Source organism: Rhea americana, unplaced genomic scaffold (assembly GCF_003343005.1).
Source record: "Rhea americana isolate MKP2758 unplaced genomic scaffold, rheAme1 scaffold_16, whole genome shotgun sequence".
NCBI classification, from domain to species: Eukaryota; Metazoa; Chordata; class Aves; order Rheiformes; family Rheidae; genus Rhea; species Rhea americana.
The window spans coordinates 4,881,530-4,953,388 of record NW_028185705.1 but is presented as its reverse complement, the minus strand read 5'-3'; the positions used below and the strand labels follow the sequence as shown (position 1 = coordinate 4,953,388).

The 71,859-nt window shown below is 43.1% G+C and overlaps 2 protein-coding genes across 12 annotated transcripts in view; both read left to right on the top strand.

The window, feature by feature from the left end:
- MITF (melanocyte inducing transcription factor) overlaps positions 1-3,746 on the top strand; it is a 104,504-nt gene extending 100,758 nt beyond the window's left edge. For all 11 annotated transcript variants that reach the window (XM_085300074.1, XM_085300073.1, XM_085300069.1 and 8 more), the window contains one exon: positions 1-3,746. This exon is cut by the window's left edge and continues 168 nt beyond it. In XM_085300074.1, the coding sequence (XP_085156200.1) occupies positions 1-234 (234 nt within the window). In that variant the 3' untranslated portion in view covers positions 235-3,746.
- Positions 3,747-15,833: 12,087 nt separating this feature from the next.
- Positions 15,834-53,016, top strand: LOC146598596 (uncharacterized). The gene is made up of 11 exons (XM_085299997.1): positions 15,834-15,864; positions 23,108-23,267; positions 24,679-24,818; positions 25,675-25,907; positions 32,845-33,081; positions 34,541-34,618; positions 36,211-36,427; positions 42,514-42,722; positions 43,242-43,314; positions 47,027-47,144; positions 52,821-53,016. The coding sequence occupies exons 1-11, from the start codon at positions 15,849-15,851 to the stop codon at positions 53,014-53,016; spliced, it is 1,677 nt and encodes a 558-aa protein (XP_085156123.1). The 5' UTR covers positions 15,834-15,848.
- The last annotated feature ends 18,843 nt before the right edge of the window (positions 53,017-71,859 follow it).

The window sequence follows — 71,859 nt, the reverse complement described above, 5'->3', positions numbered from 1 at the left end:
CTCACCGATGGTACTATCACGTTCAGTGACAACCTGGGAAATGTGACTGAACCAACTGGCACTTACAGTGTCCCTGCAAAAATGGGATCCAAACTGGAGGATATCTTGATGGACGATACTCTCTCCCCTGTTGGAGTAACTGACCCACTACTTTCCTCTGTGTCTCCTGGAGCGTCAAAGACAAGTAGCAGGCGGAGCAGCGTGAGCATGGAGGACACCGATCATCCTTGTTAGCAGATACTTGGCACGGCCTTTCATAAACTGCTTCATTTCTTGATCAGTAGATAAAATTTACCTTTTGTAGAATTTTCTGATCTTTTTCTTTTCCTTGTGCTTCATCAGTAGCCTAGTGTGTGTGCGCGTGTGTGTATATATTATATATAGAGAGAATTTTTTTTAGATTTTTTTGTGAAAAAAGCTTGTATATTCTATTTTAAAACTACCAACGCCTCCAAAATATTGTACAGTGTATGTACAGTATCTGTGAACTGGATTCGCCAAGAACTTTGAACTGGCCAAATCTACTCAAAGCAATAGAATTAMACATGAAGAGTCTCTTTCTACTCGGGTGGGGAGGGGAGCATAGCAGAACTGTAAATTCTGTGCAACCTATTTGCTTGGAAACAAAATGTAAAGTTAAAGAATGTAAAGAAACCAAATCAAGAAAAGTCCACTTTGTAATTGTGTTGATTTAATAGTGCTGCCTTAAAGATACAGTGTCCCTCAAACTTTGTTTTATCTCAAGTGTTAAAAAAAAATTACTATTCCACTCAGAATACAGACAAAAAAAAAAGTGTTGAAACATCCTGATTGTGTAGATTCTGATATAAAATGTTCTTGATGCTACTGCTGAAAACAAAGTAGAAATTGCAGGGAGATGTGAGTCTCTTTCTCAGAGTGCTGTTTAATTTTACTCTGAGCTGATTTGGATTTTCCTTTTGATCATGGTTCGAGGTTTTTCTTTTATTTTTTTTGTTTTGTAACATGCAATGATGGYTTGCCAACAAATGAAGGAGCACTGTAAATTAGTATACACTCTTTGGGCAAAAATTGATACATTTTATCAACTGGGCACATTGTGTTGTACATATCTAATCGGCTTTTTCTTTTTTTTTTTTAATTGCATTGTACAGTTTATTTTGATTTGCATGGATTCCTTAGTTATCCTCAACTTTTTGTTTTAAATATATTTGTATTTCATTTGTAAGGATTTGCCTCTTAATACTGCAACAATTTTTTGACATTTTTAAAACTCATTGGAAGTTTTTTGCGTTCTTTGTAAACACTTGAAAGGAAGCTTTTATGCAGGGTTCTGTGTTTTAAGAGAGATTTTGAGAATATTTTGTATATTGCAGTCTCACTTTGAAAATGTTTTTAAACACGCTTAAGGTAGAGTACAAATTTAGATTAGGTAATAAACAAAACAGCTCTGTAGAAAAACTGAACTTACATATTTATTTTTAGTGATACAGGAAAAAGTAGTAATATGCTTGGAAACATAACTATGTAGTTAATATACCCGTTATAGTAATTTGTGTTTCATTTCAGCACTGGGGCTGACATTAAAAAAGAAAAAAAAAAGAGAAAATTACTGTATCTGCAAATAACTGTTACTTGATAACAATGTTATTAATTTTTAACATGCAACAATGTTGTAAAAGTAGTTTGGTGCATTATCTACTCAAGTGTAGTCCTATGCAATAACAGTAGTTGTATTATATCAAGCCTAGGTGTTTTACAGAGGTGGCGTACGGTGTTACGAGCTGAGCGGGTTGAATGGATTTCTCAGTAGCGGCYTACAGTTGACTCGCGAGTGGCAGGCGGGCGTATCTCATTCAGAATGAAGTGCCTTAAACTCTAGTTGTGGTCTTTCTGGACTAGCACTGACTGAAGTGTGGAAAAGGAGAAAGCTTTAGGGTGATCTTTTCTAGGAAATTAAAGTGTAGCATGGTGCCTACGTAGAGAAAACAAGAGCTTCCCGTTCTCCTGTGTGCTACACTGGAAATTATGTGTTATTTAAAAAAAAACAAAAACAGAAACAAAACCACACCGGTAGCGACTTGAGTGCCAGTTTGGCAGGCTTTATAAGGAAASCTGGGTCACAACAGTCACGGTGTTCGGAAACGAAACGTGAATCCGGTAGGGCTGGGGCAGCTGAGGACGGCGGGAGGAGGGTCGCGCTCTCCCGCGGGCGCTTCCCGCGGGCGGACCTGCGGCAGCGGGCGGCCGGTCCCGCTCCGGGCTGTCGCGCCCGCTGGAGCCGCGGGTTGCGTGTTAGCACTGATGCAACCGMCAGGTTATTCCCAGGGATTTTACTTGCTTTTTTTTTGGGGGGGGAGGAGAAGAGCAGGAGTTTGCGTGTAATGATGCCGCTGGGCACGCTCACCCTGGGCAGCGTTTGGGAGCGTGTCCTCGCCCGGCGAGACGGAGCGGTGCCCGGGGTGGGACGGGCGAGCCCTCGGGGCGTCTTCTCCTCCGCTCTTCTGCCAAGCAGCCGCGGCGGCTCGTACGGAGCCCGGCGTGCGGCTGCGGGCTGCTGCAGGGCGTTAATGCTGACCGGCAAAGACAGCTGGGGCTGTAAAACGCTTGTAGCTGTAACATGGGGCAGCGTCACCCTTCCTGTTGGTGAGGGACAGCGCTGCAGCGTGGTACGGCGGGATCCGGCTGTGCACACTTGCATTGAAAACCCCCGAGTACGGTTTTTGGTTTGCTGCCTGTGCTGTCTGCCCAGAAGTTGGAGTCTGGACTGGGACATGTGAATATTTCTTATGTGAAACCACTGATACTCGCTGGCAGCCGCGACTTCTGATTCTGGCTACACGCTGTGCGGGGATGACTTAGGATTCAAGAAAAAAGTTGTATCGAGAGCTGAACTGCTCGGTAAAMGCTGCCGTGGCCCACGGCAGCCGTACGTTGTGCGTCCCCCAACAGCGCTCAGCGGGTTGTGCTGCTCTGAGGTGACGCGCGACTCGGCCGCGGCCCGTTCGCCGTCTCGTCCCGCGCTTCCGCCGGCCGCAGCCCTTCTCCGAGTTTGCTCCTCTTTTGCAAGGAGACGTTTAGGCCTGGGAGTCGGGACATCCGTGGAGGTGCAAAGCCGTGCTGATTCCAGGTGTCCTCGTTCTCTTGCGTAGCGTGGTGCGGCGCGGGGGGATGATTGCCGTGGACGGGCAGCGATGGAGGCAGGGTCTGGCACGCACGAGGTGGCGTGAGGTGGACGGAAGCGTTGCCCAGTCCGGCTGTCTGGTGACGGTGTCTTTTGTGTGACACGGGGCCGGCTGTGGCTTTCCTGACCGGGTAGGTAGAATACCTAATAACTCTCACTTTTGCCAAAACCATGTGACAGACGTGACTGTGCAGAGTACCATGAAGTTCTTCCTTACTGCTTTTGGCCTACAAAGCAATATTAAACTTTGCAACATGTAGAAGCAAAAAGAAGGTACACAAGGAAAGCACAAAGCACAAAATAATGCACTTACGTTTATGTTGTTTGACATAAAATGCACTGGGGGGAAGCTGATGTTGATAATAGTATAAATACCTATATTTCTTGAAAAAGTGACATTAATTACTGCCTCTTGCTATGATGCTTGGTACTGTAATGTTGATATTCATCTGCTGTTGACTGCAGCAATAATTTGTGTATGGTCCATAGCACTGTAAATTATGGATCGATATTAATGTATCCAATGAAATAATTTGAACTGTTGTTCTTGATAGATGGATTAAAGCATTTGGTTTTTCACATACGTCTGTGTAAGCCACTCGTTTTCAGTGTAAGTGGATCTTGGTTTTTGTGTGTGTGCATGTGTGTGTATCTGAAGTCCCAGCAGAGCTGCTGTGTTTGTGATGTGATGGACGTGTCCGTGTTCCTCTCCTGGAGTTAAAGTCCCTAATTCTGGTTCCCCAGAGCTGTCTCCCCTTTGCTTGTGGAGAGGCACGGGGAGACCTATGCCTCCGTGGGGAGCCCCTCGCTCCTGCGAGGTCACCTACCATCAAACGTCCTAGCCAGAACTCTGCTGCTGTCTCAGGTTGACCGCTGCATGTGGCAGTCGGGGTCCTCCCTTTCCTCGTGCCCTCAAGAGTCTTTCCTCCCGAAACTTCCTTATCCCGAACACTTGCAAGTGGTTGCTTCTGATTTGGTTAGGGGCCAGGCAGGGGATTGCTGTTTTGTCTTCCCATCTTATTTTTTGGCTTCTTCGTTGTCTTCATCTATTACGGTCTTGTTCTTTGACGCTCTCTTGGTGTGCTCACATGCCATGGTGTCCTCACCTCATCTGTGGACATTGCTGCAGCAGCAGTGGTGGGGAACATGCATTACTGCATGTTTATAAGCCCTAAATATATTCAGTTGCAACAAATTGTGACCAGAAGTTTTGATTGGCTTGTGTTTTTTAAAATTTGCTTGGGTCTTTTAAAAATCTGGTATCAGGAGTAGAAAATGCTTTAAAAAAAAACAAAAAAAAAGAGAAAGAAAACAGTATATTTCTAGCAAGAAAAAAAAAAGAAAGAAAGAAATTGAAAAGCACTAGCTATCCTGCATCACTCCATTTAAGAAAAGCAATAATAATTCTGGGTAAAGATAATTGGATTGGCTATGAATGCAATAGAGAAGACCAGCACCCCTTTTATGGAAAATGAGGTAAAGCTTCTAGAAGATGCTTTTAGCAGTCGTCATAGAACACTACTGCTTATTTGAGGAATCCAAGGCAGCRTTAGAATGTGGCGTTTTAGTACAACAGAAACATTCTCGTTTGCAACTCAGGACGTGGTTTTTAAATTAAGATCAAGTTTACACACGTGTTTTGGCTTTCCTTTCTGTAGTCAATACTACTAGCATTGGGTTTTGGGGGTGAATTTCTTGATATCCGTGGGAATGGCTCTGCTATCCGTTTGACTTGATTGTGAAACCAGGTGAAAAGCAGGATGAAAATCGATCATGGGCATAAAAGCTGTAAGAAACTCTTCAGTCTGCATCAGTGAAGTGGTATCAATTCTCGTTAGCAATCTTTTTCCCTTTGCACAGGCCTGAAACTTTCCATGGAGAGTAAGAAAATGGATGGAAAAGGCACTTAACTGCTTGGGTCTGGTTTGCTTTGGAAAGCCGAGGTCCTCGCCGCTCSGGCTGGATCAGCCCGTCGTGCTGCCGCTGTGCTGCACTTCCCGTCGATGGGGAATAGGGGACGGATCGCGGAGCCCAGTGTCGCCAAGTGTCCGGGAGCGATCGAGGCGCTTCTCTGCCTCGGCAGCTTCGGGGGCTGCTGTTCCTCCTGCTGTCGCATGTGGTTTCGGTCTGTGCTCAGAGCTGATTGTGCTGCTTTCTCAAGCGTTTTTGAAATGCACATTTAAAATTGCAGCTTGAAAATGTTGCCTGTAACTATTAAAGGAAAGGCACGGGYGTGAATCCTGGCTTCTGGGCTAGATGCATGCTTGGCTGGTGCTGCCTCTGCTCGTTGGGGGGCCGTGCCAGGTCTGCGGCTCCCCCCGAGCTGCATCCGTAAAACCAGCTCTGGTTTCACCCCCCGTGAACGGGGCAGCCGGAGCCTGGGGGGGACGAGGCCACGGGAAAGGCTGGTGTCCTGCGTCGGGCGCAGACGACCGCCGGCCCCCGTGCTTTCCCCTTAAACGCTCCCGCCACGACCCGGTGGGTCGGTGTCGCTCCAACCCGAGTTACTGTTTAACACTGCGATTCGGAGTGGTTTTCTCCGAACGCAGCGCATGATTTGTAACAACAGGAGCGGCTCGTGGCAGGCAGGCAGGGAGCGGCTGAGTTGAGAAAAAAGAAAAGAAAAGAAAAAGAAAGGAAAAAAAAGTGACTTCAGAACACACAAATAATAAAAACAGTTTCTCCTTCTCTCATTGCTTGGTAATTTTGTTCAAGCAAATCCATACAGAACGTGCACTGCGGAGAACGCGGCTGGATCCTGTACCGCTTCCCGGTTTTCTCTTTGGCGTGATACCTTATTGAAGGTAATAAGAAAATAAGCAGAGAGTTTAGGCYTAATGATAATAGCTCCATTTGAAAGGAAGGAATTGAAGCTGAATGAAYGGAAAAGAATTAAATTCGTGCTAGACGTCTTAAAGAAAAAAAACGCACAGCAAACAATGAGGTGTATTTTAAAAAATCGCTGCTTTATTAATAATACTTTCCACCTCCTTCCCTTGATCTTCGATGACAAGCCCGGCGGTGCCGCTCCTCATCAGCCACGAAGGCAATTCAGTTGCTGTCACTTGCCTTTCCTGATACAGGCATATTAGTCGCAYCGCCGTTTTTATGTTCTTCAGCGCAGTTTAATATATAATTAAAAAYGAGGCTGTCTGCTACGAAGCAACCGAGCGTGGCGGCGGCTGGCTTATTCCTCGTGCCCCGCGAGCCGGGGCCSCCCGGCCGGCCCCCGTTTGGTGGTCTCGCGAGCTGGTGCTGGCTGGTTGAGGGCTAAGCAGGTCTAACRCGTCCTTTCCGCTAGGACGTTTGAAAGGAAGAAATCAGGTCAGAAGCCAATACTCTCATATGGTTTATACGGTTTCACAGGCACTACTATACTTTTTTTTGATTTAAAATCCAGCCCTGGYGCTGGCTGTGGGCGCTGAGCGGCCCCGCGCGCGGGGCAGCAGCGCCCGGCCGGGCTCGCGGCTCTCAGTGCACGTGCGGCTCTTCCTCCAGCGCCGTCCTGCAGTCGCTGACCCACAGCTTGTACGCCTTCTCCAGGGTCTCCTCGCTGGTGTCGTTGAATATCTCTGCGAAATGAGGTTTGGGGTCAACCGCACGCCCGGAGCAGCTTTCCCTGGCGGCACGCGCGGCCTCGGCCGGAGGGCGAGCGACTCCCCGAGGCCGAACCTGGCGGACGTGGCCCGGGTGGATGCCAACGTGAGACATCGCGGCCTGGTCTCAGGCGTCGCTTTTATTTTAGGTTTTCACGCCTTGCACGTGAGAACGTTCAACTCCAACCAGAAAAGAAAGAGATAAATTTCTAGAGGGAGTTGGAAAAAGGCGTTTTCCAGAGAATTATACTGCAAGGCTTGCCCCAAAGCCCGCTGCCGCTCGCAAAAGGACTCCGGCCACGCTCGCCGGCGGCCAGGTCCAGGGCCGAGCCTCCGGGGCTGGAGATGCTCCGGCCGGGGCAGCGGCTGCCCGTTGCGGTCCCGTTCCCGGGACGTCCCTCCGCAAAGCCCCGGCGCGGCCCGGCCCGGCGCAGGGCGCGCGCCCCCGCGGATGAGCCCCGGCGTGCCGCGGAGCGCGCTACCTGCCACGCCGAGGCCGGTGGGCAGAGGCATGCGGGGCTGCCCGCCGCTGTGCTTCAGCCGCTCCAGCAGCGCCCGYTGGATGAGGCGCCAGCTGCAGCCGCCGTGCCACACCGGCAGCTCCAGGCCCCGCATGCACTGGATGATCTGCTCCTTCTCCTCGGGGGTGATGAGCCCCCTGACGTAGGCCACGTAGGTCATGAACGCCATGTCGATGTTCACGGCCTCCCCGTGCATCAGCGACGGTAAAACCCGCTGGAACACAACAGGGGTGGTTGGGGTGGGGGGGGGTTTGCAGACAGCAAATAATTATTTTTTTTTCCAAAAGTACTCATGAAAATTAATATTCATCTCACAGCAGTACAAGTAGGGATATGCTAGATGTTAGCATCGTATGATTTATGGGCCGCAGAGGAAGATCTCTTTTACATATGATTAATTGCATGTAAAATCTCCCATAGAGATCCAGAGTCTAATTCTCCTCCTATTCACATTGCTGATGAAGAGCACAATGGGATGGAGAGAAAAACCTCTGAATTTTGCATAAGGTCTATTCCACCCTTCACCCCTCCAATTCCTCAGTGACAATTTCTCCCATGTAATAAGGTCTTCATGCTTAGCAGTATTTGCACTGTTATAGCTCATGTTGTTGGTCAGGTTATGTCAGATTTTACTGAAATCTGGTCTCCTTTGTACCTTGGAAAATATCTAAATATCTAGCCAGAAAAAAAGTATGAGGTTTTAAATCTAAATATGAAACACTGATGGGCATGTGATTTTTCATCAAGCTGATTTTAAAACTTTTTTTTTTGTTTTTTTGACAGGTGTTGCAATATAAAGTCTGTCACTCACCATTTCCAGCTCTGGGCTTATAAGGTGACCAAAATCAACCAGTCTGTCCAGGTCATCCTCCCAGAGGTTGGGAGCTAGCTCCTCCAACATGGTTTCGATAGCAATTCTAGTAGTCTGGAGTGCAGCATCCCCGCGGCCAGCAGAGTCACTGTAAGACTGAAACTTGGTGTCCAGCAAGTATTTTCCATGGCTCTTGAGCAAGTCAAACAACCCTTTGTGTTTCATGAGTGCCATCTAGGATAAAGAGCATAAAAACTTAGTTTAAAAATAATTGTGGTCTTTGTACATGCTGTTGAAAACTTTTGAGTGTTTCAGTAGACTGAACTATGATATAATGGTGTGCGCTAGCAGAGAAATACCTGTGCTTGCTTGTACAAGGGCAAGTTCTGCGTATGCAACTAAAAAAGTGTATTTGTGTAGACACAACTTCTGGTTAGTATGTGTATGGGGCTGCAGGAGCAGGGAGGAAGTACGGGTTTGTGGTGTATTCAGCAGACACCATTCTGCAGCTTGGTCCCCATTCAGGAGCTCTTTCTCCTATGCTTATCTGTTAGTAAATTCATATAGGATTCAATGTATGACAAGGTAACCTGCACGCAAGACTCTCTCCTCAGAGTGTCTAAGGAATATGACATGGTGATGTTATATACGCTGTCTTCACCTATGGTAAGTGAAGATGTAAGCAAAAAGGAGAGTGGAAATGCCCAGTGGGGCTGGGGCAACATGGCAGAGGTGATGGGAGTGCTGCAGAACAAGTACTCTTGCTGCCAGCCAACCCTAACCACTCAGTGGGTTTTCTACAGGCTCCAAAAGCCCAGCAGGTGGTTTGTAATGAACTTTGGCTCTCTGTGCGCTGGCTGGTAAAATCAAGATTGTTTCAACTGAACGGTGGGCATCCCCAGGATAACTCACACCTAGCACTTGGAATTGCTCTTTGGAGAAGGGAAGGTAAGAAAGAGCCATGATACGGGGAATGGGAGGGCTCAGAAGAGTTTTTGTTGTTGCAAGAATGGATTTGTTCATGCTCTGACTCTAGCATTAGACCTCTCTTTCAATGGGGAACGGTGACCTGTTTCTTGGAGCCTGCCAGGTGCCCCCAGATATCCTGGGGAGTTTCCACTGCACAAGCATTCAAATATGCTACTGATTAATTCATATTTAATACACTTAAATAGCTTGAAGTCTGCTTTATCAAAAGTTCTTCAAGCTCTTCAGGCATAAAACTATTTATTGTGCACTTCTACTGGTATTTGTAGAAGTTGAATTTGTCTCATGGGAGATTGATTGACCCCTTTTGATGTACCTTGTGAGATRGGTGCAAAAATGATCTTACAGATTATGAACAATCTCTAATACAGTAAGCCTCAAATTCTCTGACATCAGTTTGTTTAAGTRTGTTGTGGATCAGACTGAATAGGAAGCTGCTTTCTTCCTTGGTTCTGCCCTTTGTCTGCATCTGGCCTTGAGTTTTGGTGTTTGCTCTACAGAATTAGCACTAAGCGTGGTATATAAGGAATGTTKTATAACAAGTCTAGGAACTGTAAAATATATATGTGAGCTCAATAGAAGTTGATAGTAACAAAGTAGCCCTGAAGGCCACCCCCAGTGTCTATAAGGCAATTTGTATAATGCCACGGGTACCAATGGACATCTCCCCAGTGCTTCAGATTTAAAAAATGCAGTTGCAAAAAGCTCATACCTTTAAAATTTCACCAAGGCCGTTGGAGATGTGTCGCCGAGGAATACTTTGAATGAAGGATCTATCTAGAAAACTGGCAACTGGGGGAGTGTAGCCTCCAAGCTTGTTCTTGCACTGGAGGAAATTCACTCCGTTCTTTGCCCCCACACTGGCATCGACATAGGACAGGAGCGTGGTTGGGACACGAATGTAGGGAGTGCGTCTTCTGTAGAGCGATGCTGCAAGTCCTACAATATCCAGACAAACCCCTCCTCCGATGGCGATGATGGGCTCTGTTCGCCTGTCGATGCTGAAGGTCTGAACTTCTTCCAAGATGTTCAAGACCAGATCCATGGATTTTGTTTCTTCAGTGGTGGGCAGAGCAAGGATTTTGTATTGAACATTATTCTCTTCGAAGTAGTGTCTCACTTTGGAACCATAAAGTTCATCTACTACTTCATCCATGACAATAAAACGCCTCAACTTCCTTTTGCTGCTAGTGGYCAGCTCTAGTTGCTGGGGGTCAGTAATGTGACCCCAAAGGAGAGTGGTGTTAGAGGGATCCAGAATGTTGAATGTTTCTACCACTTTGTAGCAAAAGTAGATGGGAGCTTCAATTGTCCAGGAAATCCCACCTTCGGAAACATATTCACCTCTGCCAAGGAACAGAAAACACAGTCTGAAATCATTATATTCCCCTTTTGCACTTTGTGCACCTGGATTAGTTTAAGGACGTAGCCATGGAGGCCTGGGAACATGCAATCTCTCTTTAGGGTAAGTCGCTTCTCTCTGAAGGCAGTGCAGGTCTTCACAACGGGCTCCCCGGGGGCACCCGGGACCGTGGAAGAGCTGTCTTGCTTCAGCACCAGAGAAGCCCATCCGTGCTTTAATGAAAAGCCAAATGGCTTAACATCTACACAAAAATGATATAACGGAGACCTTGCAGGGCTGCAGAAGTAAATCGTTTCCCTCCTGATTTACTCCTTTGTCAATAACATAGTAGAAAATCTTAGACCAATAGTTTCAGCTTTCCAAAGGAGCATGGAGAAGAAATTGTCAAAGTTTTTCAAAGTGTCTAAGAAGAAAATGTCTTCTGCCCAGTAGATCTGGGTGAACAGAACTGTTTTATTCCTGCCTATCTGTCTATGCACATGTGCACACACTACAAAACAGCATTCATACAACCCTCCGGTTGGAATTGGGGGTCACCTTGTCTCAAAAGAGATACAATAGATGTAGGAAGTGTTCCCAGGCAGGAAAAGAAAATGATTTGAGAGTTGGGAAGAATTTCCATACTGGGCTGAACACCCTGGAGTTTTAGAGCATGGACAGAATCTTACATGGATGACATGTAGTACATGGCTAAAAGGGTGCAGAAACCATACAGTAACCTAGTTATTACTTCTTTTGAGAGGTGAGTGGCAGGGAAAAACAACTTGTAGGTTTCTTCTGGCTTTTTTACTTTGTTAGGAATGAGGAAAGGAAATCGATGCATCCATCTCCAAGATGTAACCCTAATCAGACAGCATCGTTTTGAACATTACTTAGTGGCCACAGTTCTGCGTGTCAGACGGCGCAACCAGCACCTATTGCTGCACACCTGCTGCATGAAAATGCAAGTGAATTTGAGGCTGAACATACMGTTGTGGTAAAAAACCCCACCAACCTGGCGGAGGAAACAGTTAGACTTGATGGTATTAAAATGTGAATATTACAAATACTGGAAAAGAAAATCTGATCTKCAAAATACAGCTGTGTTAAGCAGGAATGCATCACCAAAGGCGACACAACGCTCTAATGAAAACAAGGATTCTGAGGTTAAAGGGAAAATAACTGCAGGGATGTAGTATCTTAAGGAGCTGTATTCATCTCTGGAGTAAAACTTGTTTATCTCTTCTCTCTGAAGCAGTGTTAGATGACTTCTAGTTTGAGAAATGTGCTACGCTTTTGCTCCTGTCAGTGACTTTTACTACGGTGTTTATTTTTCCCATCGAGGTATTTCATTTACCTGCAGCTGCCTCTCTATAAATGCATCCTTCTCTTATAAGTTTTTCACACACAGAACACTTGTGCGCTTAGAAAAAATAAAAAAGTCCAAGTGCAGCATTCGGAAGTTCTGCACAGGTTTTTCAGAGATTTAAAGAAACTCCCTATCTACAATATGAATAAAATTCATGCTGTTGATAAAATATGCTCTGTAACTGAACCCATTTGTGCCAAGCAGAATGGCAGCCACCTTGCCCGTGTTGCCCTACTTGCCCCTGGTTAGACACCCAGCAGGATGAGCCATGGCTAGGAACCTACACTTAGTGGTGACGGGCTTCAGTTGCAACTGCATGTGAGAACRTCTTCTGCTTGAGATGTGGCCCAGCAGCGAGAGAAAGCAGTACAGCTAGCTGGAGCCATCCAGTGTAATCACAAATTAGCAGCGGGGTCCTATACTTACATCTTAGCTTCGGAGAGCGTTATCTTGTCCTCGCAGTCGGATAGGGCTTCTCCCTTCTTGATTCGGCTCCACGTGCTCTTGACTCGCACCAGCTGGAAGTCGGTCTGCTGGGGCCTCTCCGACAGGGCTGCCGGGGCAGTTGTCGCGAAGATCTTTTCAGATACTGGCATTTTTCTTGAAAGTAAGATCTCTGTGCTAAGAGAGCTCGCCTAACTGGGTGCATCTGAGATGCTTTTTAAAGGCTCCAGTTTGACCAGACTTTGGAAGGGGAGGGCTCATCTATACGGGGGAAAACAATTACAAAACAAGGATTATCTAATCTAGGCATGTAAGGTAGGGGTGGTAAGATTGTGAGAAGACACGTGCAGGGACCAGCATAGGGTTGTATAACACTTAGTTTTATAATGCTGAGGAAATACAATAGGAGTGCATAAATTAGCTTCCAATGTGATGCCCTACAGCAAATTTAATGTTATGAAAGACAGTTTGCGTGAATCTCACTCAGAAGCTCTTCAGGAACTCCTTTGCAGTGTACAGCCTCTGATGTGGCTGGGCTCTAACTCGCTCTTACAAGGGAAGAGACAGCATCAGGAGTGCGAGGATAGGATTGACGCAAGCAGTTTAAACCTCTTTTGAGCTCATATTCCCAGGATTCACTTTGCTGAGAAATTGGATGATTTTTTTTTWAAAAAAAACACTTTTAAACTTTTGCTGTTGGCTTAAAAAAATAACTAGTTTGTTGCCTGACCCAGCTGTTAATGGCATCCATAGAGTTTTCCTTAGTATGCACAGCTTCCCCTGCTGGAAGTCCCATGGGACTTTAGTGATGAAGTTTTCTTACGGTGGAATTGTTTCAAAATTAGCAATGTGGTTTAGATGACGGGATCTCGGTCTTCTCCTGCCTCCGGGCTCCCAAACTTTTCTGCAGTCTTTATCTAGTTGTTGCGTTAAGATGATACTTCTACTGAAAAGAAATTATCTTGTTATCTGATAGATATGTACTATTTATATTAAAGCTTATTATCTTAGGTAAAGTATATAGATAGCTCCACTGATAAGCTGACAAGGATGAGCCATATGGGACTGTCTCTTGTAGTAAGTTGAGGTTCATTTGATATGGCCTTCTCAGGGCAGGTGTACAAGGAGCTCTTGACATCGTGACTGGAGCTTCTCTCTCCTCATGTGTCTTTTCATGTCTTTAGGAGAGACCAGGCRGCCAACTCTCCTCCAGGGCATTCAGTGAGATGCTGTCTCTCTGCCCCTATGGCATGTTGATAGGGTGCGTTGAGCTCACATAGAGAGGACAGATTTCCTCCTCTCCATCAAACAGTGTGACCAGAGTGCAGGAAAGCAGAGCTGAGCCCCTTACATGGCTGGCCCAGATACACTGCCCCTGACAGCAGCCTAGTGACATGCTCCCCACGAGATTCAGAGATGCACCAGTCGCCTTTCCATGTGATCTTCCTGCTGGGGCATTTAGAGGGTCCCAGGCCCAGGCTTTAGCTTGCCACACCAAACACTCCCTTGGCATAAAGCTGTGTTTGCTAAGCACAGAGGAAGATCTTCCTTTAATTTCATCAGCCGTGCCTGAAAGTACAAATCCATCTTTGCCTTCTCCTTGGCCATTTTTCTGAAAGCCATCCTTGTTCATAAACAAAGATCAAGAAAACAGGTACAATATCAGGGACTGGAAAATTTGTTCTTCAAGATCCCATAGAACAAGAGCTCTCTCGCATTGCATTGAAGGCTTAATTGAAGCTGAGCTCATCTAGGAACCTAGATTTAACTCAAATTTAGTCTGGGAAAAAGCTACAAGAAAAAAACTCCACTAAAGCTATTTAGCCCTGCTCCAAGGAGAGTTACTTGATTAGTGTTAATAACTCCTAACATCTATCTCTCATTACTTGCTTCTTCTCTAGACAGCAAAGCACTTTCCAGAGAGTACAGACTATTATCCCTATGTTACAGGAAGGGAGAATAGAGTTACCAGAGGAGAAACAACTTGTCCGAAGTCACGTCCAAAGCTAGTGGTGGGAGGATTAGATAGAATAGTTAACCTCTTCTCTTGTCTGTTTACCAAATACTCACCTAAAATTTTAACTCTTAATCCAAACACAGTTTGTATTGCTTCCCACAGCAGCTGCAGGGTCTAATTCAGTTTGTTGCTTACTAAAGCATATACTGGAATAATCTTAGGTATGCAGGGAGATCTGTCCTTTTTGTCTTGTTTGTTTATTTTGATTAACAGCAATCTACAGAACATTAGGACTTATTTTATTTGTTTTTCTTTTTAGTGGGCATTTACTTAATTTCCATTTCCATTTTCCTATTCTATTCTGTGAGGCATCAAAATGTCTTTTGTTTCATTTTAGAAGTTGGTAAGTTGACTTCCCGATGTCTGTTTTCTTGTGATAGGCAGCGATTGCCATGTCCTTGTGTTACCAGTCCCGGCCCAACTTTGCTGGCAGAAGGGGCTCATTAAAGAGCCAGGGCTTGGACATAGACATGGACAGCAGCGATACTTGTGGTAAACAAGAAGAGCTGAGACTGTGGTCAGACACATGTGAAATGGGCATCTGTCAGGCCCCACTAAAGGGGCTACTGAGAACTTTGCAGGGAAGACTGATTCCACTAAGCAACTTCTGCCTCATCTGCATTACTCCCGAGCTTACTTACCACACTTTGCAGCTACATTGAGTAGGTCCTTGACTAAATAAGATAGGATGATAAATCAGAGAGATGCAAGATGACATTCTGGTTAGGGCTAGTCCATATTTCCTCATTAACTTTGGTTTATGTTTCATCTGCACAGAGAGGAGATGGACAGTTGACCTCATCTCCGTTACACACTCTGATTTCTGGGTTTTAATTCCTCATTAGCTTTTCCTACTCCAAGTCAAATGCAGGCTTGGTTAGGCTGTAGGATATCTTGGATATTCCCAGTAGTTTCTCCTGCTATCTCTTCCAAGCTCCATCTTCCAGGATTTTCTGAGGACATTTTCCAGCGGTATAGGCTGACTGGTAGCAGCACTCGCATGAACCTGCTGGGGTCTCTGCAGAGACTCTGCCTAGGAGCTTGACTTGAGAGCAGCAGGTTCCTGATGTTCAGCTGTGTGGAGCAGTGGGTGACTTTGGAGCTCTGGACTATCTAGGAAATAAAGTTTGGAGTTTGAGGTTCAAAGCCACTGGTATTTGCAGCTGTATCTGATTGTTGGGCTGGGACATGCATCCATGCTATGTAACCAGAAGGTTATGAAACTGCTGATTATCTCCTTGAGAGCAGGCAGCTTCCCAAGCTCAGGATGTGAACATTGCTGTTATGTAAAGTGAAGTGAAAGTATGCTTTTCTTTTTTTTTTCTGGTGTCAGATGCTATTGAATCTCCCCACATGCATGCACTCCTGGATGGGGGCAGGTGGGTGCAGCTGGTGTTGGGAGCCCAGCCCGAGCCTGCAGCGATCTTCCATAACCACCCTCTCCCTGAGGCGGCAGCTCTGCCCAGGTATTCACAGGCAGCACTGCCTCTCACGCGGAGGAGCCCTTCCCCTCGCCGGACACCTGAGCACCGAGGAGCTCGCACAGCAGAGACAGCAGCAGCAGCAGCATCCACGGAGGCCTGGGGACAAGAAGCAACATGCATTATCCCGCAGGTAAACTCCCCTTTCGGTGCTTGCAACCAGGCTAGCCCTCYATGCCTGGTCCTAGGCTTTCTCTGATCACCCATATTCAAGAAGGTTAATACGAGCTGCAGCTAGGAGCTACTGCTTGCCCGGGGAGGAATACCCTGCCTTAGAGCAGGGGCAGCCTGGGGTGCTTGGAGTTGCAAACTGACAGCTACGATGGTCCACGTTCCCTGACTGTTGYCTCCAAACTGGGGAGAGATTTTCAGCTAAAGGGCAATAACAGCCCAAGGACAAWGCAACAGCCAGGGCGCACAGTTGGGCTGGCAATGAAGAAGCCTAATTCAGCCTTGGGAGTGGAGAGATTCAGGAGATCCACATCGGSAGCTCCAGGAGAGGAGGTAGAGTGGGACACCAAATGGTGTCCMAGTCCCATGCAGAGATTTAGCCTGCAGACTTTGAGAGCTTGGCAGAAAGGAGCAGATTAAGGGTTTATTGGGAAGAGGTGTTTGGTGGTGGGAGGGGCATTGGTTCCTGAGCTCAGCAGAGAAGCTGAGTCTGTAGAAACTCAAAGAAGGGGGGGRAAAAGTGTGAATGGAAGTGAGTAATTTCTGGTGGGTTGAGATGCATGCTTTATAAATATTTTTTCTGCAGCCTTACCCTTGCCTCTGTGCTTTCTGTGACAGCTGAGTGTGCCTGATGATAGGGTACACACAATGAGATGTTTGCTGCCCCTTTTGGCTGTTTTCTAGAATAAAAACAACTGCATGTGGGAATCAGGGCTGCTCTAGCTGAGTGTAGAAGACTTTATTCTTGCACAGCCTGCTCTAAAGCCTATTAAAGCCCATCGAAAGACTCCCTTAGATTGCCTTGGGCTTTGGATCAGACTGTCGGCGTGCATCGTTTACCGCTGCCACACACAACAGCCTTTATTACATAGGAAAATAAAGGTATGTTTCCCACACTCTCTGCCAGTGATGGCAGAGCCTCCTCGCCGCAAGCCTGGGAGCATCTGGGAGAATTCAGCTTTCCTATGGCCTTTGCAGTTGTTGGAGCACATAGAAAGTGGGCCGGTTGGTGCTGGCTTTCCTTGCCTTTCCCTGAAGTTCAGGCAGAGTTTAGTGCCTTGGGTCCTATTCCCCGTGCCAGCTTCCCCACATCCCCTCCACCCTGCTGCTTTCCTCCCTTCTCTTTTCACTCCTGCTCCACCCCAAAGCTGCTGCCGCCTTTCCTCCTGCTGTCGCTGCCAGTTTTGCTTGCTGGCTCTGGCACTACCATGGCTGACCCCAACCTCATAAATTCAGCTGCGCTTGGCTGGTTTTGTTCAGGGCTATGTTTAATGCCAAGCTGGCACTCCTGAGGTAGAGAGGATCCTCTCCGGTCCATGCTGTCACCAGATCCCAGCTCCTCAGGGGTAAGGGTGTGTCTGTGCCCAATGCCACTCCACAGTGGCTACCCCTTGCTAGGTCTAGGACCAGGAATGGCACACTCACAAACTCAGTTTGATGAAGCCAATTCAAGTGTTTTATTGCCTTTAGAGGAATCTGGATCAGATGATTTTCCCATCTCTTGGTGGTGGATTTAAAGCTGCTAAGCAGCATAGGTGTGTGCAAATCACACCACTGCTTCCCTCTTTTTTAGCTGGAGCCATATGCTCAGGGTGAGCCATAAACTCTGTGGCTGGAGTTTAATGCATGTGTGATCAAGCAGTAACATAATAGTGTCTCCTTATAGACTGCAGCTGCATTTGCAAAGTGCTAGTAGGATAAGGGAATAGCTCACACATTGCTTTAAGGTTTCCGTAAAGAGACTTGCTAGGCAAAATGCAATGGCTGAGGTATATTTACACACTAAGACAAAGTGGTGAGTGCTGTGATAAACTCCTGTCAATGCCTGAGCTGTCCTGGTAAGTCTGGCAGTTTGGGAAGATTTGATCAGACCGGGTTTGCAAGTGTTTAGCACCTAGCAATTCCCACCAAAACGCTTAGTGGTTGATTGCCGAGCAGCCTGACAGCATGGTGTCGGCAACCCACGCAGCGCATCAGTGCTCTGGGCTGGGCTGGGAGAGAGGACCTGTTCTGTGAGTTATTTCTGTGGTTGTAAAGTAAATGTAGATGCTAGAAGATGAACACCACCTCAGGATGCCACCTCTGTGGTGCGATGGATGATCTCTTTCCCCCTGTGCTCATCCGACCTGTGCTGCTTTAGTGATAGGGGGAAGGAGGAGGTTTAAATCTCCCACTTTTTTTAGAGAAGATGAGTCTCTTTTTCAGTCTGAAGGTACAAAATGCAATATAGGCCTAGGCTGCAAAGATTTAATTCTACTTTCAGAGCCGCAATATCAGACACTGTCAGCTTCAAATGCAACTGAATTTTGGCCCTCCAACCCTACTCCACCCAGACTCTTTCTGATTTTATTATGCACCAGAAATACCTGATTCTGGAAAAAGCAGAAGCTGTAATCTCTTTCCTTTCCACTACCTAGTAAAGCAGGCAGCCTGTATCCTCAGCATCCAAGCAGCAAGGTGCTGGGGACCATCCTGTTGACAGCAGGAGACCATTTGAAGAATTGCACATTATCTTTTATATGAAGCTGCTGGAGGCTTAAGGCAGCCCTTTTCTGCTCTTTAACTGTGGGGCTTGAAGTCTTTCTTTGGACCTGATAGCATTTTTCTTGCTCTGAGTGAGCTCTCATTTTTTTTGCTGTATGCATGAAAAAAAATGATGCAAGATTAGATGGGAATGAKAAATAAGACAACTCTTCAGGGAAGATCCATGCATAGATATGTCTGGGGAGTGAACTGCTGTTATCAGGAGAGATGTGGGGAGGCAACCAGGGATTGCAGATAGCTTAGTGCTTGCAAAGGTCCAGCCAACTAGAGGAGCCACTTTGATAGGCGATACAAAAACAGGTGATAAAAATAAATCACTTTTCTGAGAGCAACAAAGGAGGAAAAGAAAGTGGTTAAAAAAAAATTTGTGTTCACCTTACAGAGCCCTGCATCCTTGAGGAAAGCCTACCCAGTCTGGCAGCCAGCCACCAGAGCTGCACTGGCTCTTCAGGTGCTAGCACAATGAAGGCAATTCTGACCTCTACTGTTGGCYCAATGCATCATTAGGGCTGTTAAAAATGCAGCTTCCTGAAAGGATTGTATAATCTTTGATGTAGAGTTGATCTTGGCGTGCACCACCTGCTACCTCCTTGCAGTCACGGTTTTTGACACCTGCAGCTGATATTATAACACAGGTTACAAAAGTGGGTGTTGTCTGCCTTGACTTTAGTAAAGCTTTTAACAGTCTCCCATGACATCCTGGTAGTCAAGCTGAGGAGATGTGGGCTAGATGAGCAGACAGTGAGGTGGACTGAGAATCGTCTGAATAGCAGAGCTCGGAGGGGTGTGATCAGTGGCACAACATCTAGTTGGATGCCTGTAGCTAACAGTGTCCCTCAAGGGTCCAGTCTTATTCAACTTATTCATCAATGACCTGGATGAAGGGACAGAGTGCCTCCTCAGCAAGTTTGCAGATGATACCAAGCTGAGAGGAGTGGCTGATACACCTGAGAGCTGTGTTGCCATTCAGAGAGACCTGGACTGGCTGGAGAGTCAGGCGGAGAGGAACCTCACAAGGTTCAACAAGGGCAAGTGCAGAGTCCTGCACCTAGGGGCTATAACCGTAGGCACCAGTACAAGCTGGGGGCTGACCTTCTGGAGAGCAGCTCTGCAGAGAAGGACCTGGGAGTGCTGGTGGACAACAAATTCACCATGAGTCAGCAATGTGCCCTTGTGGCCAAGAAGGCCAATGGTCTCCTGGGGTGCATTAGGAAGAGTGTTGCCAACAGGTCGAGGGAGGTGATCCTGTCCGTCTACTCAGCCCTGGTGAGCCTGCATCTGGAGTACTCTGTCCAGTGCTGGGCTCCTCAATACAAGAGAGACAGGGAGCTACTGGAGTGGGTCCCTTCACTTGGGACTGCTTCATCATCACTACTAAGATGATTAAGGGACTGGAGTATCTACCCTATGAGGAAAGGCTGTGAGAGCTGGGCCTGTTCAGCCTGGAGAAGAGAAGGCTGGGAGGGGATCTTATCAATGTGTATAAATATCTTAAGGGAGAGTGTCAAGAGGATGGGGCTGTACTCTTCTCAGCAGTGCCTAGCAATACGGTGAGAGGTAGTGGGCGCAAACTGAAACCCAGGAAGCTCCATTTGAACATAAGAAAAAAAAAATCTCTCTCCTTGGAGAYATTCAAAAGTCGTCCAGATAGGGTCCTGGGAAATGTGCTTTAGGTGACCCCGCTTGAGCAGGGCAGTTGGAGTAGATGATCTCCAGAGGCCCCTACCAACCTCAACTGTTCTGTAGTTCTGTGATTCCATGAAAACAGCTGGAATCTCTCTCTCTCTCTCTCTCTCTCTCTCTCTCTCTCTCTCTCTTTTCTTCCCTGATTGGCAGGGGAAACTTGTCTGTTACTCACAGAGGAGGAAAACATGCCAATTACTAAAGTCAGACATGGATTATAGATTTGTTTCCCCCCTGCATTAGTAACAAAGGCTTAGTGTGCTTGGCAGCAAGGTTGAGCGCGGGCTCTAGGAGAGACAGATTGCAACCTTCTGCACTCTCCTGCCGCAAGGAGACATTCAGCTGAGAGGTGGTGAATGCTCAGCTATGAGAGGGCAACATGTTGTTGCACAACACATAGCTGGGCTGAGGAATTTGCTGATGTCAACAAACTAACAAGATCCAGGAAAGGGTTAGTTATTTCTGTACTTGCAATTAATTATAAAAACGCTGAAAGAGATTTAAGCCGCCCCTGACGGTGAGATATCAGCATGAGAGTAAATCAGGGGCTGCTATATCTATCCTAAATCTGCCTATCTCATATGTCTGGTTGGGCTCCTGCCACAGACATGATGTTGTCTAGATGACCTCCAAGTCTGGTCCCAAATTGCAGTTCCCATGTAAAATATACATATATTTTATGTTCCTGTCTACTTTTTTTTTTCTTTTTCTTTTTTTTTTTTGGTGTGGTTTGGATAATGAAAATCAGTGAAGTTGACAAAAAGACAACAGTGGGAATTCATCTTAGTAGCTACAGAAAGTTCAGATGCTCTGCTTTGAAGAGCAGACCTTTTGTGAACTTTAACCCTTTTTCAGTTCCCAAAGAAATGAGTTTATTCATTTGGCGCCTCTTGGTGATGGAGGAATAAGTGGGCCCCAGCAACTGGAAACTGTGGTGCTCACTTGATGACTAAAAGTCATCTGGTCAACCTTACTTCACCTTTGTGTGCTGAGGGCTTTTGTAGAGGGAAACACTCAAAGTAGTTATATCAGTGCCCCAGTCCCCCCAAGGCTGTGYGTTGTCCAGTTCTCCATCTCCAGCTAGCTATGCTGACTTTACGTATTCATACCTCTCAAAATATCCAGTCAGAGAAGACATAAAAAGCCCTTCCTGTTATGCCATTTCTTGTCTAGTAGCTGGTGCCAGACCRTTGTCAAGATGATGCTAGGACACCAGTAAGACCCAGTGTTTGGACAACAAGCTCAAGTGGCATTTCATTTTAAGTAGACAGGAAAGAAACAGAGAACCGGAGAAGTCATACAGAGGCATGTGTGTATTACCAGTTTGCAGACCGATCCTCACATGATCTTCTGATTAGAAGTTATTGTTGAAAAATGCTGTTGTATTTGCCTTCAGTACAGGCTTTCTCAATAGTGGACTGCAAGGGAGTTGTCTTTGCAAGGTGTTGCTGTGCCAGGAGGTCGTGAAGCAGCCAGGTGTGCTGCACCACATCTGAGCCCCTGCCAGAAACCTGTTCTGGGTGGGCACCGTGCCTGCAGGAGCAGCTGCCCAACATGAACTGGGCTTTACCCCACTAGCCCTGGGCTTGTCCGGGCTGATCCGCCAGAGAAAACATGTCCTTGACTGTCACTCTTCTTGCCCYGTCAGTCTTCTGCAGCTTTTCTATCACAGGGAAAAAAAAACATTGCTGTGGGCGATCTGCTCCACCCTGTTACATGTACAAATTACTCGTCTTGCCTCTTTGAAATCTGCTCTCATCTGGTGCTTGCATAACGCAGCACGCGTTTTGACACTTGAAGACCAGGAGAACTTTTCTGAAACGTGTCTCGCTCTGCAGGGCTGTAATTCCTCATTTCAGGGGCAAGGCTCTTCCCTTTGCCCGGGTCCACCGTTTCATTTCTACTGTGTGTCACTAGAGGCTTTGAGGTTTTCAGTGGTCTCAGGATATAACATCACTGGGCACAGCACAGCGGGTAGCATTGCTTCTGCCTTTCCAGGCTGATCCCTGAAATGTTTCTACAGCCTCTGAAGTGTTAACTCACTGTGTTGTGCGTAATGGTTTCTCTCTACCTAAGGAAACTGTCTTTTGGCAGCATCAGGTTTGTGAGAAGGCTCTGAGGAGTACACACCATGGGCTAGTCCTTCCCCCTGATGGGGATCCAAACCCCCAGCTATGCAGGGCTAATTGGTTTAAGCATCATTAGCTGTTCGTGCCTCAGAAAGCAGGAGGCTYGAGGTGGCCTGTGTTTGCCGCGAGCTGTTGTTGCAGGTTCGAGTCAGAAGAAGGGTTAGGAGGTTGTGGCACTGCCAGGGCTCCTTCTGTGTCATCTGCTTAAAAACATTTGTTGATGAGTTTCTTTGATTTTATGCCACTATGCATTAGACACAAAAATCTGTTATTTGAACATTTGTCAGTTTGGCTGCATTAGGATAGGTGTAATTGATTTTTCTGAGCGTGAGCATCGTTGGCTCCCGCTGCAGATTATGTGCACAGCAGCCTCAGTGTTGCAAACACACATGAGGGTGACTTACACCTGGTTTGCATCCAGTTAGAGGAGAGCCTCCTTTTGGACAAATAATGGTTTCTACCTGTCCCATGCCAAGACGATCTGCCTGTTTTCACAAGAGTGGTTTGAAATATGCTCTGGGTTTTCCTAAGAAAAGTTGAAACAACATAAAGAAGTTGGTTTCGTTTGCAGTTATTTTGAGAGTTCAGTATTTGTTTTTGAGCTTCAAAAATGATTGKTTTTGAGCTAATCTAATTACTTTCAGAAAAGGATCAGCAGTGGGAGAAAAAAGGGAAGAAGATATAGGAGATTGAAAAAAATAGAAATATRATATTTTTCAATTTTAAAAGGTTTCCATCACAAGCCCAATGAAAAAAGGCACCTTTTTTGGTCTAAATTCTTCTAACTTGAACTTCTATAGACTTGAGCAGTTACAAAATCACCATTCTTCCTTTAATTTTCTATTACAGAAACCCCAGCTGGACTCATTGCAGAGAACCTTCTTAAAGCCAAAGAAATAGCCCTCAGTGACTCACGTGTTCCCGAACAGCTGAAGAATTACTTACAAAAAGCCCTTGATGTTGCTCTTGGACTAGACCCTTACCTGGACGCAATGGCAACTTTGAAGAGGTACGGGTTCTCCTTTGTAACCATGTGCTTTTTTCTTGTGATGATGAGAATATGTTCTTAGATTTTCTGTTCAGAATAGGTCTCAATCAAGGGGACCAGTGGAATGAAGAAGAACAGGCATCCTCYGCATCCAGAGACGAGGCCTGTTTCCTGACCTTGTTTTCTTCCTCAGTAATATACAGTGATGTGTGCAGACACGTTTATCTGTGTGTTTGCATGGCCTTCAGATGAGGCGGAAYGAACAAAAAGCACAAATCCAAAATTATGGAAGACTTTCTTCCCGATGGCAATGTTTTTCAGTACGATGGTCTGTGTTGGACCACATCCCACTTGAAAATAAGTAAGCCAGCCTCCACACAGTTCCCTTCCAAGATCTTGGAGAATGAACCCTTACATTAATTTGGTGTTGGTATAARTAAAGAAAACCTGCATAAAGACTTCTGGATCCATCCTATAATAAGAGCCTTTATATCCCTTTTTATCTCCAAGTGCTCAACAAACATTAATTAATCTGCTAACTAAATTACTCTAGTAACTAAACTAATTAATTAAACTAATTTAAGGTATCATTAATTCAGAAGTCCAACTGATACCCTCATTATTCTTTTTTGAGCTACAGTATATTACTCAGCCATGTGGGGTCTGCGAAACAATTTCCATTTATCACTGCAAATTTTGATATGTGGAAAAAGCCAATTCTGTCTAAAATTGACAATGTGTAAACTGTTCCAGGCTGTGGATTACGGGAACGCTGAGTGTTAGTTCTGTTGCTGAAATAATAGCTGATAGTTGTTTGACTTAAGCTAGCTGTATGATAATAGCTATACATTATCTTATTAAAGTTGTTAAAGCATTTGTGAGGGGCAGAAAAGAGGTTATATGAAATGTTCTAGTCTTTAAGTCTTGGATTATCTGAGTGTGTCTGATACGGGTTATGAATTCTTTCTCATTTTACCGAAGAGTGGTGGGGGGAGTAGAGGAGGGGAAAAAAAAGAAAAAAGCTCAAATGGCTCTAAATTCTGCCCTGCAGAAGCATCACCAGCCATTTCTTGTGGTTACTTTCTTCAGACACGGTAATCTAACCTGTCTGGAGGCTATGGACTTCTTCCAGTGATCTCTTCGCTTCTCTTCCTAATAAGTAGTCTCTTATTTCATCCAAACTCATTGTCACATGCTTAGTTTCTGTGAAATAACATCTGGAGATACACTGCTTTTCTCAGCAGTTTGGGAAGAAAAGATTTTTTTCTCTGTCCTGCAAAAACCTTCAAAGTTTCCATTTTTACGTCATTCTTCCTTGAAACTTTTTTTTTTTTTTTTTTTTTTTTTTTTTTTTTTTTTTTTTGCCAGTTTCTTTGTGGGATATCCAGATTTTGGTCATGACTATAATGTTAAACTTTCTTTCTTATTTCAGAATAACCTCACCTGAACAAGGCCCAGGGGATGCTGGAGGCAGCAAAGCCAAAGCTCAGCTGCAGCAAGAACTCATCTCTGGCAATATGAATGGCAAGTTGGTCAATCAAAATGATGAAATTATATCAGATTGGAAAAAGGGTGTCAATGAAGTTCAACATCCTCTACTTTATCTTGAATAGGGATAAGATGAGTGCTATGGAAATGCCCCGGAAATTTGGAAAATGACTTAAAATGAAAAATATAGGATCTTGCTGTAGGCACAGATCTTCCTAAAGGGTAAAATTGTGTTGGTTTTGGTTTAGTGGCTGTCCAACAGAGGTGTAAGTGCTTGTGCAGTGGAGGTGGCCTATGGCCAAGCACTGAACTTTAAATATTAGAGTAGCAATGCTCAGGCTTGTATTCGCATATAAAGCCTATTAAACTAAATCCATTCCGAGATTCATTCTTCCCAGATGTTCCCATCTTTTGAGTAATATATCATCACAGTGAAGTACTCTTATAATGTATTACACTAATACATTGTTCGAAGGACACCACTGATGATAAATTTCTTAAATGATGGTGCTGTCTAGGGATAATGACTCTAAGAGCAAATGCAAGGTAATGTAGTGACTTTTTTTTTTTTTTTTTTTTTTTTTTTAATCCTGGTTCCAGAAAGAATAGGGAGATATCTTAAAGCCATTTTCATATGGGGGGAATGTTAAAATATGCAATATTTCAAGCACTATTTAACAAGCACTTGAACAATAGCAGCATTGATGATAAAAGTTCTACATTTAAAAGCAGTCCCTTTATTCTGTTGTCTTTTAGATGCATTTTAGATGAAATTTTGTCAGAAATTCTGTTTTTGTTAAACTCCTATTTTGATGTGTCTTAAGATTTGATTTTTTAAAAAAACATGATCACTTAAAAGGTACATTTAATTTTCATTGTGAACAATGTACAGTCTTTCCTACGATTTTATTTTTAAAACTTCATTCTTGTCTTTCAACAGGCCAAGTTTTTAGGATGTTTGTTCATATGATCAGAGCCAGGAAGATTTTATTAATTGGCAAGCTTAAAGGTTACAGCATCCTTGCTATTGCAGAAGAATTGCCAGATGATGGCAAAATCTTTGCGTGTACAGAAGTGCCCTATCTTGGAGTGAACAGCCAAGATGCATTTGATTATTCTTCAGATGGTAAAAAGATTAGCATGCGAGTGGGACCAATAGCAGACACTTTGGAGGTAAAGTCATTTGGAAGGGGGGCTTGGGAGCTCTTGTTCAGAGCAGATTAATGTGTTTCTGCCGGATATACTTTGTCCTATTTCCTGCCCACAAAATGCCGGCTGGTGATCCTAGCTTGCTTACAAGAGTGAACACACTCTTGCGCTAGGATTAATTCTTATTCAAGGTAATATAGGATGGGGCAGCTTTGTCACACAAGATAGATAGTGTTATTCCTTCCTGACTAAACTACCAAAGCTTTTTGACGAGAGGAGTCACAAACCCTGAATGTAAGGCCGTAGAAGGAAGAGTTTCACTAGAGCTGGATGGACATCGGGTCAGGGCCTCTAATGCCAAATATAGTAAATTGGAAGATTGTATCTATGCTCTGGCGGGCCTGCCCCTGCAAAGGACAGCTTGCTCCCACTCTTGACAAGATTTGAGAAAGTCTTGCAATTTAATGCATAAAGTTTGCAATTTAATGGCAGCCTGTCACTGTTTTCCCCACTGGTATCACCACAGGGAATTAGACCATAGATTTACTTCTTCCAAAGTAATATGCCGAGCTTCATATGTGCAAACGCACTAGCCAGATTTGTTTTGTTCTGACTAGCGACTTTGTTCCAAGGAAGAGAAAAGCTTATGACTGCCAGCAGCTGGAGGAGTTGCACTTTCAATTCCAGTTTATGGATCTCCATGGTGTTGCTGCAGGTCCAGCACTCTAACAGCTGATATCCATGATAGGTTCATTAAATGCATAGCCATTCTATTATTAATGCAAACCAATTTGATCCGATTCCATTTTCAATCTGGAAGTGTCAGTGTGAGCTTGATTGTAACTTTATTTGCATTAACAGGTACCATATTTGCTTCTAAAATGAAATGGCCAGGAGCTTTCTGACCTCTGGCTTTCATGACCTCCAAGTTTGATAAGAAAGAAACAAAGAGCTTTGGGAAGTATATGAATAAACGAAATGTTACAGATCACCTGCAATGTGCAGCATTTAAAATCCCAGCTCCCTGCAGTGAGTGTGAAATTAATTGAATTGCTGTTGCTCTCTAGTGCCCATTCTGTGCAACTGACTTACTGYGACTGAATTAAAATATCTAGAGGCAGGCAGAGTACATGCTGTGTAGAGATTAAAGAAGGGAGCAAAGACATGAAAACTAAATCCTTAAAACAGAATGTTGCAATTGATTTTATATCCTCCGACTGCAACGCGAGGGCACATCCTGACCCTGCTTCTGCAGGTACTTRGGGCTTTGGAATGTTTCCTGAAGCTGATGGCAGCTCTGGTGCTTGTGTTTGGAAGCAGAGATCCTTACACCTGAAGGCTCTTGACATGAAAGGATGGCAGAGTTTTTGCACTGGACTATGAGCTTGTATTGCTAAACCTGGTAGCTATTTTGTCTTTGCCATCAGGAGAATCAGGACTGACCTTTATCCACAATGACTCTAGGTGGAGAAGGGGCTATGGGATATTGTAGCATTGGTGTTTTCCCTCAAGGGGAGAGAATATATTCTGTGAGACTGGGAGGTAGGTTTTAGGTCCRCTGTAATGAAGGAAGTTCAGTATGCCACCACACTGGGAAGAGGCAGCAGGTCTATCAGAGTCATCTACATACAGCTGCCCGCYGTGTGATCTGCATCACTGCATTGTGCAACATTTTGAAGCTTAACAAGGCTCTGCACTAGCTAGCTGCTTAACTACACGCTTCATTCAAACACTCAGATATTCCCAGGTCAGTGAGCCTRTTTCGATGCTTAGAACTAAGCAAATGCAAAAATGTTATGTTCACTGGTGTTCTAAGGAAGGTTGCAATAACAGGCAATAGCTTTGGATGGCTGCTTATGAACACGTTTGGAGTGGCCTCTCTGGTGAGTCTTGTTTAGAGTCATTTGCTGTTCCCTAGCATGTCAGGATTATTGGGGTTTGCAGCAGTTGAGCTGGACTGGTGCCTGCCAGGGTGTGGAGAGGAGGCTTAGGGTGTTAACAGGGAGCTACCTTCTCCCTCTTAGAAAAAAAAGACAAAAAAACAAAAAAACAAAAAAACAGATTGGAATAAAACACGTCATCCATTGACACATGGGCTTGCTGAAAGGCAGGAGGACTGGGCAGTTGCTGTGGGCAAGCTACTCTAGGGGTGGACAATGTGCTGATGTCTCACAGCTCAGCCTCTCAGAGGAGATGGAGAACAAGAGCATTTCTGTGCCTATCGTCCACAGAACAGCTGGTCCAGGCCAGAGCCGGGTTGGAGAGTTGCTGAAGAGTGTGATGAGATGCAGGAAAAGCTGAAAGAAGCCCTAACAAGGGCTGTCGATACCATCTAGGGTATCTGCAGTCCTGGGTTTCCTTCCTGTCCCACTGTAGAAGGCAGAGATGGTCGCCCACCACTTCATAAGTTCTCTTTTAATGTATTGCTCTCTGGAGATGGCTACTGCAGCTTTCCTGCTATGATGACTGTGGCTAAATTTTGCATCCAAACTAAGGGGAATAGGGAAGAGTTTCTGCCTAGCTGCCCCTCCTCAAATCCTGGCAGCAGTGCGAGCTCATGAGAGCAGGGAATTTACCACTTGCCTTAGCACACTGACTCCTTTAAAGCACAAAAGCTTGTGTAATCTRTAACACTACCTGGCAGGAGAAGGTCTTTTCTACTGCATGAGACAGCCATTYAGAAAGCATAAACTACCAGAAGATGCAAGAGGTAGTTGCACCACAAGTGTAAAGCTGTCCTTGTGTAGCAGCTACCCGCCAGGAGCAGCAGGATGTGCCTTTCCCAAGTTTGAGGAACAGGAGCTGCCAAGGTGGTCTCCACCCCCTGACCAAAGCATGTTGCTCACTTACAGTCTGGCATGTGCCTCTGTGCCCAATGACTTCAGTAATTTTGACGTAAACTGTTTAAATACAGAGTGGGGGCAGCTTTTTCTTAGGTTCAGGATATCCTTYGGAGCTTAAGCCAGATGATTTCGGTGGGAATTAGCTATCTTTCAAATCTGTGCTGGGCCACAGTGTTTAAAATCKTTTCCTAACAAGCTCCTTAAGTATAAACTCCTCTCTGTTGTGTTCTGCCTGAATAACGTGCTTTGCTATGCCTCAGCTGCTGACAATAGGCCTGATCCTGCACAAAGTCCTTCCTTTAATTCCCAGGGGTGTTTTGGTCAAACAATGGATGCAGGATTGAGCCCACTGGGAATGCAAACTGCCAGCAAATTATTCATATTTGTGATTTTGATCGTTCCATTTTAAAATCGAAAATGCAACACAAAAAAATAACAATGTGTTTGCAGCAGATTCAGCTGATTGTAGGGCATTGTATAAGCATGTAGGGGATTTCTTTTTTCTTTTCTTCCCTCCTTTTACCAGACAGAATAGGTGAAGAGGTTGAGTTGCAGATCTCATTTCGCCTGTTTTGCTGCTTGTGAAGTCTGCCAACAGAATCCACCTTGACAAAGTCAAGGACTCTGCGTTTAATGTTGAACTGAGTGAATAAATTATGCATGAAATTGTGTCGGAGTCTCTAGTGTGCAGAATTGCTCCTTTTGATATGAAAGGTTAATTCAGAAAGGAGTCCAAAATAGCTGGAAATTGTGGGGATAAGTGGATAGTATTCACTGTTGTGAGCTGTTATTACTAGAAATTGCATTCCCTCTCTAGCTTCCCTAGAGATTTAGCTTTGCTGGTGAATATAAACTGTACTCAATAGAATAGCATTTAGGAGTAACAAGAGTGTATGTCCACATACAGTAAAATATTCTAATAGTGTTTAAAAGGAAGCTGTACTTTTTCATGTGTTCTGTGCACCCGAAGGATGGATTGCTATTACATTTAGGTCAAGAACAAGACATAGCAAAGGTAATAAGTTTTGAGTACATTTTTATTACAAATACGCTGACTGTATGATCCATGTCAAAGCAACTGGACAGTTGGCTTTTCTGACTGAGTTTGTACTTGCCTTTGGAGAGGGCATTGCTGCTGATCAGGACTACAGCCAGGTTTTCTTTGAGCTTTGGCAGAAGATTCATTCATGTTTTTATTCAGGATGTCCTCTCCCTGATCCTTTGCTGTAACTGTCAACAGCGTTGCTGTGCTCTTTCTCAAGTTATTTTTTGGTGCATCTCTTCTATGAAATACAGTGCTATTTTTTTTTTGATCCAAAAGGAAGTTAGTGACTCACTGTAAGCAAAAGCATTAATTTTAGCCAAGTTTGCTCARAATTAAGACACTTCTTGTTGCCATCTGTTACGATCTATGATGCCTCTGTAGCAAGGAGCAGGGATTGCACTGTAAACATTCAGGAAATTAGTTTCAGCAGGATATTTTGCAGGCAGATTATTTTGGATCTCAGCTTTCCTCAGAGCCTCATTTGGGCTCTGCCTCTCTCCTACCAAAGGACAAAGGCATTTTTAACATGCTGTGAGGTCGCAGGTTGGGCCAGGTCCAGTCTGCTTAATCACACCAGGAATAGAAGGGTGATCAGGCCCTCCTCTAAACCCCTCTTGTCCATTTTGAGAGGGAGAGCAGTGAGCTGTCCTCCATTAGTTTCTCCATCACAGCACCAAAATTGCCAGTGCTTAGCTTTGCAGCCAGAGCTACCAGTAGGATAAATCGAGGAATTTCAGGTTTCCTCTTACAGGTTGGATGCTGTTTCTAACCAAACATGCACAGAACAATAGCAATCCTAAATCTGTGGAAATAAGAAACTTGTGTGATGTCAGGGTCCCAAAATGAGTTGTAAGGGAGTGATTCAAGCCTCTCTATTTAGGTGTCCTTGACTCGGAGGAAATGAAAGGTGCCCAAGTGACCTTCATGGCTGGCGATTCAGGATTTGATAAATCAGCTGAAGAGAAATGCCTTCAGAAAAGCAGTCTTGCATACACATGTGTTGGAAAGACAGAACAGGCTTGTGCTGGATATGAATACGACGCAGGTGCTCTCCTGCCTTGAATGTCATTTAATTAACAGGTGGTTTATCTATACAAGGAGATAGGTAAGAAGCAGAGAAACTGTCTATAGGGAGGACTAAAAGGAGAAGTTCAGCTAATTCCAAAGAGCTCCACAACCCCATATGGACCTAATGAAGTCAAAGCCTAAAGTGAGATTCCTTTTCATTAAGGAGTCATACCATGGAGCAGCAGTAACATGTTCAGAGATGGCCATATCTGCTTCTGAACATCTACTCCTCACCTCCTCCACCAGGAAAGGTTATAAGTAGTGATAAGTCATGGTAACTAGTTGAAATTGCCTTTGGCTCCCAGCTCTAGAGAATGAGACTTCTAATCACCCTTTCTGAGAGACTCCTTTTCCAAAACTTTCCTCTTCTGCCCTTCATGAACTATCTGAATTGGATGAACTGGCTGAGTAACAACCTGGCGTAAGATGCYTTTCCACAGTAACAGAAATGTTCCTGCTGCCTTCCACCAGTGCAGTCCAAGAATAAGCCAGGGCAAAATTTTCTTACTGGTCATGAAATGAAAAAATGAATCCCAGGAAATGAGATCTCCCRGTTTTTATTACTTTTATTGCAAACCAGCATAGATTTGGCCTTAATGTCTCCTTTCATTATATCGTAGTCTCAAAAAGTATCCTRAATGCAGACTCATGAATGCAGAGCTTGTGTGCTGTCATCTGCAGTTAAGCATGTTTGTCCAAGCGCTCAGGCAGGCTTAATTTCCTAACCACTAGCAAGTCCACAATGACACCAATTTTCACGATAGAGCAGAACTTGAACTTCCCTCTCCTCCCTCCTCTTAAAGACATGCTCCCTGCTTCAGTAAGGCTTCTGAAATCTCTKYKKGRGWGRSRTKMAYSYCWCYCMMRMAAACAAATTATTTTTTCATATTCTRCTGCCATTTGTTATTGATGCTTTCTCTCATACATCTCAGGGGATCACTCATCACTCATTGTGCAAAATGTCTCCAAACACAAAAGGGAAATCTGGAYGCAAGAAGTGTTGTTAAAAGTTGTAGTAGAAACAGTGAGTTCTGGAAAACATAATTGTTTCTCTTTTCACTCGAAATGCCAAGACTTGAAAGCATTTATGCTTGCCCAAAATAGGTGGATGAACCGTTGTTTCATTGAAACACACACAGATGCAGTTAAATAGTCCCAGATGGAATCTGAAATATTCCATAGCAGCCTCTTGGGCAGCAAGTGCATTAACTGCCACAGGAGAAGGCTGTAAAGGCTCCCATCTGGTCATCCATCAACACTTTTATACATTATCATCAGCAGCCTGCTTGGAGGGAAGGTGTGCCACATTTCTGAAAATCCAATTAGATGATAGCAGCCAGTTCTCTTTTATCCTCTCTGTTGCTGAGCCATCCAAAGCATTTTTTTAGATTAAAGAAACATCATTTTCTTTCACAGGAGCTGTGCTGCTTTATCTCTATTGTGACCTGTTCTTTTATGTGCTATATAATTCTATTATTAATTGGGATTTCAACCATTCTCCTGCTACTGAAGTGGGACTCACTAGTTTGCAATTCCCAGGATCCACCTTACGCCTCTTTTTCCTAGAGGCTGATGCAACAATTCCCACTCTTGAATCTGTTGATAGTTACTCTTTTCAAAAKAGAGAGCTTCTTGCAGCAGTTCAGCTGCTGCAGAGTCAGATGTGTGTCCTCACCCTTACCTTGATGATTTAATTCCCTTTGGCTCTAGATGCACAGGTGTGTCTGCTGTGCCTCTGAGCAACACAAATTGAGGTGAATGATCCTCTTTTATATCTGTGATCCCCTTTGGGAGACTTGGGTGCAGTCATTGCTGAAGAACTCTTTCTGAAGTATAGCAAACTCCCAAGATCTCAAAAAGTATTTCTATCAATTTTACTTTAAAAAGGTGGGGTTCCTTCTGATTAGAGTTTTTGTAAAAGGAACAGTTTAGTGGCCAAGACATTCAAATTGCAGGTAAATAATTAGAATTTTCTCCCACATTCTCCCCCCCCTTTTTTCCCCAGGCATTACATGCTGAGGATGAGGACTTTGATATAGTTTTTATTGATGCTGATCAAAGAAAYGCTGTTAACTACTACAGCTTTGTCATGGATAACCACTTGCTGAGAACGGATGGAGTGATCTGTGTGGAGAATACACTCATGAAAGGACAAGTCTACCTRGAGAACATATCTGATGCAAATGTACTAGCTGTCAGAAGATTAAATACAGTGATTAATTCAGATCCTCGTGTTCAGCAGGTTAGTGCAATGCAATTGGTTAAGGTGMCAGTGGTACTCTAAGGATCTATGGATTTTGCAAAGTACCCTGTAAAATGTTTCCGYTGTTGGTGCCGTTATTCAGTGGACCTAAAATGAAATAAAATATTACAGTAATTCACCTTACTTGAGCTCTAAGCATGACTTCCTATATTCAGAAAAGGTCCCTACTCTTCATCTATGTCATCTGCAATGTTAAAGGCAAGATAAAAATATAGCACTTAGGAAGGAATAATCAGCCCTATGATACAAATAAGGAAGAAATGCTCTGCTTTAAAGGCTCTGTAGGGCATCTCCAACCAAATATGATTCAACAAAGTCCTACTCTATCAAGAGAAAACAAAATCTCCTGGTAGGATGTGTATATATACAGTTCTAGAGACAACATCAGACAAATACCTACCAGTGCTTTAAATGCAGGCACACCTGATCCTGCCCTGGGGCAGAAGGCACCAGCCTGCAGTGGTTGCCCTCATCCTTCCTTGTTGGAGCTCCAGCCCATGGTTTCACCTCACATGGTGGAGGGACAGAGAGGACGGCTGGAGGCCACAATCCCTGCTCATTCTCTAGAGCTGTCAGGTTTTCCCATGGCAGGATGGCTGAGGCCTGTTTCCTCTCCTTCCCGTGCTCTCCCTTGCCAAAACTCCACGAGGCACGGGGGAATGAGGCTCGCGCCCAGAAGACTTTGGTTCATCCCTCATACGATCAAGGACCTTGTCCATCTGCAACTCACACGGCCTCTAGTAGTGCCTCCTGTGATTCTGTGTTTAGTCTATATATAGTCAATATAAYTATAAGCTAAAGTATCTGGAACAAYACTTGAGTTGTAGAAGAGGGAAAGACTCATGACATAACATTCTGTGGTCTGAATCTGACTTTTAGGCACTTAATGTTTGCAAATAGTATGTTTTTTCCATAAATAATTTTTAATTAGTTGATAATGGTGTTGAACCCCCCAGCACTGAGTGCAGCTTTCACTGTAGTGTGATAGTATGATCATAGAGGGGAGGTKATAAAACCCCCTGAAATTCACAGGCAGGTGCAGGAAAAATGTTCTAGCACACACTGAAGAACACAGTCGTGTTGCTATTATTGTTTGCTAAGTTCCAAGAATGAGACCAGAATATCTTCATGATAGCATTAGCCAGACAGTGGAAACCCAATGCACCAGAAATTCTAGAAATTGACACTTATTTAGAAAACTGAGAAACAAAATTGCKTTTTTTCTGGCATTAGTGGGAGCAGTAAGTTTGAAATAGGAATGTGAACAAATATAGACATCTGACATTTTGGGGCTGGAAGGAATTTCAGCTGAAGATTAGAAGTGAGAGAAAAGCTACCAYGGTCTAAGGGAGGACATCATTTAGCATCAGTGAAATTTTTATGGGGCACCAAATAAAAATCAGTTGAAGAGCTGTATGTGTATGCATTATGATTGCAGGTTATTTTACCTGTGCGAAGTGGCCTGACCATCATTCGAAGGAGCCCTGCACCTCCAGATGCAGTGATTGAATCAAAGGTCTGTATTTCCTTTCTGTGAGCACTTCTGCTAAAACCTTGAATCTGCTAAGGGCAGTGGAAAAAAAAACAAAACAAACAAACAAACAAACAAACAAACAAAAAAAAAACAAAAAACCCCACACTTCCTTGGCTTGGTGGGAAAGGCCCAAACTCATCCTCTATCATGGTGTGGTCGGATGCAGCATAGATTTACCAGCTTTGGGTTTATACAAATTAGCCTCATTAGTCTGGGCTAATATATACTGATTCCTTGCAAAACCAGATTTTGCTGGTGGTGTACTATTCCAGCTGTACTAAGTCTGCGGAGCCAGCTGGCATGCTACTGGCTAGGGGTCTTTGCCTGGTGCTCTCTGGGACTTCCCATTTCAGGATAGTGCAGGTGACATAATCCAAGTCCTTCTGCAACAAGCCAACATGATGTTTTTGAAGTAATGCTGCTTTTGTCCAAAGTCAGCATGTGATGCCCTTCTATGCTCACTGAGCTGAATATTGCCATATCCAGAGAGGCTGTGGCAGCAATTGCTTATTAGTGATAACATTGAAAAAATGCTTTCATTATCACGAATACTTTCTTTTGCTTGCTCTGGACAGCTTTATAGTAGAGGAATATAGTATACTCTTTCTCTCCTTATAGATGAGACCACATAGTTGAGAAAAAGCCAAGCTGAGCATGGGAAATAGAGTACTGGGTTACAGACTAGCTACGAAAAGCACTAAACTTCTCTGGATAGCTTTATCTTTTGAAAAATGTATATTTTGGCCTTCCAAACAGTGGAAGCCAAATTCTTAACCAGCAGGAGAACCTGCTTATGCTAGCATTTAAAAGTCAATAGCTTGGTTTCTGTGGGTATAGTTTACTCAAGGCCTTAGATATCACCTGTCCTGGGAAAGGTGGTGTTTTTATCTTTCCTGATAGGAACCCTTTTTCCTGTGATGGACATACACCAGCCAGAAGGAAATTCCCATGTGGAAGTTTAATGGTCCACGTCTGTAAAGCGAGACCCAAACTTTTGAGTGTTTTGCTCATTGAGTGCTCCCAAAGCTGCATCCACTGGTAATTCCTRGCATTTCAAAACCAATATTCTAGACATCTTGTATTTTCCATTTTGATTCCAGGCAGGGGGAAATGATGTATGGCAGCTGATCAGATGACAGCTTGGTTTAAGTTATTGGCTGATATCTTTATTTGTGCACCAGCCTTGTGAAGATATTTTGATTGCACTCTGCTTGAGCCAAATCCTGCCTTTGCAAACTTGTTCTTAGCCTCTGTGTCTTCCTGGAGCCAACCAAACCTGAGGGCAGGATTTGGCCTGGGGTGTGAAATAGCTGATTGCTCCTAAATTTTTTAGGATCCAGAAGACTTTAYCAGCTCCATTGCCTTCCACATTGTACCTGTTGAGACTAATATTTGTGGAGATGAGGGTGCTTTTTAGTCCGAGTTAATCTTGCCTTTTGCATTAAATAGAGAGTTAAGCTCCCCGTGCATGCCACTCCCTCTTTCTTGCAGGCAGAATCTTTAAAAGATACTGTGTTATTGAGACTTGCACCTTAATCTCTCCCACTCTCTCTGTATGTATGGTTTTGTTTTAGAAAGAAGTGGTGAAGGATGATGTCTTCTGGGGTTATAACAGGCGTCGCATCCTTGATCGGCTGCGGTTGGATGGGAAGGTGGCCTACGTAACAGGTGGAGGTCAAGGAATTGGAAGAGCCTTTGCACACGCATTGGGGGAAGCTGGTGCTAAAGTAGCTGTTGTGGATCTGGTCCTTGCAAAGGCAGAAGCGGTAGCATATGAGCTAAGCCTTAAAGGTAAGCAGTGCATTGATCTGCGTGTTGCTGCTGTACGTGAACCGGTGATGAGTGCTGTAACTCTTTGGCTGCTTTCCTAGTTCAAAGCTTGATACTTTCTCCTTGCTGTAATTATCTTTCAGCAAGGCCTGATGGAGAGTAAGTCAGAGTAAAGGATTCCCAAATAGTAAATATATGCAATGGTCACAGAGCTGGATGTCAGTGCAGCCTCAGCAGTCTCTGGTGCTGCATCATCTGCTAGTGTTGCGTAGCATATGAATTCAATCAGAGAGGCAAATTAATCCAAATAAAATTCCTTGCAAAGTGTGACTGAAAGAAGCRCTGCATGCAGTGACATCCCCCATGACTGTCAGGGACAGAGGAGGGCCATCTCTTGTAAATAAGCTCTGTACAACCTGGAGATGTAAAAGGAGGTGTCCCTCAGAGCAGATCATGTAGTAGCCAGGGCACTTGAGACTTCTTACAGTGGTAAATTATCACTGCCAGTGCTGGTACTGGGGGTGGAGAACCAGTGAAGGTCCCTACTCTAGATCCTAAAGGAGCTATCATTTTATGGGGATAGTTCCTCAGCCTTTCTGGGAATCAGGAACACTCAAACAGTGTGCCCCTAAACTGGGGCAGAGATAGTTATTTTTGAAAGCCTCGCCCGTAGTTCTTTCAAGCATGCATGCAAGGTCAGATATAGGAACAMAATACTAATAGACATAACGAAAATCCCAGATAAGAGGTAAAATCCTCTACAAGCTGCTTTGATTTTAGCAGTAAAAACACAAAATGTAACATAAAACTGAATTTCCCCCTCGAGTCATGCTAAACTGCAACTGTAAAGGGAAAAAAGAAAACTGGAAATATAATTTTAACGAGAAAAGAAAGGAAATGTTACTCATTTTATAATTCCTCTTGTGAGATTACAACCAGCCCTTCTTCTAAGCACGATACTTCATTGCCACTGAAGACAGATCTTTATCCAGGAAATTTTTAAGCTCCCATTTGGATGCAGACACCAGTCTTTGTGTCCACCGTGGTTTCAGAAAGGGATTGTTCATGACCAGGGGGGAAGTGATCCACTGGGTCAAACCTGGAATTTCCACTCTGCTTTAGCCAGTGTGAAACGYTTCCTGCTAAACTGAAACATGTTCATGAGAGGAGTGTTTGCACCATTGAAAGCCACGTTCTCCAGCAAAGCCATCCCCTGTAGACTTATATCTATTGCCTTAATCAATTTCCAGACTAAGGAGTGAGGAACGGTTCACTTCTGATTTCGATACCATCCTAAGCCTCCCCAGAGAACATTAAAAAACATCCCTGTCTGTACGATCTAGCAAGCACAGTGAGACACTTTACACTGAATATTAGTCTAATCAGTTAAAGGTTTGATTGTTGGGCTGATCCCTAATAATGACCAAGAACATAAAGTCTCCAGCTCTTATTACAAATTCTTGAGTCATCCAGTTCCTCCTCCCTGAAGCTTTTCATTTTCTTATGCACCGAAGCCATATGGTCTTGGCACAGAATAGCTGTGCCCTACAAGTTAACTTGCCTTTTGGACATTTTTCCACAGTTCGATCCTGCATATCAAGTAGAGCTATTCAGAAAGAAATGGGCTACTTGAAAGAGCTGTGAGACATTGGATGCTAGCAGTCTATTAGAAAGCTAACTTAACTTTTCTCCAGGGCATTTTCAGTAGGAATTTGATCATCAATTCTTCAATGGATGTCCTATATCTCTGCTTCGTTGCTGGTGGGCTGCAAACCCTGAGGAGGTGGGGGGGGGATTACAAAATGCAGTAGGAAGGGTCATGAGGCATTGCAAATATTATTGAAGTCTAAAGCAAAGAAAAATCTCACTTCTCAATGTTTTCACATCCTTATCCTTCAAGGTCAAATATTCTCTGTTAGCCTGACCAGTGCAGCTGGTCGGGGCACATCTCTTCCATCTCATGACAGGTTTTTTTGAGGCTTCAAATTTATTGTCAGTCCTCTTTGGAACAAAACCCAAACTTTGTAATGCTTTTGTGAAAGGGAATTATATCCAAATGCCCATTTTTTGGAAAGGATCTAAAAAGGTCATGTTTTAAATCTTTCTCTTCAGAGGTAACCAGASTGTCTAGTTTGGACCTCAGAAGCCTTCCCTTGAAAACTTTTGTTGGAATCAATATGTTCCCACGAAATATTTTGGCTTCAAAGAAGTAATGTAGTCTGTTGGAAATGCATTTTGACAAAAAGGCTCGGCTAGCTTTACTCTGGAAAAATTCACATGAGTAAATTAAAGCAATCATTGTAGTATTAATACATATGTTTCCACCTATAGTAGGTACAAAGGAGCTGCGATTTCCCCTCCCCCTCTCCTTTGGTAGCGTTTCTCTTACTCGAAGTTGGAAACACAGTGCTCCAAGTCATTCCTGTACCGATACTTTTTTTCAAACATTTTAGGTAGCTTTCTTAAATCCACTTTGCTTCCTATACCAAAGAACCTTTTATTATGCTTTGAGAGAGAGTCATCATTTGATGATGAGTTTAAAGATCAGAAATGCTGTGATCTCAGTTTTATCTTTGTTAGACAGCTCGGGGGTATCTCCCTTGACCACAGGGGTATTTGTTTTTAGAATCATAAGTGAATAATACCTTTTTCAACAGTTGYTAATAGATCCTGACAGAAGAACCAAAAACGATGAAACATAACCAAAAAATCCTAAGGGTTAGCTTCCACTACATTATCCCCTTCTGTCTTTAGGGGGAGTTACTGTCTTTACCTTGAGGGGAGAATCAGTCTGGTGGGATTTTTAAAACGGGCATTTTCACTGTAASCTATGCAAATGCCTTCCCCACAATGTCACTTGTGATCTTCTTGTCCAAACACYGTTTATTAATTCATATTGAGGAACTGCTCAGAGACTCACGTCCAGAAGGGGAGCCCTGGGGCAAGGGGGCTGTGCACATACCTGCTGCAGAAGGGCAGATCCTTCTCCCTGCTCCTCTCCTGCACAAAGCTGCTGGGGCCCTCTCCTGCCCCTTTTTCATCCCAATCCGCTTCCACAAGCATTGCAAAACTACCCTGGAGACCACAAAGGTGTACAGGGTACTGCCACGTGTGCGGTAGGGTATTGCCTTGGGTTTGTTATTAATTGTTACTAATTGGCACTACCGATTTAAAGCTATGTTTCCAAAATTTATAATTCTTTTTAGCATATGGTTTAGGGGGGCTGTGGAGAGGCAGAGACTGCTTTTTTTCCTCTTTCAGAGTGCAGGGATGTTAGTTGAATTGATTAAKGTCAAGTGTGGGGCTCTGTTTTTGAAGTGAGAGTTCTTCACTGTTTCTTTGCTACTCACACAGAAGACCTTTTGTCTTGTTTTTATGAACTGTTGTATAAGATGAAGCCACAAATGGGGTGAGAGTTGGAGGGCAGGTGAAGAGCTTCATTCAGTTACCATTAATTACATGCTTGCACCCATTTTGTCTGTAAATTGAATAAGAAAAATTTGCGGCTGCTCCCTGTGCATTACATACCTTGATAACGATTAGGAAGAGCCACYGGAGCTGTCTGGCTTTTCTTATTATTTCAAAATATTTTTAACATAACCTGTGATAAAATAAGAAGGCTTGTTTTCTAGCAGTATGTGTATTCATTTTTATAGATTGCTGTGTTATTTGTCTGCCCTTTTCTCTGCTGTGAGAAGTAAGAAAACACCTCTATAGCTGAAGGCCCAAGGGACCATTAGCTCCTACTGGCTGGTGTGGGGAGCATACCAGACCAGCAGGACCTTGCGTCATGCACTCTGATGTGCTCCTGATRGCACTGGAGATCAGGAGCTTCTCCATCTGAAAGCCTCTTTCCTGTTTTTCAAATATCATTGGGCTTTTATTGTTCTGCATTGCTCCCATGGAAGGCTGCATCTCAAAAGCTTCAGTTTAGGAGAGATTCTCCTCCTAAGAGAGGTTYGAGGCTGTTTTTTCCCCCTTTTCCACCCTCTTTAATTAGAATGATGTGGAAGAGGGCTAAACAGAGAATAAATTGTCCATTGAAATAGAAGTCCAAAGTATAATTAAATTGCTCTTAATACCAAAACTAAGTACGTCTTTAGACTTCTTGCTAGTGGTAGCGTTTGCTTTGATTCATGTCAACTCCTAAATGCTGAGAGACTCCACATTACCTCACCCACAAGAGGGATGTCTGCAATGAAGCRAGAGCTCTGCACTACCTGAATATCCAGTCCTATAACATATTTAAGAGAATGAGATGGGATGCTGTGCAGATAATCCCTCACATCACCCGAGGAGGGATCGCTGCTCCCTACATGTGTGGTTGTGGATGGGATAGCAGCATCCGTAGTCATTTGGAAATAAGTTTCTGGGTTTTCTCACATGGTCTGTGGCATAGTTTGAGAGTTCAAATGCTGCTCAGATGACAAYGTATGGGTATGGCATTGATCAGATAGTCAGGGGGGTCCATGAGCAATCAGCCCTATTTATATGATCAACCAGTCATTCCTCTCTCCTTGTACGCCTGGGGACTTACAAGACTTCACTGTGTTGACATGTCCACTTCCTGCTAGTAACTCCTGAGCTTCTAGACAACTCCAAACAGCTCTGAAGGAGAGAAAACTTTCACTAGTATTTAGCTCCTGCCAGTTAAGTGAAAATAGGCAGCTGAGTAGGAGAAAGAGAGCCAACTAGTGCTCTTATTAGACCTGGGGAAGACATGATGTGCCCATAGAGCCTGCAGCAGAGCTTGTGCCTGCAGGCTGCACAGGAACCCACTCCTATGGCCCCAGGCCATGGAAATCAGAGCCCCTTCTTGGAGCTCTTTGCTTCTTTATGGCTTTTGGCCCTCAGAGTAGCATGACTCTAACTGGTGGCACACATTCCTGCCTTGAAAATGTAGTTTTGTTTGGAAAACACAGCTTGCTTTCTGACAGACTATTTATATTTTATGTTGTTGACCAATTCTTTCTTTGTTAGGAACGCAGCAAACATGAAATAGAGAACCTGTGTTGTAGCTCTGCTCGTAACATCCAGCCTTTCCCCAGCGCAGTGGTCTGGAATAAGCTTGCTTTAGCAGYTATAACTTCCCGCTGTTTGCTTCTAGGCTGCTGATCTGTGATATACCACTAACAGCTGTCTTCCTTCTTGTGAATTAAAACCTGCTTCACCAGAGCACTTACTTGTATAGGTTTGACTTTCTGGATGCAGATAATCCCATTGGCTTCAGTTGCCTTGGTAGGCTGCTTATTTTATTTAAAAATAAGGGTATTTAAAGCTGATTTTGATACTAAACTAAATGAAGCGATTTACAAATCAACACACTGGAATACTTTGGGATTCTGACTACAAATGAGCAAAAGTCAAAGTCTGTATTTTTCTGGCAGAGGGAAAAAATCAGCAACTTTGCATGTTTTGGTTCCTTTAAGCCTTTTCACTTCTGTATGTTTGCATTATTCTGGCAGTGTGATTTCCAGGAACTGTGAGCACCATCCTTGTGAACCTTCAGGTCTTCCTGGTAGCTCCCAGCTAAAACTAGCTTGGTTTTGTCTGAGGCTCAAAGCCATACAGTTGCTGTAGTTCACCTGGAGAGCATTTTTTGGACAAATTGGTTTGATTTCTGTAGTATTGATGAGGTGACTGGCACAGAAACATCTGCACTTGAGCAAATGTGAGAGTCTTTTCCTTCATCTGATTTATGAGCTGATACCAGCCATCTGCAAGCGATATTCTTGACTGTCCCCAGTRCCCAGCCGACCGCTGGAATTACTTGCTGTAGCTGAGAAGTTGCAGTTGAATCTTTGGACAGAAGATGGTGCAGTGTTCAAAGCTTCGTCCTCGTGCACTGTCAAACTCCACTTTCAGGTGCAGGGTTTATGTTAGCCTCCAACAGGCAAACCTCACACCAGTTAGTAATTAAAAAAAAAATAGAATGAGAAACATGCAGTTTGCTACTGTTTGTGGAGCTGTGGATTACGGTGACAAATAAATAATAAATAGTAAATATGTATATATATGTGTGAATCCATAAAGAATTATAAAATAGTTCATGATTTCTTTTCTCTGTGACTTCTTGCACTGACTTCATCAATCTTATTTTAATGCAGGGATTAAAAGCCTTGCCCTTGCAGCAGATGTAAGCAAACCTGAGGATGTGCAAAGGATTGTGGATACAATCGTAGCTCGCTGGGGCACAATCCACATCGCGTGCAACAACGCTGGAATCAATATGAATTCTGCAAGYGAAGATACTTCACTAGAGGAATGGGACAAAACTTTTAATGTTAATTTACGAGGATTGTTTTTGTGCTGCCAGGTAAGTTGCAAGTTTGTTTTTGCAAACAGGCAACCGTTTTCTAAGCATTTACCGAGATTTAATAATACTTTGTTGCTGCTTATCACCATAAAATTGATCCTTGTTTTGGTGGGACTAATGTCTTTGTTGACTATAGATTTCCATCAGTATTTTCAAAAGTAACTGGTAACTTTTATTGGCTGCCCAAACTCAGATATTTAGGAACAGCCTGATTTTTTAAAGGACAGATATTCAACACTTCTCGAGAAGCAGAAACCTGTAGGGGGCCATTCCCAACATTAGCGTTTTTCTGAAAAATGTTTTCAACCACGAAGAGGGACTGAATGGCAATGGGATTTTTCCTGTGTCAGCCATTCTTATACCAAGTTTTTATATCAAGTACTTAAAAAAAAAAAAAAAAAAAAAAAAAAAGTGTTCGCACATAAACTCTTCTGAAAAGTGAAGACTAATTTATTATCATGTCATTATTAGCACAATCACAAAAAGGGTCACTGGTCTTTCCTTTAATTTCTGTCACAGGCTGCAGGCCGCATTATGCTGAATCAAGGATATGGGAAGATAATTAACACGGCATCTATGGCAAGTTTAATAGGTGAGTGATGAGAGCTAACAGTTGTGCTTCAGAATCCATATTTTAATTACTACCGATGCCATTTGAATCAATTAAACCTGTATTGGGAAGGAGTAAATCACTGACATTTGGAATTAGAGGAAATGTACTACAAAATTTTTATTGATACCATTTTTCAACACTTACCCGTCCTCGGTGTTTTAGAGCACTTATTACTTTTTATAGAAGAGGTGGAGCCGCCCCCGCGYGCTGGCGTTGGCGTTGGCCGCCCGGGCGAGGTGCTGCCGCGCTCCCTCTCCGTTTCGGGCAAACGCGCTCCGCGCCGGGACGCTCGACCCTTGCCGCGGCCGCAAAAGCTCCGGTGCCGGCCGTCGCCCCCCGCGCGTGCCCACGCTTGTGTCGCAGTCTCGCTGCCAACAGGTGCCTCCACGAACGCTGCTGAATCAGCAGCGCCGTCGAAAGCGCCAATAAACCCTTGCAACATATGGAATGAAATCCCTGCTGCTGAGCTAATCTGGAAGGCAGTTACGTGCTGGTGAACTGAGGCCCGTGTAACAAAAATTGATCAATTACACAAATTAAGCATAGCCCTTTAGGAATTTGTTTTATTGGTCTGGACATCTGTTGCAGTATTGTCCAAATCCAAAAATCAAATGGTGCCTTGGGTTGCCAAGTTAGGCAAGAAAATCTAGTAGCTATAAAAGTACAACTGAAAACCCCTGTATTAATATCATGTCCATCTGCTGAGTGTTACATAAATATGYGGTCTTTTATTTTCCTTGGGAATAACATTTATTTTTACTGTGCCCAGTTTGACATTCTATGACATTCTGTTCAGTTTATTACCCAGTAACTTTAAATGTTTCTTCAAAAAATGCATTTATAATGTTGTTGTTAATCTTTTTTTCAAGTGTCTTTACCAGCTGTTTTACTTATGGCTAAACCCGGGCGCCACCCCTCCGCCCAGCTTTGCAGAGTTACAAAATCGCCCAAACAAAAATAATTTGAGGAAAGAACGTAAAGCTTTAAGCTTCCCGTGCTTGCCGCAGCGCTCTGCGCAGCGGGGCTCTGCTCCGGGCCTGGGCTGCCACAGCCCACATCATAACAATAAAGCAGAATTTATGAGGAGGTATTCCATGCCGGAGAAGGCTACGGAGCGCTGGAAACGTGCCCCAGCTGTGAGCCTGCTGGCTGGGAAGGCTGCTCGCGGCCCCGCGCTTGGTGCTGAGAAGGGCTGGGTGTCCGTGGAGGAGAAGCATCTCTTGGTGCTGCACCGACCAGGCGTGGACCTGGCCGGGCGAGCGGGAAGTGGACCCGGGAAGCAGCCCCCATGGCTGCACGCAGGGATGGACACCACGAGGTGCACCAAAGTGTCACCGAAAGTTAATGTGCTCGGACACGGTCAGGCTGGGAGCTGAGACGGGCGGGGATGCGTTTACCTTCTGAACTTGTTTCAGTCTTGGCATGGGAAAACTCTAGTAGTTATAAAACTACAACTGCAAACCACGATGTTCATATCATGTCCATCTGCTGAATGTTAAATAAATATGTTGGTTGGTTGGTTATTTAAGTATGTTGGCCAACTGGCATAGTATGAAATGTTTCTAGAAATAGTTAGGGGATATATACATATATTTTTTTAGGTTCAGTCCTTCCTGAGAGACGCAGGGAAATGAGGAGACTCTTAGTAGGATGGGGAGATTTGTTTGTAATTTCTCAGATACGCTGCTCCAAATCAGCTTTAATTAATTGATGATAAGCTGCATATATTTTGCATATGTGCATTTTGATTCTGATATTTGGCTGGAGTTATTCCAGRCGTACGCTACAGCAGCAGAGATGAGACGGCTGCTGCTCTGCACGACTTACACAGGTGTAACTCGGATCTGTAATTTTTACAGTGAATATCTTTAGCTGTAAGCGGTCTGGTCRATTATATCTGTGTGCACCTCTCCTTTAACATTATATGACTGCTCCAAGGTCAGACCGGGAGACTTGTGCACCGAACAAGGTAGAAAAAACAGCGTCAGGTGCTCAAAATGTAAYGCAGCTGATGGCAGCACTTCTATCTGCTCTCCTTCCATCTCCTCTCTGTAATAGAAGCGAGTATCCTCCCCTTCCAGAACCCTTACAAACTTCCATATTCTTTGTAACGCTTCTGGAGGCACAGCTTTTCTCAGAAGCTCTAGTCTCTTTTTGTGTAAATTTGGARGGTTGGGTTTGCATCCATGATGGCGCAGGTGGAAGGACGGCTGCAGCCAGGGAGGAGGACATGGCGCTGGGCGCTCAGCTGTGATGGACTCTGTAGCTCCAGAGCTTCCTAACACCCTCCAGCTCATTCTTGAGCCTTTATGGTTAAGAGATACCATGTAGCTCAGGAGGGGGAAACTTCATCTTCTGAATTTCCTTGCTTAATCATTTCTGTGAAGACCAAAGCACCTGCATGGAGGGACTCTTGCAAATGCTGCCTGAGCATCCCCCCAAATCGGAAAGCTGCCTCTGACAGCTTGCAAAGACTTGCTGCTTTCCCACACGTGCTAGAAGGGCAAAGACAGTGCCAAARCTCTTATCCTCTTAGCAAATGCTGAATGATTTATCCCAAATAGACGTGTTCAGAAAGTTTAGCAAAAAACTACTTTTGGGAGGTTACGGGGTTAACTACCGGAGTTGTATGTAGTTTGGAGCTGATGCACAGCAATTAATCAAGAGATTACGTTCCCCTCTTTTTTGAGAGCCCACATAGAGTGCTGCATCTGTGGGGTGACAGACACRCACAAAGGGCAAAACAGTTTTGCCAATAGAAATGAGGATCATTCAGTACTGTACAAAGAAACAGTGCAGAGGACACTGCTGGGCCGCGGTGTGAAACGCTCCCTTTGCAGCAAGCAAAAGCTCTTCCTGTTCTGGCAACACCTCCAGCACACTGCAAGAAGGAGAGGTACTCGTAGTGGCCCCAATCCTCCATGCTCTTTGAGTYTACTCTCAAACATCTACACTCAAGGCAGAGAGCCCCCTGAGCGCACGGCACTGGCATCGGCGAAGCAGGTGAAACGGCGGTGAAACGTTTCACAGCCCTAAAACGTTTGCAAAAGCTCCAGGTCTTGAAAGTGGTGGGTGTTCTGAATCCTTGGGACACCACGTTCGCTCACATCCACACGAACGCTGAGGAGATAATGCGATGTGTTTGCTTCAGACTGTGGCTAATTTAAAAATTAAGCAGAATAATTTGTTCCAGGGAGCTATATATAATATAATATGTTATATAAAATCTGTTATGCATGCATATTATATTCTATTGCATTATAGTGTGTCAGCATTATAATACTTAAGTATCATATATAAATGTGCATATATTATGTGTATAGCGTATGCATGTCTACAGGCATATGTGTTTATTTATCTTGTAAACAAATACTTGCTTGTGTATGTTTAATGCAATATTTTTGGCTTTTCMCAAATCTGGAGCTTTTTAATTTCTTTTTTTCTTTTTTTTYYCCCTCCATTTCCTTTTCGTCTGCCCAGCTGCTGCGGCAAAAATATTAGATGGGAAAATACAGATTTAAAGTTTTGTGATGTGGTGGGTGGCTAAATTCCTGTTGCTCCCTGCCTACTATCAGGGTAAATGGCAAATACCTCATCTTAGTATATGGGATTGTGCACGTAGTACTTAAGCTTGCAGACACCTATTCCTTTGCAGAGACTGAATAATTCTCTATTTCTGAATTCCTCCTAGTTCCGCACCCACAGAAGCAGCTAGCATACAACACCTCGAAAGCTGGGGTCGTAAAATTAACACAGACATTAGGAACTGAATGGATTGACAGAGGAGTAAGAGTCAACTGCATTTCCCCGTAAGTAAAATGCAGTCTCATTTTGAAAGTACAAAGAAAATGAAATGTTTTAAAAAGCTCAAATGAACACTATCTTGGAAATTAAAGTTTCTAATTAGTAGGTGGATTGCATCCCTTTTTACGTTGTCTTTTCCTTAACAAAGGTTTAAATGCTCAGAACCGAGTCTGCTCTGTTGCTGTGTATACTCACGAATTTAAGAAGAGGTTTTAGCATTTGATAATAGGTTTTCCAATAACATGAAGGGTAGATTTTAGCATTTCTCTTCCAGATGAAATATTTCCTTAGTCTGTCCAAGCCTTCCACGGTTAAAGAAAAGGCTTTTGACACTTAATAGACAATACTACTTTCCSCTTTTACTTGAGACAAATATAAAGGCACTTTAAAAGCCACATTGTACTGCTGTAATTGAGATACTGTTCAGCTCTGACAATCACTGGAGAGCAGGTGTAATTTTGTAAATATATATATATRTRTGTGTGTGTGTGTRTATATATATATATTTGTTACAAATTACATTTTTATTCTTTTTGGAGACTTCATGCTGTACATTTTATTTTGTGGTATTAATTCACAAAGCAAAGTTTTTTGCCACGTGCACTGTTCCTCTCCATTTCTCACACACCTGCACAACACAGTCATTTTATGAAACAATTAGCAGCGTACGGTAGAGCTGAGCACAAACCCAAGTGGATGGTGCTAATTGGAAGCGGTCAAATTCTGTAGACCATTGAAGTCATTCAGAGTAAATAAGAAGATCAGGATTTTAACCCAGGAGTTATATTGTAATAATGAAGATATAACGTACAGCAAATTAGGAAAAACAAATTACATATTTTAATCCACAAAGTGGAATTAAAATCACAAAGCTCAATGGCAAGTGCCTGTTTTTACTGTCGGTCTGCTCGCCGCTTCCTCGTGCTAGCTGTCGTCCTTATGATTATTTATTGCTAATTATAACAGTGACTCCCGTCTCTGCTCTGTGCGATCCACAGGTTCTTTAAACAACATCCTGCTTTTTAATAGGATTTTCCCCAGGCCAATGCTAACAGCTCCACAGCAGTGTCCTCGCAAGTAGGTCTAGTGAATTTACACCGGCTGTTAGAGGCCAGGGGAGTTGGAGGGAACCAGCGAAGGTCAGCCGGACCAGGCAGGAGCTGTGCCTCAAAACGTACCAGTGATCTTGACTAACAGAGGTGGGAAGTGCTGCATTGGCAGCAACCGTGTTTAGAAGGCACTTAGGTGAGAAATTACTGATTTTTAGGGATTTAAATAAATTTTAAAAATATCAAAAGGATGATCAAAACTCATTTTTCTCTGTAAGCTACAAACACATGTTTGAAGAAGTTACATTTTTTTGCAGTCAGAGCATGGAGACAAAGTAGACTCAYGCTTCTTTCTTCCCACTTTTTAAGTCTAAATGAGTTGCATTTGAATCATCCTTACCTGTCTTAAACTCCAGCTCTGAGCTCAAAATCCTATCATAGGAAGTGGGATTTCTGCGTGTGGAGGWACAGCCAGAAAGGACGCGCAGAGGACTAATGTTTTTGCTGCTTTCAAGGGCGTTTGTTCTCGCTATGGCGGTTCTGACTAATGCAGCTGGGAAGCGGAGTGAAAGGCTGTGGAAACCGGGCAGCTTTTTCCTGCCGTCAGTTCAAAGCTTTGGCCGAGGCTCCCCTCGCCGAGGACTTCCCGGGGAGCTCTGGGTAGGGTTTCAAAGCAAGGCGCCGCGCAGCGGTTTGCGCGGCTGCTTGTGCATTCTCCGATTGCTCCGCACCGAAAGCAAACGCCGCCTAGTCCTTGTGCTGATTAAATATTTACCCTGCCGCCTACGTTGGATATGGATGTGCATTTCCATCTCGCCCTGAATTAAGGAAAAAAAGAAGTGCATGTTTGGACCCATCCTCAGGACCCCACCAGGCCTTCAAGTCTTGCATCATGTCTTGTCTGGGCACAGGGGCAYCTGCAGCTCGCTTGGGCTTAGTGCTCAATGCCCAGCCCTAGCCTTAATGCATCGGTGCAGCTGCCGATGTTATCAGAGAGCTCTATAGGTATGAAAAATGAGAGTTTGTCCCAAATGCACAAGTCTTTCTGAGCATAGACCTTCAAACTAGCCATTTTATGACAGGGGGGGATTTTGAGGGGTATGGGGAGCACAGAAGTAGATACAGGGCATAATGGTACCTAAGATTATCCCTGGATAAGTAAAAATACATAAATCTGCCTGTAAGTCCTTTGCTCTTCCCACACTGCTTTGGTGTTTTATGGCACTCTCAGCGTACTTCTCTCTGCAGCTCYAGATACTCCAGGCTGGCCTCAAACATTATTTCACCATGCAAACCTTCTGGCCTTTTTTCCCTCTCCCTATCTGGTCACTTTTTATCAACTTAATTTTTTAATGAGTGCATAAAACTTATGCAGAGCGAGGCATAAAAGTTATGAATGCGTAAAATATTATGGCGAAGACCTTAGCATGATTTACTGCACTTAGGAAATTGCACCTACAGGCTTCTCTTGCTGATCAGGTAAGCCTTATGCTTCAGACAGTTCTCTGATACAGCCTGGTTTTGGTTTTGGTTTAGTATTTTCTGAAGGCRAAGCATTGTCCTGGCTCAGGGTTATTGATAACGTGACACTCATTGATCAGATTTCTTTCAAATCTCGGCTGGATTGTGGGCCACCGTTGCTGACCACCTCTTCCGTTGCCCTCATAGCAGTGTCACGCAGTTGATACCACGCAAAATAAAAAAGGTGGTGGAGTCTTCCCTGAGGGCTATGGGCTCACCTGAAGGTGTCCCAAACAGGCAGCATTGCTATCCCCATTAAGCAGCAGCAGTTGTTGCTGGCGAGTGTCTTTGGACTTAAATCTAATTCCTTGGGAGATGTCCCAATTAAGTGGATCTCTTGATTAAACACTTCCTGATTAAGTGGAGTGTACTTAACTCATTCAAATTAATAACTCATCTGAAAGAAATCAAGTTACAYGCAGATGGAATCTTTTTTTTGCTCTCATTTGGGGATTGAACGCACATAACAATTCCAGTTAAGTATCTGGTAAGTGATATTTTTCCTAATGTGTCTCTTGAAGTGGAAATGTTTTAGGCAATTGTTTTTTTTTCCTAATGCYTCAAATTGTCCTGTGTATCAATAATGAAATATTGATGCTCATATCTAATGTTAAGGAACCAGCAGTTTGATATTACATTGACATGCAACAGAAAGTACTGATAGGCTCAGCACTGCATACGAGATGAGGTAGGGAATTAATGCATTGGCAGTTGTCTTTGCTGGAACTGGTTAGAAGCCAACTAAAATCTGCCTAAAAGGGTTCGACAACATTAAATTGCCCAACTTGGCACCAAAGCTTTCCCAGAAGATGTGTAGTATCAATGACATGCCTAATATTTATAGTGCCATCAGTATGTGTGTTTGCAACTTTAAGTTTTGTGCTATATTTTTTTCCTCATTTATATAACAAAGATTTGTGAGGAATTTTATTGTTATGCATCAAAATTTTTTATGAYTTGAAGCAAAATTAAAGAAAGGTCCACCAAGAGGTATAGYCCTGTGATTTATAGRTGACAGCGATTAGATCAAGGATCARTTTTCCAAACAGGTGAAAATAAAGTCCTCTTTTTACCAAGATCTATATTATTTATACTTGCTATGCTAGAAGAATGTGTCATATTTCCTAATCCACGTTCCCCTTTGGATTAAAGCACACATGTAAATTAAAAAGAGCATAATGTGGGCCTTATTCTGCTCTTTGATAGTGTAAAGCCAGAATGATTCTGCCAGTGATTTTGTAAGCACGGAGAAAGATATTTAAGAGGAAGGAGGCTGACATATTTCACATCTGCTGCTGAAAGCATGTTTGTGTCTGAAAAAAAAAGAACAAAACAGTTCTYGAGGAGTTTGGTCGAGTGGGAAGAGTGGGAGACTGTGCTTAGGGGAAATAAGTCAAAAATATGTATCCTGGGATGTGTTTGATTTTATTACGTTGCCATTGCCACTGCACTTAACCACACTGCATCGCTCAGTGTTCCTGAACTGCTTTGCTTTCTACTGATGATTACAATAAAAAATAAGGTTGATATTTAAATCCTGCCTGATTAGTGAAAACAGAAATGTTTTGGGGAAAGTCTGAATTAGTTCCACTTTGTACCATAGTAAGTAGAAGATTTCAGACTTTATTTAAAACAAAAGGTAAATCTCATACCCAGAATCCAGTSTGTCTCAAAAAATTATTTCCTTGGAAGTATAAATTGGGATGCCGATGAAGTTTGAGAACAAAACGGGTATTTTTATACTTTGTTCATTTCGTATTTATCACTGGCTTGTTTGCTAATTTTCATTTGCAAGAGGCAATTCTTCCAGCTAACTGGCTGCCTCAATGGGCCACTGATTTCTTTGAAGTGACAGTCTGTAAATATGCATAAAAAAGAGATGCAATTAGCGTGTGTGTGGTTCAGTGCAGCCTGATTTCATTGGCAAGTTTACCCACAGTGTTGATAAGCTACATTATCTAGAAAATTGGCCGCTGAAAAACAGCACCTCTGATTGCCAGCAAAGGTTCCAGATAACAGGGTGCTGAAGAGAAATATAATTGAGGTTGAATATGTTAACCAAGGTGTCACATGCTCCTTAGAAGCGCTAATTTATCAGCATGTTGGAATTTTTATTAACATTTGGAATGCATTTCTACCACACTAATGAAGTGGAATTGGCAGTTCAGGTTTTAGTTATTGTCATTTCTGAGAAGTTAAATGTAATTTCTCGTTAGACACAGTTATGTAAATATATTTGTTCAGGGGCTGAAAAAATTATACATTTCACAAAATACAAATATGTTGTTAGGGAGGAGTATGACAAATCAGTCGCAGTTAAAGTCATAAAAGCCAGCCAAATGTTAGTCCTGTATYGTGCTTTCTATAGCATCACTCATTTTTAGGGCACCTGAAGAAAATGAACTTAGCAGAGTTTTAATAAATGGTGTAGTCACTCATTAATGTGAACCCAGCAAGACAAATAAATGTGTTGTGATTTGTCAAGGWGTTTGTTTACAGGGAATTGCACTTGGTGTGCTGCGCTCGTCTTTGCCTCTTCTCTTTTTTTGTAAAGAGCTTCTAGGGCTGGGGWTGGAGCTGGCTTTTGTTTTCGCTGCTTTTTTGCACATCTGGAAAGTTGGGCTGTTTTCCGTGCTTGGCTGTATGCAAACGTGCTGCGTAACGTTACGCTGCGAAGCGCTCAAAAGAGAAACTGGGAAAAGCAAGAGGGTTCCCGAGCCCAGCGACGGAAGYGGTTCTAGTCGCTCTCGATCCCCGTGATGTGCCTGTTTCCGCAGGAAAAGGGAAATGGGATCTTAAATGAGCAACCTAAAAGTACAGGGGCAGCTCTATCAGCCGAGGATGCAATATGTGGGTATTCACTCTAAAAGAAACCTTCCAAGTCTGTCTAGCAGCAGGGTAAGGCAGCAAGAAAGAAAACCTCTCCCAGAGTTTGTGGTTCTGCCTCATAGTAGATACAGAGATCTCACTTGAGGCTCTCCGCTTGCTTAATTTTGTGGTTTTCTTTCCTAACTAACGAGTAAATCTACAATTTCTTTCCTAATTTCCTTTAAGCACTAGGTTCCCTTCTGACAAAACCCAGCAATAAAATAACACGTGCGCTCTTTCTAGGGGGATCGTAGACACGCCGCTCATCCGGTCCAAGGACCTGGGGCCGCTGGTGCGGCGCTGGCTGGCGGACATCCCCGCTGGGCGGCTGGCCCAGGCAGCGGACCTGCAGGCAGCCGTCGTCTACCTGGCGGCCGAAGCCTCCGATTACATGACGGGCCACAATCTGGTCATCGAGGGTGGGCAGAGCCTGTGGTGAGAGCCATCTCCACGCTTTCCTCCTCCGGAGGGTCTCTAAAACCTTCTAGGCTTTAGCAAGTAGCTAGGAAAAGCTCACAGTCCCCAGACTGAATTGCTTTAGCTTTTCCTTCAAATTTCCAGCATTTCACTGCATGGCGATTCCTATCTGCTATCTATAAAAAGGTACGGTTGCATAATTCACTTTGGAAAAGTACGTAACAGAGTTTCTATGAATTTATATATGACAATTTGAGATGGATAAAAAGCTGGCTAATTTGAAATGGTTGTTTTCTTCTTTCAGATGTTGCTTTGGAGACTCATATAAGGCAAAAAAAAAAAAAAAAAGGCCAATCCTTTATTTAAAACATTTTGATGCTTTTCACTAGGCATTCAGATTTCTATTAAATTAGTATTTAATGATATAAAGGCACATTTACTGTAGTAAGATTTGGCTATTATTTAGTTTAATGGGGGGCATTTTTAAAGCAATGAATATTAGCTGGTCTGTGTAATGTATTGTTCTTAGGCTATTTTTTTAGTTCAAGTTATTTCAATGACATCTGTGAGTGGTGAAAAACAGTTGAATGTAGTGTTAAAAAAATAAATTAGTTCATTGCATTTGAATCTGAATGTTGCCATTTTATATTTACTGCTGTTCTTAGTTTTTGACAGTGTTTTTATACAAACACCCACATAAATGCCCCTAAAAGAAAAGTACTACATTTAACAGAGAATCATGTTTAGTAATTATAATGTCTCTAATTTAAAGCCCRTTGAAGTGAACAGGGACAGTTCACATACTTTAAGTTAAATACACGTGTAAGTATTGGTACAACTGGCTCTTTGTTTTTAGGCAGATGCTTAGGCAGATGCAAGCAAAATCTACTTTTAATTTTTTTCCCCTTGTAAAATTCTGAAGGCCATTCTCAGTTGCCTATCAGGACCAACTCCAATGATCTCAATATGGTTACACCAGCTAAAGAGCTCGTTTCAGCCGTAGCTCTGGGTTCATTGCTTATAGGCAGTAAAATGTGGCACAATAACAACACTGTTGATAACCCTGAATTTATACAGTCTTCCATCCTGAGGGCCTCTAGGCATAACCTAAGGAGAATTTACGGGAAGGAATCCACTTGCAAATCCTTGTATCATTTGTTTTGCATCTGGCAGCTCTTTGTTACCATAACATAAATAATTGTGGATGAGTGTCGTTACTTTGATTAAGTGCTACAAGTCCATGCATTGGCTAGCCATTACTGTGGTGAATTGCTATAATGGCTTCAGACTTGACATTCACCGCCACGTTGTAAGGTATGCATCTCACTGACGTACTATCATCGTTATCAAGGATAAAGTGCAAGAAGATACTTGTCTTCATTAAATTTTCTATTAGACCATTGATAATTAATACATATCTCATGTTTCATCTCGAGCCATTTTTCTGGGGAGTGTTGCCGTTAAGCAACTCACGGCTAGAGCTTTTTGGCTTGAAATTGCTGCCTTGTGTGCATGATCTAATTTATTGACAATGCTCTGCAAGCTCACAAGCTTACGGAGAGCTCAATGTTGGATAAATCTTCAAGAAAAACAATTAAGGATTTAAATGTTTTATTATTTTTCTGGGCTCACAGAACCTGTTCTCTCTCTTAGCTTCCACACTTGCATCATTTTGTGTCATGCTCTGGAGGGCTCTCATATCCCTCTGGCTGGCTTCGTCTCCTGCGGTTAATGTGCAAACATTGGTGAACTCATCAGGAGCTCTTCCAAGGCATCCTAGAGGGGCTTGTATATGGTCGCTGGTGAACAGTTCATTGCAGCTCCTACCTAAAGCGTAAAATAACAAACTTGAGCTAATTTGAAACATGAACTGTAATTGGCACTGGAGCTAAAACCAATGTTCTCACTTTCTCAGTAGAAAGATGAAGGGCTGAACAGGCTTCTGAGGCTGAACTTCTCCTTCTCCTGTCTGGGGACAGTTGCTGCACATTAACACCGAAACGCGCTGGCAGGGCACTGCAGGAAGCCAAGCTTTCATTCCCCTGGTGCTGGGTGTTTTTGGGAAGAAGATTTTTCAGTCAACAAGGGTCATACCATGACTTTCACAAGCTCCAAATTAACTTTATAAACAAAATCCAGACAGAAAAAAAAATGCCAGACTGTCTTAAAAACAAAGAAAAAAAATCTAGATTGTCTCTTAACCAAGCAGCCTTAAGTGTTTGGAAAAGAACTTGTCTCGCTCCCAGCTATTTACCCCTTCAGCCCTGCTGCTGAAGGGTAGAGGAGAAGTGCAAGTTCACGTAGCTGATTAAAGGCTGGAGCCAGAGGCTGGAGCTTTGCAGGACCACAGGAAATGCTGGTGCTTCCTGCAGCTGCGTGGACCCTGGCTCTGCCCCTCGTCTCCCCTGGTGGAGGCAGCAGCCAGCATCATCCTCATCTCCTCCCAAACAGGCCTGGATGACCTCCGTTGCCTTTATGGCCACCTCTGTTGCCTTTATGGAGAGAGGGTGACTTTGTGTCGCCTGATCTTCTGGGACCTCTGTACAAGTGTGTTTGGGCTTTCTGAGGGTCGGGAAAGCCACGACCAGTATCACCATCCTGCAGGAATCGTTTCCTCAGGAAAAGAGTTGGTTTCTCTCTGAAGGCTCTGGAGATTGTGCTGGACACTTCGATCTTTTCGACACGAACTTTGAGTTCAGGCTGTGATTTTGGTGCTCCCCTGGGTTTTATATCTCACTTGGTGCTGTGTGTGTGAGGTCTCTTTGGTGGCACAGCCATCAAGTGGGTGATGAGCTGCTGTTTCCCTTCGTATAAAACGTGAGGCTATAGAGGGATGATAAAAAAAAAAAGGATCTTTTCCCTCATAAATTATTCACTGTAAATTATTTTCACAGTTAAAAAAAAAAGAGAGAAAAAAGAAATCTTTTGAAAGAGGACGCCTTTCTGGGGAATGAAGATGAAGTTGCAAAATGGAAACATCTGTATTTAGTTAGAATATTTAGAAAAGAAATCAATATTCAGCCTCCCCAGTGTTTGTGCAGGGAAGGTAGCACCGGAATCGTTGTTTTCAGGCAAAGCCAGAAGGCGTTGTTCCCAGGATTACCTCTAGGAGGAAACCTCAACCTGTGTTGTGTCTGCAGGAGCTGGGTTTCCCATTTTATCTATTCAACTTTTATATTGTATCTAAGTTAGTACTTTTGATATTTCTAAGTTTTTTTTAACATTTATGTAGAACACCACATAATTGCAGAAAAGATAATAGTCACATACCCTAGGGCTTGGTGTACACTTATGTTAAAAGTACAGCTTTTATTGGCAACTAAAGTAATAACCTTTCCATGTCAAATTGCTTTAAATTAAACTTAAAAAAAAATACTGGCTGATACCCACACTTAGTAATTGTCAAACATTAGCATAATGTGGAATACTAAAGCTGCCTAAATCTTGGGTTTAAAAATAATTATTTACTTAGGTAAATTCTCTATTCAAAAGCATAATATTAGATTTTTTTTAACAGTCTCCTCAATGTATAAGCAGACTTAAGCTTGACATGGAAGTGGGACTGAATTTTATTGTAGGCTCTGAGGACAAAGAAGGACTTTATACCTTTAGCTCATTCATCCATCTTTGGTCACCCCAAACGAAATGTGTTGAGCCGACACCTCTGAAGGCACAGACRCCGCAGGTGACATCTGGTGACCCACAGCCCGCGACCTAGTGTACCTGTCAGATGGCAGCCTCTGCCCTGACCCTGAAGTGAACATGCATGTTTTGCTTGCTGGAGAACATCCTGGTGATGGGTGCCTCAAGCACACGTGTATGTGCAAAGCTGAAGGTTAGCAGGTCAGTTAGGCATTTCATACAGGTGGGTTTTGCTTATCTGTTTCAACATAAAGCTAGAGCAAATGCAGCAGAGATCATTCTGATTCCCAGCGCAGAGCGGAAGAGGAAACTGTGCATCATAAGATGTGGCTCCTGGGGYGCTCTGCTGTGTGTCAAGGAAACCGGACCTTCCAGGTCCCATGAGGRACACATCCTCATGGATTCCCACTTTCTCAGAGGCCCAAACCCCCAAATGCCCAGCTAAGGATGTCTGCCCATCTGCCTGCGCTTCCCTGTGCAGACCCCTTCACTCTCCTCTCCAGCACACTGACTGGTGCTACCAGTTCACCAGTTCTTCGTAGGAGACATGCCAGTATATTGTTGGCAGTTCACCAGCCTCCCCCCCCCCCAACATTTTCTTAAAGAAATCAGCAGTTCCCCCGGGGGAAAAGGTTTGTGACAAATTCCTGCTCACCTTGGGCAGGCGAGGTAGAAAGGGATCGCCTTTCCTATTCCTTTAGTGAGTGAGAAGACCTGGAAGGGTCTTGCTGCCTTTCCAGCCAGCAAAAGGAGAAACAGAAGSGAGAGTTAGCACCTGGGAACAAACACTTTTTGCTCTTTGAAAGAGAAAGCTAAACAGTTGTAGGAAGGAAAATGCAAAGAGCTGAGGACTGAAGATGAGATACCTTTCTCAGCCTTGTCTAATATCATATGGGTTTTACACTGTGAGTATAAATCTGATTATGTATAAATTCCCACACTGTTTTAACTCTTTAAAGCAGTTGCTCCTTAGAGAACAACAATGCAGAGCCCRAGAGCATACACATTTTTACCAGAATGGGTTGAAATTTTTCAAAACTCTTAAACCATGGTGAGCATTTACTACTAGATTTTTACTTACTCGTTCTTTTCTCCATTCAGTATCTCTTTTCTCTTACTCTAGAGCCCTTCCTTTCCCTCTGCTCCAGGTGACCTGCTCCCTGCTGCTGCCTCCTGCTAGTGCTCCTGGTGTGGCCCCATGTACAAAGACAAATGGAGATTAATGGAGAGGGATCCAGCCAAGCCTAGCGACTGTGCACATGGGCTAGACAGAAACCTCTCTTAATCTCGAGAGCCAAATTTAGCCCTTCGTTTACTTGCCACTCCAGTGACATTCAAACGAGGACCACATGGGGCTCCCAGTCGCGAGCTCAGTTGCAGCTCATTAAGTTTTGTGATGTCAGGAATTTACTGGGGCAACGTGGTGGTAGCAAGCACAGGAAGACTCTGGTTCACRTGTGAGTATGAGCAACTTCTACCTCAGTCCCTTTCTTGCCTGAAAATATACTTCATCCCTAAATCTAGGAATGGTCTGGAAATGTATGCAGGAAAAAGGAAAGGGTACAGCCTCCAGTCCCACCTGCTGCTGCCCTTCCTTGTGCCCAGGACTGAGTCAGCCCATCCTGGCTTTAGCGTGGGGATGACATACGCTCCCCTGGAGGCTGCCCTTCAGGACAGGGTCCCGCAGTCGTAGAGTGGTAAATGCTTTTTGCCGTGCTCTATTTGCTCCCCATTCACAAGCATAGTGTGCTACGTGCAGACACAGTTTGTGTCTTTAGGAAGCCTCATTAATTCACAAGACGCATATTTTTTTGCTTGACAGTTTGTAACAGCTTCTTAAACGTGTAAAGTAGTACTTTCAGATTTGTGTTAAAATACCAGCAAATAGATTTGTATTTCAATAGACTGCTTCCTATGTCTGGACAGACTATGGACACTTCCATGCATATATAGTTGTTGCATAAATAATACGTTAATGCACGAGAGAAATCATTCATTTGAAACTGTTCAGAATGATTAAGGGCTTTAATTACAACCCTGATTAAAACAAGGCTTTTGGTAAATAGCAAAATGGCAAATACAATGCTATTTCATTACAAACCTCTCCTGATGACAGCATGGTTTGTTTGTGTTGCTTCTCTTACTGTCATATCACTCATCCAATTCTGATGTTCAAATCCCACCTCAGAAATGGTTGCCAGCTTTACTTCAACGCTTACCTGCAAAATAAGGTATTTGAAGTGTTGAATTACTTTTGATATGCTACATGATGTCTATATTGCAATAAATGGACTAGTTCTGGGACTAAGTTTACTACCATAATCTTTTTTTTTTTTTTTTTTTTTTTTTTTTCCAAATCTCATGTAAATTTGCTCACCATCTTGCAAGAAACTACATCAGTGCTCTTCGGCAGGATTTCCCAGGGGAATGCGGAATTTTCTCCCTGTTCACAGTGGTTTCATCAATTTTACTTTGTCTCTTGTGGCAAAAATATTCTTTACACTTGGAGCCTCCATGGAGCACTATGTCGGATACAAGCTTCAGTGAACTTCAATATCTTTCTGTCCAAGAATTTCACATGCTCCTTAGTCTTTTACATCAAGTTTTTCTTTCTTTCTAATTATAACTAAATCTCTTCACTGCAGAATTGTTGGGAAGTTTCTTCTGACCGATACAAATGGCTCCGGTGGGTCACAAATGCCAGGAAGTTGTCCTTTCTCCTTCTCTCTTCTGGTACTTTCTGGAGTTAGTCTTGTGGTCCTGAATCAGGAGGCAAATCTTCTCTCGTCTGAAGCTCCTCATAAATGTGCTTGCAGTTAATATGAGTCCTTTTATATTCTCTCCCTTCACATTCTTTGGATTAAAACAAATACCGTCTGGTTCTTTTAGCTCTTTTGATTATATATTCAGAACTATTGTGTATCCTGGAAAATGAGTTCTTTTCAGTTTTCACTTTTCTTGACAACAAGCTGAAAAATTTCCCCAAAATGAAAATTTTCTGCAAAAGTCTTGGTTTGTTCCAAGACCCATTTTTCAAATAAGTAACGTTTTGATGAAAAAATGCCAACCTGTTCTACTTAACAACTGTTCGTAGAACTGACGAGAGAAAAACAAGGAATTGAAGAAAAAAATTACTGAGTCTTTTATGTAGAGTTAATCTTTGAATAATTCTGTTGTTTCAGTAACAGACAAGATGTTGGTACAAGTAGATGAATATTTAAACGTTAGAGTTGACACTGACTTATCTTCTCGATAGCATATTGATTGCATTCTTTCTATAGAGATTCTTATGGACTTCCCATAGAGTCAGAGAGCATCTTAATGAAGTCACAGGCTGCATGTTTGTGTGGGTATTTCCTTAGAGGTTGGCTATACCGGCAATCTGTATACTTTGAATAATATATGTCCAATGCAAAACTTGTTGGTGCTTTTGTCTTTTTACGCATCGCAACACCAACAGAAGTTGGTGGTGTGATGCAGGTTTATCTTGGTATCTGTTATTCATTGCACTTAAAAGGACTAGCAGTTTTTCTGTTTATCCAAGTACCTGGAATCTGATATAAGCTGACCTGCATAATGAAGGTGATGTTCTCTGGGCACAAAAATTATGCCTGGGAAGTGAGGCCCACTGCAGCCCTTGCAGCGGACACCTGTTAATCTGTGTCTGTGTTCGTAGGGAGGCTCTGAGATATATTGTGCTCACAGGAGTCTCCCAGTGCACCGGGGAGCCAACTGCTGCTGGGGAACACCAGGTAAGGCGACAACTCCAGTCCACCTTCACTGCTCGGAATGCTAACAGCATTTAGAAATAGTTGGATTAATAAGGGTGCGTTAGAGGYACCAAATGAATTTTGTAGTAGATGGAGACCTATTGAAAGAGAGATTTTAAAATGGAAAACATATCTAGTACAATAGAGTATATGTTAGCATCTTTCAAGAAAACTTTTGAAAAAAATGAACAGTGATAGGCAGAATATGCATAAGTACTTAATAAGACATAACTCGGAGCAAAACTTTCATCAACTCTAATGGGAAGCAGGATTTAATTTTCACTGTAGTTATTAAGAAATACATATCACTAGAATGCTGGTTTGTGGGACAGTGGACAGTTGTTAATTCCATTAAGTTTTAAACTAGATAATATATTTGGAGTTATTTTAATAAATAGCTCTTTTTTTTTGTATGACCTTTAGAGGTCTTGCAAAGTTATAAGAGTAGTCCAAAGAACAATATGTTAGGCTTGCAGTTCTCTGCCTCTGATTCTCTTTGCACACCTGGAGGAAGGACAGTGTCATACAGACAGGAGGACTTATCCCAGAGGATGTTCAGGACAGGAGCGGTCTGGGGTCAGTTAAACTCCGTTCCCCTGGGGAAAGGACAGGCGTGTAGGTCAGAGGTGCTGCGTGTCCATGGGGCGGCCGCCCCTTCCCACCGTCTGTGCTTGGGGGAGTGGGGGGCGGCTTTTGAAGCTAGGTAGTTTGGACTTCCCTGGCRTGCCCAAACCTCTCGTTGCTGATACCCCACGCGGAACACCCTTACAAAGTGGAAATGACCAGTATACGAGCGCGTTTCTCTGAGCATTAGATTGGGGAAATAGCAAATATTTTGTGTCATGGGATTGCTCTAAATATAGTTAGCCAAAATGTCTTGCTTGGCCAGGTTCCATACAGACCTTTTTTAGGTTTCAATCCATGTAGATTTATCTCTAATTTGGGCTCCGGCTTTGAATGAACCCTAGATTTGAAGACAAATTGGAGACGCATGATACAACTTTTGACAATGCAAAGAATTGAAATTTGGATGGTGCCAAAATAAATGCATATATTGATCCAGGGTTGTTTTAAATTAAACTGGGTTTGCTTAAAATATTCATGAACTGGAAAGGGTCAGTTAAAAGCTTCAGGCTGTGAGATTTATAACAGGCTTATCAAAGCAGATGCGTTTTGCATCATTTCTAACTTTTGACTGGTGAGAAGTTTAGAATTTTTTTATAAATACATATACATTTTCTCTAGCAAATGTGTGTGTATATTTATATATATATAATTTTTTTCAAATACATCCCCATATGCACCCTCACTCTCAGAACATTTTGCTTTTACTCTCCCTGCATTTCAGCAACTTGCCTCAGCTGTGCACCGTGATGCCTTCCAAATGCAATGCATCATAAATTCATGATGGCTTGCCAAGCAAAGGAGGCCGCTGAGCTTCTTTATGAAGAGGATATTTTTGCAAACTGGACTTCATCTATATCCCAGTGGAATTTTATGATGCTTCCATATTACTCCTGTACAAAACTTTTAGGGAGTTATAGATCAGACATCAAAAACAGTAATTGAAGTCCAACTTACTCTTCTTCAATATCTGTCTATCCTTTTCATTAGGGAGTGGAGTCATACCTTTCYTTTCCTGTAACAGTCAGATCAAACCAGTCAGTTTAATGACCAGCTGTCAGTGCTTCTGATTCTCGGATTTCCAGACCTTCATGGTTGGAGGATGTTGATTATCCTGTTGTGTATTCCCTTATGTGTACATCATGTAGGTACCATGTACATACTTGGATATACACAGAAATGTACATATATACAAGTGCAAAGAGCTGTCACTAAACTATTTGGTTGCTGTTTGCTTCCCAAATGCCAGCAGTGGATGCTGGCTTTGAGACCACACTGATACTCCTTTGCTGAAAGTGGTCACGAGGAGTTTGGAAAACTCTGAAATGTCTAAAGTAAATCCAGTGTCTTTTAAAGAGGATATGTTTTAATCAAGTATATTTTAGAAGCTAACAGAAGTGAAATAACCAAAAGAGGCCTGCATGTAGTACTGTGAATCAAGCCCAATTTGATATTAGATTACTCTGAAGGAGTTTCTGTGTAACATAAGTTGCCTTGAGAGAGGAGAAATCTGTCACATAGCCAGGGTGGACTTTGTTCCATGCCTAACAGAGGAAAAACCATGTCAAAAATGCAAGGTAGATTTAGTAGACCTGAGCTTGTTCATATTAAGGATTTGGCTGTGCAAAGATCTTACAAGTCTGCAAAAACCCATTTTAATTCTGGGAGAGGGGCTAGAAAGAACCTGTGACATGCATCACTACAGCCTTATCTTCACTGGTCTCAGGAGGAGCCAAACAGTGTTTCCTGGATAGCCTGGGTGTCRCTGCTTCCAGGAGCCCCAGGGACCTTCATCACCACTGGATGAGAGAAAACAACTGAGGAGCTTACATTAGTCTGCTGCCTCTGTTTTCCCATCCTTGAGAGCACAGAAGCTCCTGGAGCTCTGACTGGGACAACAGGCCTTTGCAGAGGTCTGATGTTTTGCTGCTGCTCAAGCCTTAAAGGGGTAATTATGCTAGAACTGACTCACAAGCAAGAAAAAGCTTGTAGGCTTTCAGCTGTCTTTAATTTTACATTAGGCAAAAAGTGATAAAGAACTTGTTTTCTGTAATCTATGGATTTAACTTTGAATAGCAGGTGGTAAATGTTCCAACAAATATGTATATATATATCAAATCTGTGAGTGCCCAAATATTTACATCTTCAGCCAAACAAAGGCTGGAGACTCACGTTGCCTGAGGGGAAGATTGTTTTAGAGAAGCAGGTTGAAAGGAAATCAAGAACGAGCATCACAAATTTTCTTTCGGAGTTGAGCGGTTCTGGTAGAGAGGAATAGCATTTCTGATAGATCGCTGGCTTACAGAGAGAGACTAGCTTGTGAAAAGGGGTGTCCCGTTGTCTTTTGAGTTGTGGTGTTGTTCCTTCAAGTATTGTGCACACTTGCAGTCTGTACAGGGAGCATATGGCCAGCAATCGAAGTTCATATCAGTTTTCCCACTATGCACCACAAATTTGGACATATGGCAAGGGTAAATGGTCCGCAGCTGATCTCTGATTTTGGGGAACAGTAATGAGTGTATCAATTCTCCATTGCTAGGGTGGAAATCAATAGGAAAGTCTGGTTTATGGTTGCCCACGAGCCCAGAATTATTGGGAACACCAAAATTTATAATATAAAGCACAAAAATAAGCAGATGTAAGCCTTTTGCTTTCCACGCTGGTTTCCCACCTCAAGATCAAAGACTCACTAAGATCATGATGTATCGTGTTTAGCAGTTTGACAGTAACAACAGGCTATTGAGCAGAGTTATAGCACTTCTGAATATTGATATGTATATAAACGACCAGCYGCTTTTGGAACTTTGCAAGGTTGTAGGCTTCTAGGGCTTTCTGATGCATTTAAACAAATAAGGAAAATATAGACAAGTATGAGTTCTTGATTTCCCATCTTTTAATGTTCCCTCTGTGTTTTGAGTCAAGGAGACCAGAAAGTCCAGTCAATTCTATTATCTGCTTCTTTCATATGCTCTTTTGTTTGAGGTAAACCATCCCTGTCATTTCTAGCTCTTCACATRAGGTTTTTTTCCACAGCTTTGATTATTCTATCACTCTTTTATGAACTACCTCTGAGGGGCTGTGTTATATCAGACATTTTATTTAATTTTARTACTAGTTTGTTATCCTGGTACCCAGCAGTTCTGGTCCATACATTGAATTTATAATTCACTAAGTTTTGTGGCTTATTATTCTAAAGACTGAGCATCAATTGCAGACGAAGAACTTCGGTCAGGCTTATGGGACCCCAGCAGTGTAATGCAGCTGTGTATTTTCCCACTGGAAACCTCCTGGTGGCATTTGTTCAGATAGTGTCACATATTTCTGTCATTAGATTATTGCTAGCAGAGGAYGAGAATTTATGTGTGTCGGTGCAATAGTGGGAAGTCTTATACAGGCTGAGAGGAAAAATCTGCAAGAAGGTTTTCTAGAGTGTCAAGAAAAATGGCTTTATTATATAAGATGCATGAGGAAAACACTGCCTTTGACCTGTGATTTTAGGTTGTTTACAATTAAGCCACTGCACTGCGTAAGCTGTGCCAAAAACAAGAAAGCACTGGATAAATGCCAGCACAAACAGGTATACTTTGCTACATTTTTGAGATGTTCAGTGGCAGATGCTGGAGCCTGGGCTTTTGCATGGATATATRTCATGTGCCATGAGTTGCAGATCAATTCAGTCCACTTTAAAGAATTACGGAAATACGGGCATATATCGTACTTTTCTAAGGATGAAGAAAACAATGAAGAATATTGTCTTTCCTCATATCATGGCTAAGATGTGGCTTTTCCTGTACGTCAGCACACGCTAAATCTTTCTCGCTCGGACTTTCGTAATCTTTTGTCTCCATTGCTGCTACGTCCTTTTGCCTGGCCTTGACAGACATGACCTTTCTGTGCCTGTGTCCTATCAGGATGCTGTAACAGAAATAATTTTCTTAGCCCATCCTTTCGACCTTCTCTTGCTCTGCACTCTTCCCTGGCCTCCCTTTCTTTGTTGCCTCAAACACAAGCTGCTSATTGTCCTATTCAAAGCTCTTCTTGGTCTATCTCAATCTGTATGTTCGTTGCTGGAAATTCGTTGTCCTTTCCAATTGATAATGATGATTATTTTTGCTGACTTATTAGATTGGAATAGAGGTTTATCCATGTTTGGGTGCATCTCTCYATAACAATCTGCAAGGCTCGTTTTCTTCTAGATCCCTCCTTTGCTCCCAGGCTTACAAAAGTAGTTACACTTAAACTTGGATGTTACCTAATCTTATTCCAAGCAAGAAAAAATGATTTAACAGTTATAGCACTGCTAACTGGTGATTTTGGCCAGTTTGGATGAAGTAATAAGGAATGTATCAAAGAGCCAGACACAAAAGTAGAAGCTGGTACACTATAAAAATAGACCTAGGACATCATTTAATGACCATGTCACACAGGCAGGATTCTGAGTAACTTAGTAAAACACAAAAGAGTAAAGGGGAAAACAAAAAATGAATTATTGTATGCATCTAAAATATAGCAAATAGAACACAGCTGTGAAGTTAGAGCGATATTTAATTTAATTTCTTTTGAATTAGATTCCAATGTATCTGTAATTTTATGAAAAGAAAGATAAAAACATTCTGGAATTCAGCTTTTCAGTTTGCTATATTTTACCATATGATTGAGTTTAAATGTATTGGTGTATTGGATATGTTTTTCCATTTAAAAAGCTCTTGTAAATGAACTATTTATTTACATGAAAGAAAAGGATTCCCAGTGCAGCCCACGGTACTTCTCCCTCCAAGCCTGCCTTGAAAGAAGGTTGCCATTTCATATTTGGCTCCAGCTTTCAATGTTCTGAAAATTAAAAAAAAATGTATTCTTAAAACTAAATAAAACATATATATCAGTATTTCTGGTTGAATGAATGAGCACTTTCTCTGAATAGACCTATTTGAATGGCCACTCAATGTTTTGTTAGAAAAGTATATTAAAAAGTAGAAACAGCATGCTGAATGAAGGTGAGCGACAGAAACAAAATATAAAATATGTCATTTGAAAAAAGTGCCCCTTATCCAAGAAGATCTTGGTAAAACTTTAAATGGAAAAGTGACACTCATCAAAAGATTTCTATATCATCTGCACTGAATAATTTACTTTTGGGTGAGATTCACTAACATCATTGCAGAGGAAGTGTAATTGAAAATTATGAAAGCTATATCTTTATTGTGTATTATAGCACATGCCTTTGATATGGCGTTATGTCTGCCACAGCGAGAAGTGTTTTTCAGAAAAAGTAAAATCTCTGGGACAGATTCTCTGTGGTGCAAACCGGTGTTACTCTATTGAGAGCATCCTACACAAGCAAGCTGCTGCCTGTACATCCAGTGTCCCATACCTCAGTAAAATTACTGACTGACTTCAGGGAGAGTTCACATGGGTAAGAGATAAACAAAAATGCTGATATTTGATTCAAAATGGACAGCTCCAATGYGATTTTAAATTACCAGGGTCTTCTGCTCAAAGTTTATATAAATATGTATTTTCTCCAAGTGCAATTTAAGGAAGTCTTGTTAAAGTTTGCTATACAGTGTCATAGGTCCATTTGGCACCACATACATCCTCTAAGAAGCCTATGACTGGAAGTCTTGACCAGGCACTGGTCAAGACAGAAACTCCTTTGCTTCCAAAGGTGCTCCAGAAGTGCAATAGTGAGTAGGAGCTGGTCTGAATACAGAACTGGTGCCTCAGTGAAAGAAGTTATGCTAGCTAAGGACTTGATAAATGTCCTTTAACAGTATACACACCAAGTCCTGAATACTTTCCTAATTCCTCCAAGGCTATCTGAATAGCTAAGGCCCCAATTCCAGGTGATTTACAGAAATTCACCCCTTCCCAAGGGGTGGTACAAAGCAGTGCTGCCACACAACATTTACACCAGCTCTCAGCAAAGAGTTTTAGCTTGGCCCTGTGYGCAGGGGTGAGGCCTTGGCTGGGCAGAGTCTCAGTTTCCCAGGAGAGCTGCTACGAGCTACCTCCAGAGTTCAGTCATTTCTCAGATGGCTTTCGCTAGTGGAGAAAGCCTGCCCAAAGTAGAACACCATGACTGACATTAGTATTCAGAGAGCATCTGTTCAGCCATCCCCAGTTAGCATGTGACTGTCAAACTAAGTCACACGTCTATTCCCGCTCCAACTCCTTAACCCCTGCTTTGCCTTGTCGACTGCCATGTCTTCCAGGGCTGTTTCTCATGGGAGGGGCAGGCCAGCGCTGCATTTGGCTGWAGGCATGTGAATTACTTATGAAGACCTGACCAACTTGTTAGCAAGGATCTTATTTACCAGTGCAAAGAGAGTGCACACAGACCCCCTATGGACAGTCCTTTGATGTACCATATAGAAACCTTTCTTGGCCGTACGCCCTAGCCTGTACAGGGATGTGGTTTCACCGTGCTGGAGAAAGAACTGCTTTCGACAGGATAGTCTGGATCTGCGCAGAAGAGCTTTCCATATTGTCCAGTGGTGTTAGACATGGCAAAGAGCTGCTTAGTCTGGCTTCGGGCAAGGTGAGCCCTAGAAGGGAGGTCTGGGGAGCAGGTTACTGTCAAATGCAAAGAGACACTCAGATGGCTCTAGACAAGGTTGACTGGGTCCAGCAAAGGCTGCAAGCGGAAATGTTGGCAGCCTTGGCAAAGAAGCACTTGAAATGCTCCAGRTTATTTCTAGTATTTACTGGTACTATTCCATAAAGGGAAATGGCACAAAGTGATTTCATACATGGGCTTCCACATCTCCTTTCTGTAACTTCTATTTCCTTCACTAACAGGGAGTCTAATCTGTCCTCCCTTACCAAAGTGTATGTGTGTGGGGGATGTGTGGGGGAGAATTTGAATGTTAATCAACATTTGTGTAGTACTTCAGAGCCCTCTGTACAGTAATTCCTTCTTTGGAAGAAAGGCCAGTATTTCTGTTACTTTTAAAGATATGTTGCTGGAAAAGACTTGTCTTATTGGCTTTGTGTCAGACATATCTCCAGAGTCTTCATCATTAAACTGTCAGTGTTTGCCAAGAGATACCACACGGTAACCACAGGTTTTGCTGTGCTACTCATCAGAGAGAGTTAGTTCCCTCATGGAGCTCAGTGCAGGACCAAGATCTGTGGTATTAATCTAGAGAAGCTTTTGGCCAGTGATCTTCCTTTAACGGCAATCATTGCCTGTCCTGTGAGCTATGCATCGCTCTAGCTCCTGTCATCATGCTCATCACTAAGAGGCCAGGACATTCAATTGCTAGATGGCCTGGCGGTAGTGGATCGAACCTCTTAAGGTTGCAGATTTGACTATTTAAAGGCTTCTTTGGGCAAAAGACTTAATCTCTCTGCTCACATGGTCATTTTGTATMCCTGCCAGATGTGTAGGGTGGTCCTGGCACACCGGTGCCCTGATCCCAAGTTGAGCTCTTGTGGTGCAGATGTAATATGAGTGTCAGTACTTACAAGGATACATTGCATGCTTTGCTTTTGAAGGCAAGGGATTTTGAACTTTCTAGGGATTGATTTATTTACTTGCACAGAACAATTTTCAATCAAGTTAGCTACTTAAAACTTTGCAAGCAATTCAGTCGATTTGCTCAGCAATGACAAATTATTATTTTTCCAAGACTTATGASAAATGTCAGTGTGCTTATATTCCAGTCTCTGAACTGTTCAAAAAACATTCTTACAGGTATTTTAAATGTAATACATTTTCAGATACYATTAATAAGTGTCCAGTGGATAGAGTTTTATTATTATTTTTTAATTTCCTTCATCTGATCTAGGTCTTTGATAAATACTACAGACAAACTGAGTGCTGTAGGATCAATCTTGACAGTTCTTCAATAAAAGGCTGTGTGGTTCTTCGTCAGTGTCTTCCTTTCAGTGACAGCTGCTTTGTTCTTTTTCAGTCAGATTTTCTAGTTAACACATCAAAAGTGTATCTGTGTACACGCAGTACTGAGAAAACAGTTCAAAGAGGCAGAAGATTCACTTTTAACTCTTCACTGCATCTCCCTGCACTTGTCACAGAAGATAGCTTATATAGAAAGCTTCAGAACAAGGTGAGGAGTTCACCAAGGAGCACGGTGAAGTACAGCACATGTGGATTAGTCTTAAAACACAAATTGGTCAGTCAATCCACTTACCATCCCAAATTAGCTTTCTTTTGAGCCAAGCCATTAAGTGATAAGAAGTTTTCAGTTTTAGGTAGCAAAAGCCTCACATCGGACRCAGATAAAGCTCTATGTTTGATCAAGCACTGAAGTTTTGTCTGATGGTTCTTACTGTGGTGTCAATACCTTAAAACTAATTAAATTGAGTTCAGTGTTCAATTTAAACTCATTCCTTTGGAGGGCTGCCATCAGCTTCTAAACCAAGGTAAATAGTAAGGACAAGCAACTACTTTGCATATCACTTCATTCATCTATTACTACTGAAAAATTACTTCTAACTGTATTTTAATTGTCTGTGTTTTGCCCACCAGCTCAGCAATGTAGCACACAACCTGGAAGACTTTCTGTTACTTTATGGCTATTGAGGATTGCTCAGGTAAGTAGCCAAATTAGCAAGACGCTGGGAGCATACTCTACGCACCAGATCGGAATGCAAGCCAGGATTTAAATCTGTGCTGAAACCCAGTGAGGTTAAGTCTCACACGTAGGTTTGAGCACCACTCCTGGAGAGCTGTCTCCTATATAAGGTCAAAGAAAATTAGTTGTGATTAACAAAGCTGGGAACATACTTTGAGATTTGCAAACTGTTGCTTGCACCCTTAAGTAGCCTTAGCCAGCCTAGAGAGCCTGTTTGGATGCTGTGATCCACAGGCACTGGTGGAGGCCAGCTGGCATTTCTAAAAAGCGCCCATGCTTGTTGGGTGGGTGARTCATTCTCTGTCGCGTTTCCTCCACTTGAAGTGCTGTTTGCGAGCTCAAGCTCCCKGCACCACTGAGTCACTGCTGTGGAGGCAGAGCCCAGTCTGGCAGGTGGTGACAGCACTGAAGCCACAGTAGCATGGGCATGTCCAAGGGATCTGCTTCTTGGCTTCGTTGTGGTAGAGGAATAGGCACAGCCTCCGTCTGCCTTAGCCCAAGACACCAGCAGATTTCCCATTCTTTTTTTATTATTCCCTTCATTGCTCCTGTTTCTCTTAGTTTTAATTTCACAGCAGTTCAGGGCATCCACATACCTTTGTGGACAAAAGCTATGCTTTATGTCTGAAGCAAGAGGGCTTGTCACAGAGCTGTAGGAAGCAAGGGAAGACCTCACTCTCCCCAGCAAGGCCAGAGCGTAGGGAGGAGGAAAGTGGCACTTTCCTTCCTTGCTTTCTTCACCCAGTGCCATTCCATTCCCATRTTTGATCTATGTCTGCTGATAGGTTTGGAAGCATCTGATGACAAAATTTCCTGTGCAATCCAGTCCTTGTTTGTGAAGTTTAAGTTGTTAAAGACACACAGGAGTTGCATTTGTTCAGACATGAGCATGTTCGCCTTAGCTCAGCACTACCCATCAGATCTCACTGACGTGTCCTCTGTTTGACTCATGCAGATAATATAGACCAGAAACACCCGCCTTCCTGGAATGATCCTTCACCAGACAAACTCTCCTCAGGCTGCCCTTGTAGGGTCCTGCGGTATGTACAGCCTCAGACACAAGGCAACAGACAATATGAAAAGGCAACTTCAAAGCCCATGCTTGTTACGGACCCTTCCTAGGATCCTGTCATCTCAGGAGTGGGCTGGATATCCCAGTGGTGAAAATACCACAATACATATAGTGGGATTTATAGAGTCTGGAGAATTTGTGTAGCAATCCTAGGAGCAACCATCAAAGGAAGAGACAGCTGGTTACATAAGCAGATAAGGAGATATGTGGCATTCAGGATGAGGATGCAATGGTGATTTATGAGCAGTGGAAATTAGTTATAATGAAAACAGATTGACTAGGAGGAAGGGGAAGAGGAACTCAGTCCTAGGGCGGATCCTTGGAAGCTGAAGTTGGAGCTCAGCAGGCGTGTTTGCCAGGAGAAATGCTGTGCTGGGCTTCTCCTGGGTTAAAAGGAAACATGACCAGAGGCAGTTCAGGACCTCTAATCTTAGCACCTGAAAATGTCCAATTGCTCTACAAACCACAGTGAACTGAGCACCATCACATGGCAAGTATTTTTAACCCAGTTTATGATGGATACATGGAGCTCTAAATGTGGAGCTGCCATTGGAGGGACTGGAAGAATGGAGATGGCCAGGTCTGAAAGTTTATGGGGACATACTTTGGTTAGAGAGGAAGAGTAATACAGTAAAGATAACTATAGATTCAGACAAGAAGTAAAGATAGCACAAATAAAGGAAAGCTTCTAGGAGAGAGGATACATTTTCCATTAGATGGATAACTTCTAGCTTAATGTTCCTGGAATATATTCTATTAGGCGATCAGTAATCTTCATTTCTGGAAAAAGATAGGCCTCTTCCTCTATTCTATATTGTATCATTGAGTATCATATGACATTTGTCTAAAACAAAATAAGGTGTACAGCAAGCATGATTTGGGATGCAAAGCTCAGTATCAAATGGGTGTTATAAACAATTCTAACATTCAAAAATGCCTAACAGAGTAGGGGTAGGTGGATAGATGTTTCTGCGTATTTTATGATTTGCGCAAAGGTCACTTTGCAGCTAGCTGGTGAAGGAGAGCTGGCACAAGGTTGGTCCTGCAGCTCCCTTCCTTTGGAGGTGTGTGGGTGCAAGAAAGAGATGCTGGAGCAACCAGGTCTCTCACTCAGTCCATGTGTTTCTGCTCTGACAGTGTCTGTGTGCTCGTGTTTTCAA